Source organism: Chiloscyllium punctatum, chromosome 9 (assembly GCF_047496795.1).
Source record: "Chiloscyllium punctatum isolate Juve2018m chromosome 9, sChiPun1.3, whole genome shotgun sequence".
NCBI lineage: Eukaryota > Metazoa > Chordata > Chondrichthyes > Orectolobiformes > Hemiscylliidae > Chiloscyllium > Chiloscyllium punctatum.
The window spans coordinates 50,989,305-51,061,393 of NC_092747.1; positions in this window are offsets into that span (position 1 = coordinate 50,989,305).

Below are 72,089 nucleotides of genomic sequence, written 5' to 3' on the forward strand. Positions count from 1 at the left end.
GTGGGGCATTTATCTTGGCAGAATGTTGAGGGTAGTTGATAAATTTGCAGTCTTAAAGTCAGGTTGCTGACTTCCTCTATAATCTCTGTCCAAGGCTTGTTTGGTCGGTTGGGTTCATCTCCCCTTGCCTATACCTGCTGATGAAGACCAACTGTCTTGCCCATGTTGCCGTTTCTTAACCGTGGAGCCACTCCGGGACCCCTTTCTGCCATTGTCTCTGCTAATTTTCCTTCCATCTCCAGTTGTCCTGGTAGAGCACATGATACTGAGAGCTGGCAGCTCTTTCAATATATCACCAGAAACTGGCGCAACGTGATCTCATGACACCTTTACCGCCACCACGCTTTCTGTTGCACCCTTACTGGTCACGCCAAACCTGAGTTGCTGGAAAAATTGCTGCTGCCCGTTATTCCTCAACCTAGCCTAGGTGGCGACATGGATCTAGCTGTAAAATCTAATTTGGTGACTCCATTTCAAAGGTATTTTGTTGCCAGTAAAAATCATTTGAAATGTCCTGAGATTATCAAAGGTACTCGTGGATCAAAAAGCAAGTCTTTCTATCTAGATAATTCATCATTATCTTGTAGACCTTGTCACCTTCTAATGGTAGTAAGTGCTTTAGGACCAATTCTTTTGATTGGGCAGATTAATGAGCTGTTATACACTGTCAATAATACACTGACCACTTCGCTGTCTGCAAATGACAGTGTTTGGAGTTCTCTTTTTCTCCTCAAAAGAAATGGTTGTGCCACATTTTTACAGGAACCTGCCAAACTGCTTTTTGGAGATGAAAGGTTTGGCCACACTTTTGAACTTCACGTTTTTGATTCATTTCCAAATGTTGCAACTTGACAGAGAATGTAAACAATGTGAAATTCACATGCATTGAAAACATTAATTTTTGCAAAGTTTTATATTTAAAGCAATTGTGTTGAATTGTATCTGTGTGCATGTGCCATATATTCATGCATTAATACATTTAGGACTGCCCTGTGCAAATTATTGCTATTCTGTTACATGATTAGTATTTATATGTGAGCAAAAACTCGATAGAAAATGTCAGTTGTGTGGAAATGAGACTGAAATGTATACTAGTGCTGTGTATGGCTGAATGAAGAATTGAATACCTCATAGACTGCCAAAACAAATTTCATATAGCTGCAGCATTTAACATGGAAAATCCAGCTGGACAATAACACACTTCAATGATTCAGATCTTGTTTAGTTTATCGCACAAGGACTGAAAATTAAAGAGAAATTTATTGTCCACTGGAAACAAAAGCTCTAGAGTCAACAAAAGCTCAAAACATTGGAGTTGGTTTGGTTAAAAGATACGAGTTGAAAATGTGTTGCTGGAAAAGCGCAGCAGGTCAGGCAGCATCCAAGGAGCAGGAGAATTGACGTTCTTCTTCAGGAATGAGGAAGGTGTGTCCAGCAGGCTAAATTAAAAGGTAGGGAGGAGGGACTTGGGGGAGGGGCGTTGGAAATGCGATAGGTGGAAGGAGGTCAAGGCGAGGGTGATAGGCCGGAGTGCGGGTGGAGGCGGAGAGGTCAGGAAGAAGATTGCAGGTTAGGAAGGCCGTGCTGAGTTCGAGGGATTTGACTGAGACAAGGTGGGGGGAGGGGAAATGAGGAAACTGGAGAAATCTGAGTTCATCCCTTGTCGTTGGAGGGTTCCTAGGCAGAAGATGAGGCGCTCTTCTTCCAATCGTCGTGTTGCTATGGTCTGGCGATGGAGGAGTCCAAGGACCTGCATGTCCTTGGTGGAGTGGGAGGGGGAGTTGAAGTGTTGAGCCACGGGGTGGTTGGGTTGGTTGGTCCGGGTGTCCCAGAGGTGTTCTCCGAAACGTTCCGCAAGTAGGCGGCCTGTCTCCCCAATATAAAGGAGGCCACTTCAGGTGCAGCGGATGCAGTAAATGATGTGTGTGGAGGTGCAGGTGAATTTGTGGCGGATATGGAAGGATCCCTTGGGGCCTTGGAGGGAAGTAAGGGGGGAGGTGTGGGCGCAAGTTTTGCATTTCTTGCGGTTGCAGGGGAAGGTGCCAGGAGTGGAGGTTGGGTTGGTGGGGGGTGTGGACCTGACGAGGGAGTCACGGAGGGACTGGTCTTTTCGAAACGCTGATAGGGGAGGGGCGGGAAATATATCCCAGGTGGTGGGGTCCATTTGGAGGTGGCGGAAATGACGACGGATGATACGATGTATATGGAGGTTGGTGGGGTGGTAGGTGAGGACCAGTGGGGTTCTGTCCTGGTGGCGGTTGGAGGGGCGGGGTTCAAGGGCGGAGGAGCGGGAAGTGGAGGAGATGCGGTGGAGAGCATCGTCGATCACGTCTGGGGGGAAATTGCAGTCTTTGAAGAAGGAGGCCATCTGGGTTGTACAGTTTTGGAACTGGTCTTCCTGGGAGCAGATGCGGCAGAGACGAAGGAATTGGGAATATGGGATGGCATTTTTACAGGGGGCAGGGTGGGAGGAGGTATAGTATAGGTAGCTGTGGGAGTCGGTTGGTTTATAATAAATGTCCGTGTTGATTCGGTCGCCCAAGATAGAAATGGAAAGGTCTAGGAAGGGGAGGGACCCTCCAAACATTGTGCAGCCCAACCATCTGATGAAGGAGCAGTGCTCCGAAAGCTAGTGCTTCCAAATAAACCTGCTGGACTATAACCTGGTGTGTGATTTTTAACCTAATCTTTATCAGTTAGCCCCACTTACACATCTGCTCAACATATTCTGTAAAAGCATTCTCTTTTCAGAACCCATCTAATTGTATTTTCCGTTGGCTTGACTGGTGATTTATTCCATGTGATTTGGGTTCCAAGGATCAATCTTTTCGTTTTACTCCTAACTTTGCATTTTACCTTGTGTTTACTGATAGTTCCACCTCCATTTGCCTGAATTACTGTGTCAATGACCTGTGACACAGTACAGCACACTTGAAGGTTTTTGACCGATTCCAACCCTGTGAATCCTTTGAAAGCTATTCACATCATGCCATTTGCACATTATTTCCTTATACACCTTCTGAATTCTTTCTTTTTCAAATACCCACTTGTCTTACAAAAAATTATGAATGCTACTACTTCTTGTCAGATAATGCACAATGTAAAAAAAAATCCCTTTCACTTGTTCTTTTGATAATATTGTTAAAGTTATTTGCTCGATTAACTAGCTCACTAAACAATTACCTTACTTATTTAATAACTCCTTTTAAGGGTTGTAATTTAAGTGATCCTGAAAATGTTTCTTCAATAATCTAAAATGTATCTTTAATATTTATTAAATTAAACTTCTGAATATCTTAAATTCTTCAGATCCAGAATCAGCTGTATTGCTTGTGACCCTGTGTTTTTAACTTGAACATTCTTGTTCTTGTTGTTCAGTGATTAGAGCTGTGCAAAATACTTCACATGGTGTTGGATCAGTATATTTCCTACAAACAATGCAGCAGGAATTCCCATAAGGCTTCTCCTGATCTCTGTCATAAGGGCATTTTCCTTCTGAGTTTATCAAGTAAGAGTAACAATTGGGAAAATCCCCGTGGAAATTCAACCCCAGTTCTCATTATATGAAACCCAATTGTAACAGGCCTGCAAATTCTCCAAGTCAGTGGAGCAACTCTTCAAAAAAGCTGCTGGTATTTTTAACAGCACAAAAATCTCAAGATGGATGTTTATGTATTCCACTTCTTAACCTCCTGACTAACGTAGATGAACTGCTCAGTCATCTCAGCACTGGAACCTTGGTGGTGCAAATTGATGGCAATGTCTATCTCACAACAGTGACTGCATTTCAAGAGCAACTCATTAGCTGTGATGTGCTTTGGGACATGCTGGGGATGTGGAAAAGAATCCTATTTAAATGTTGCAATAAAAAAAAGAGGTTAGAAGTTTACAAGCTGTTTTGAGACTCCTTATATTAATGCAAGTTCATTCCGTTCTTATTATCTCCTGGTGTTCATCCACGAATCGGAGGAGTTTAATTGGAGCTCATAAAGTGATATCAGAGCCTCAACTCATTTTAGGTCCAGTCACAAGCATTACCTCTCAACCTTCAGCATCAGACACTCATTCATAAAACCAACGTGGCAAGATAGACAGATGTATACATTTAAAATTTGTACATTTACAGTGCATAAATACTAACCAGATAAATCGTGCAGCGTAATAACAATTTTTAATTCAGTTCAATTGGTAGTGGGACACATCAACAGTTGGAGTAATGCCATCAAGTCCGCAACTTCTACACTGATTTCAGTCAATCATTTCCTGTGTGGCTGTGCCATAACTCTGATATGCAAATCAATTCTTTAAAACAGATAAGAGATGTATAGATTACCTGCTGACATCCTGTTCAACAAATAGTTATGATGGTAACTATCCAAGTTGAATGAAACAAAAGATCAGCTCTGGGACAATCGACACAGAAAATGGGGTAAAAATCCACAAAAGGATGCAGTCAATGAGGAGATACAGAAGATGGCAGGAGTGTTTTAGTAGATACCAGAGATCCAAGAAAATAGTAATCGATACTGGTAGCACTAATGTACTTTTGCGGAAATGTCCTTTGTTATTGAATGCTGAGGTTTGCTCAGTGCTGACAGTGTATTACATTAAAATGCCTGTGGCATTGACAGCATACACACTGTTGTGTACGAAGCTTATTAAAATCTGAGGAACGTGTTAATGACTCAACGGCTGTGTAAAATTTTTAAAATTCATTTTTGTGGGTTGTGGGCGTTTCTGGCTGGCCAGCATTTATTGTCAGTCCCTAGTTGCCCTTGAGAAGTTGGTGGTGAGCTGCCTTCTTGAACCGCTGCAGTCTAACTGCTGTAGGTTGACCCATAATGCCATTAGAAAGGGAATTCCAGGATTTTGATCCAAATGTCTTCTTACTGCCATACAATTTGACTTCCCCTCGATTTTGATTTCAAATGAATACTGGAAGATAATAGTTCTACTAAGTCCTCTTTCTAAAAATAGAGCCTTCTTGATAGTTGTAATAAACACCAATATTTTGACCCAGCCATTCCTCTGTATGTGTCCCTTCTAGTATGGCCTTCTAAAAGTCACAATCCTGCTTCCATCTGTTGGATTTTGCCAAGGAAAATTAATTATCAACATTCATTTTTATATATAGGTACTAGAAGGAGAAGTGGAGCAATGGTTAAAACATGTAAGGTTACAACGAGACCTGCTGCTCTTGCAGTTATGCCTGCCTGGAAATTTGCTGTCATTGTATGTTACACTCACCTGTCTTGTCATCTTCACACAGCCAATGTAACTCATCTGTAACCACTCTTGGACATCCATCATCTGTCGAAGCCACTTTCTGCTGCCCTCCAATTTGCCCTCCAGAAGAGATCTCTTTAGCTTTTCAGGTCTAATCAAATGGTGAAGACACAGATGTTTCCATTATTGGATGTCACTTTTTAAGAGTTAATTTTGCTGTTGTGATTTCAAGGACCCCTTCATTTGTCTTCTGGTGCATATATGGAGTTTTTAGCATTTGTCTTAGTGCCCACAATTTCGAGGCCTCTATGTTCTTCCATAGGTGTTTACCTTTTGTTCAGGTTTCTAAGTAATGCAGGAACTTGGATAGCAAGTAGTATATTATGTGTTTTTCTCTCCTTTTTACAAGTTTATGTTTTATTCTGGTCAATGCATCCTTCACCTTCACAAACTTCCTTCTGGCTATCTTACCCTTCTTCCAACCTCTTCATCATCTCTGCCATCCTCAATTTTTATTGTTCTAAATTGACAACTGCGTTCTAATGTGACACCATCCACTTCAAACATCACTGTCAAGATAAAAAAATATAAATCTATACAAGAATTGGGAAGTCATGTTGTGGTTGTACAAGATATTTTGCTTTCTTCTGAAGGCTCCTTCTGGAATATAGTGTCTAGTTCTGGTCACACAGTTATGGGAAGGATATTATTAAGCTGGAGAGGGCTTAGAATAGATTTATCAGGATTTGGCCAGGTATGAAAGTTTGAGTTATAAAGAAAGGCTAGATAGGCTAGGACGTTTTTCACTAGAGCATAGGAAGTTAAGAGGTGACCTTACAGAAGTTTATAAAATCAGGAAGTGTTATAGATAGAGTTAACTTAGCTATCTTTTCCCCATGGTGGGTGATTTCAAAACTAAGCAGCACATTTTTAAGATGAGAGGAGAGAAACAACATGAAGGGCAATTTTTTTATTTTACACAGAGGGTGGCTCATTTGTGGAATGAACTTTCTAAAGACATTTGGATAAGTACATGAATAGGAAAGGTTTGGAGGGATATGGGTCAGGAGCAGGCAGGTTGAACTAGCTTAGTTTGGGATTATGTTCGGCATGGATTGGTTGGAAGTGTCGGTTTCCGTGCTGTAAGACTCTGTAACTCTAAGACTAACTATTCATATGTGCACATATATAATAAAATAGGAACAGGAATAGGCCATTCAGCCTGTTGAGTCTGTTCCATCATTCAATGAGATCTTGGTGGATCTATGACCTAATACCTCCAAATACCTGCTTTTAGCCCATATCTCTTAATACCTTCAATTAACTTAAATGTAGCTATCTTAGTTTTAAAAATAACGACTGATCCAGCATTCACTGTCATTTGTGGAAGAGAGTTCCAAACATTTACCACGCTTTGTGTGTAGAAGAGCTTCCTAGCATCTGTCCTGAATGGCTGGGCCCTAACTCTCAGATTATGTCAATATCATGGTAGTTGTACATGAAGAGGATGATTTACCAAAAAATACCATGAGGGGACAGGCTAGTGTCCTATAGCCTGGCTTAGAAATACTCAAGAATAGGATAGGAACAGATTTGTTGAAGTTAAGTTCTAATGAATGGTTGTCAAACGTATGTTGACAGAAGCATTAATTCTGTTCCTTCCTCCATAGATGCTGCCTGACCAACTTTTTCTGTTTTTAGTTTCAGCTATGCTAAAATCTGTTTATATAAATGTTGCATTTGCATTTAAAATGATTAGATCATTTCAAGCAGCAGCAGTAGATTGCTATCAGTGCTTCACTGTGTCCAGCAGGTGAACATGTATGGAACCCTGCATTTTATGACTGTACCCACTCTGTGGCTTGGGGAGTTCTTGTGAGCTCTGACACACTCATAGTTGAGACCTGATTGTAAACGCAACATTGCACATGGCTACCAAGATCTCAATGTCACAGAATGCAGAAATGTTATGGTGCAGAAGGAGGCCATTTGGCCCATTGTGTCTGCAAACATGATTAACTAATGCCAATCTCTTGCTTTTCCCCATATTCTTGTACATTATATCTATCCAAATAATAATTCAATGTCCTCTTGAACGTCTCAATTGAATCAGTCTCCACTACATTTCCAGCCAGTGCATTCCCTTCTGTAAGTACCCTCTGTGTGAAAAAGGTTTCTCTCAGATCACCATTGCTTCTTTAGCATATCAATTTAAATCAATGTCCTCTCATTCTTGTTCCTCTCCTGAGTGGGAACAGCTTCTCCTTATTTACACTAACCAGCCTGTTCAGTGCCGGGAAATGGGATTACAACTGGTTGTCTTTGACCAATGTGGACGTGATGGGCCGAAGGGCCTCTTGATGTGCTACAGATCTGTATGACAGTATGACTCATGGCTTTTGTAAACTGTTACTAAATCTTCTCTCCAGGGAGAACAGTCTCAACGTTTTCAATCTGTCCTCAACTGACGTTTTTCACACCTGGAACTATTCTTGTGAATCATTTTTGCACTGTCTCCATTGCATTGACGTCCTTCGATAATGTGTGCCCACAAACATTTACACCATACTGTTGCTGAGGTCTAACAAGTTCAGCATCACCTCCTTGCTCTTTGTACTCGGTGCCTTTATTAAAAAAGGCAAGGACACTGTATGCTTTACTTACTGCTCTCTCCACCTGCCCAATCACTTTCAATGATCTGTGCACATGTATAGGAGAAAGTGAGGACTGCAGATGCTGGAGATCAAGAGTCAAAATGTGTGGTGCTGGAAAAGCACAGTTGGTCAGGCAGCAAACGAGGAGCAGGAGAGTCAATGTTTCGAGCATAAGGTCTTCATCAGGAAAGATGAAGGGCTTATGCTTGAAACGTCAATTCTCCTGCTCCTCGGATGCTACCTGACTGTGTACATATATACTCAAGTTAATTAGGAGAAAGTGAGGACTGAAGCTGCTAAAAATCAGAGTCAAAGAGTGTGGTGCTGGAAAAGCACAGCTGGTCATCCTAACGGCCCAACGCCTGGAGGAAGAACGTCTCATCTTCTGCTTTGGGACCCTCCAACCACGGGATTAATGTGCATTTCACCAGTTTCCTCATTTCCTCTCTCTCCACCTTATTCCAGATCCAACCTTCCAACTCGGCACTGCCCTCTTGAACAGTCCTATCTGTCCATCTTCCTTCCCACCTGTCTGCTCCACCCTCCTCTCCAACCTATTTCCATCACCCCTACCTTCATCGACCTTCTCCCCCAGCCTCACCCTCGTCCCATTTATCTCTCAGCCCCCTTGGGCCACAAGCCTCATTCCTGATGAAGGGCCTATGCTCGAAACGTCGATTCTCCTGCTCCTCGGATGCTGCCTTACTTGCTGTGCTTTTCCAGCACCACACTCTTTGACTCTATACTCAATTTAATGCGTACTAAGCTGCTGAAATAAATGATCTAATGTCTTGAGTCATTGTGTGAGTATTACTTGGCAGTCTGTTTAAAGCATGCAAGAATAATGAAATCTGCTGCATTTTACCTGCCAGCTTGGCTCAATGAATAATTTAGGCTGCCATTTCAATGAGTACTGTGGGGAATACTGTAAAATCTCATTATCTTGTTGCTGTTTGTGAGACTTTGCTGTGTGCAAATTGCCCGCTGTGCCTCCTACATTACAATTCAACAGTACTTTGGTGTCTGTAAAGCACTTTGGGACATCCTATGGTCATGAGAGGTGCTATTTAAATGCAAATTAATGGAGCACATAATTTGGGCTCCCATGCAGTACTGAAGGAGTAGTGCATGGTTGGAGGTGGAGTGCCTTGTAGATGAAATATAATCTAAGGTGTCGCCTATGTTCTCAAGTCGAAGTAAAATACTTTGCAGCATTATTTGAAGTCGAGCAGGGGAGTGTTCTCGCTAATTTTTATCCCTCAACCAAAATCTAATGAAACAGAAGGCCTGCTCATGTGGACCTTGTTTCTGGGACCAAGTTGTGCATAAATTAGCTGCTGCGTTCTGACACAATAGAAGTGGCTCTGTTTCAATTGTTGTAGAATGCGATGTCATAGATCCTGAGAATGGCAACACTCTGTAAATGCCAAGGATGTTTTTAAAAAGAAAATCTCTCTTTTTAATGTATAACTTACATTTTGTTTTTCCAAATTTAACTGCATTTCTTGTCCACTTGGCCATACAATACTATTATAAAAATCCACTTAAAATTTAGTGAGAAATTTCAATTGTAATCACACTCCAGGCTGATACATATTTTTATGCGCTGGAGTTGCTGCAAAATAAAAACATGGTCCCATGTACCTAATGCATTTAGATGTTACTTAATGTCATGCATCTACAAAACTAGGGGAATTTAAAAAAGAAATACTAAAAGACTAAAAACACAAATTTTCACACAACCTTGAATACTTTGTCAAAAGTTTTGTAGGTTGACAATGTAATATATGGATTTGTTTTGGTAATCCACAATGCCTTAATTTAAAATGTATAGCTCAGTAAAGGAAAAGCAGAAGGGATTGGAGATCACATGGGACAAATAAGCTATACGTAAGTGGGCGGCACGGTGGCACAGTGGTTAGCACTGCTGCCTCACAGCGCCAGAGACCCGGGTTCAGTTCCTGCCTCAGGCGACTGACTGTGTGGAGTTTGTACATTCTCCCTGTGTCTGTGTGGATTTCCTCCGGGTGCTCCGGTTTCCTCCCATAGTCCAAAGATGTGCAGGTTAGGTGAATTGGTCATGCTAAATTGCCTGTAGTGTTAGGTGAAGGGGTAAATGTAGGGGTATGGGTGGGCTGCGCTTCAGTAGGTCGGTGTGGACGTGGTGGGCCGAAGGGCCTGTTTCGACACTGTAAGTAATCTAATCTAATCTATACAGTTTGCATTTCAAGAGAATTCATTGTTTCATCCTTTGAATTACACTATCAAGTGAGTAGATATTGAGCAATATAAGTCAAATCTAGAATGTTAAGTGCATGAAATCATTTAAAAGGGACCTATGAGGAACGTTTTCATGCAAAGGATGGTGGGTGTATGGAATGAGCTGCCAGAGGAAGTGGTAGAGGCTGGTACAACTACCACATTTAAAAGGCAACTGGATGGTATTCGAATAGGGCAGCTTTAGAGGGATATGGGCCAATTGCTGGCAAATGGGGTTAGTTTCATTTAGGAGATCTGGTTGACACGGATGAGTTGGACCAAAGGGTTTGTTTCCGTGCTGTACATCTCTATGACTGTATGGCTCTATGAGCTGTACAAGTCTCAAACCAACAACACCTTTCAGGATATTTTCTTTACATATGCCTCACACTTGATTCTGCATTCTAGGTTTTTTCAATTGAGGATTAAAAGCTAACTGATTTTTATTCTTTAATTACTATCACAATGGCAGATTATCTAGTCATTATCACATGGCTGTTTGTGGGATTTTGCAGAGCACAAATCAGCTGCTACATTTTCTACACTGAAACAGTTACTACACTTCAGAAAGTAAAGCATTTTGATATATCTGATGCTCATGAAAAGTCTTTTGTAAATGCAAGTCCTACATTTGTCACCTTCCATCTTTTTTCCATTTAATTTCTTCTCCACATTTCAACACAAGTACTATATACACAAGGTCTCCGTATTTCCACTTATTTTCCCAACAATCACTTACTCATTCCTGTCTTCTCATACTACACAATAAGACAAATTTAAAAAAATCAAATAGAGGTGAAAAGCTAGGTAGAAAAGTGTCTAAGAAGCATCATAGTTCTTGCCAAATGGGAGGAGAAAAACAAGATGATCATATTGTATTCCCATTACATGACTTAATTGGTTTGATAAGTTTGTATAACCTTTAATGTAAATAAGTGACAAAGTCATTTTAAGAAGGAGTCATAGAGTCGTACAGCACAAAAACAGACCCTTCAGTCCAACTTGTCCATGCCGACCCAGTTTCCCAAACCAAACTAATCCCATTTGCCTGGGTTTGGCCATATCCCTCTAAATCTTTCCTATTCATGTACTTGTCCAAATGTCTTTTACATGTTGTAACTGCACCCGCATCTACCACTTCCACTGGTATTCCACACACAAACCACTCAAGCACCTTCTTTACCTATGATGCAACTTTCATGGAGCTATGTATCTGGACCCTTAGGTCTCTGTTCAACAATACTACTTGGGCTGTACTATTAACTGTATAAATTGTGCCCTTGTTCATTTCACCAAAATGCAATATCTTACATTTATTAAATTTAAACCCCCATCTACCACTCCTTTGCTCAATTGCCCAATTGATTAAAATTCTTTTGTAATCTTAGATAACTTTCTTTGCTGTCTACAAACTTATTAAGAATACTTCCTAAGTTTACATACAAACCATTTATATAAATGACAAACAAAAGTGGACCCAGCACTAATCCCTATGGAACACTGCTGGTCACAGACCACCAGTCCAAATAACAACCCTCCACCACCACCATCTGTGAAAGTGTAAAATCAGGATTCCTGATGAAGGGCTTATGCCCAAAACATCGATCCTCCTGCTCCTCGGATGCTACCTGACCTGTTGTGCTTTTCCAGCACTACACTCTTGACTCTGATCTCCACAATCTGCAGTCCTCACTTTCTCCTCTGTGAAAGTGTAGCCTAATAAAATAACTAACAATTTCTAATCATTAAATTGCTTTTATTTATTCAACTTTAATGTTTGTACAGGTGGCTTCAAGTGCTTTTAATGCTCTTTATTTATAGTGCATTGGAGTTCTACCAATTATTCATACAGAGATTTATGGGCCTTTGTATTCATTCCAGTTTTAAAATTTGTTTTATATTCCTGAAACAAATGTGCATGTGGATAAGCATTTGTCATTGCTCTTAAGCATTATCCAGTGTTCTCGGATATTTGGAAGTGTCTATATTGAGATTTAAAATATTTTTAATTTGTTCTTTGATTTCTAGCTCCTCCATGTTTCTTATTCCCAGGTAGTGAAGGGCCGTGTGATGGGTGATTGTACCTTGGGGGGGTGTTCTTATCCATCAACTCCATGTGAATTCACACCAACTGAGACTGAATGTAAACTTTCACAACTCTGGTATCTCATTTGAGACTGATGTGAGCTGCTGACCTGATATCTTCTACGACCATAACCTCACCCATGCATGCTCTTTTTTTGCTGATTGGCTGCTGAAGTTCACATCCATGACTCGTCCCTCGAGGCTTGACTGTTTCAATTCTCCTCCTGGCCACTTCTGTCCCACTTTGCTTCATTGTAAGCTTGAGTTCATGGAAAACTCTGCTGCCTGTATCCTAATCATACAATATTTCATTTTGACATTGTATAAGAATGGACTCTGAAACCATTCTAATGAGGTATCATTCATCCATCTCTAGTGTTCAGAACATTTGTTACAGACTCTACTTTCCAGAAATTGGCAAAACATACATTTTACAGATGTTTCCACAAATAAATACCATTAACCTATTTTTAAAAAAAAATACCCTTGACCTTTACAATGCTTGAATGTCTTCCATTGGTATTACAGCTTGAGATGTAATTAAAGGGTTTTATTTTCCACACACAACATGAAAAGCTACAAAATGAAAAAGAGCACATTTTTCCTGAACTACACTCATATTTTTCTATTCTGTTTAACTTCTTTGCTCCTCCAATTGCTTTTAATTTATCATTTTCATTTTGTGTATCTCTCACCTTGTCTAATCACTGACTGCATAGGAGGATGTACAATCACTTCCCAGCCAACTATTTCTATTGCTCTCATCTTTCCTTTGCTTATGAATTTCTTCCCTCAATGTTAGCTTGGCTGAAGCCTTTCACTCTTTGAGTGCACTTCTACTGGTGCAAGTTACCTTCCTATATTTTGTCTCACCTTCCATATGTGTATCTATGTTGTTTAACTAGGAGCACTGACTGAAGGAAATATCATATCCAAGTTTTATTCTATTATGGTCATTTCCAGCTGGCAAAATTGAGTAGGTTTTTCCAAAAGAGTCCTGAACAAGGATTAAACCTGAAATGTTGGCTTCTCTGCCTCCTTATGCTGCCTGGCTTGCTGTGTTCTTCCAGCCTTCTGTTTGAATACACTGAGAATCCAAGCTGATATTTCCCTTAATCAAAACCAAATCCAAATAAATTGATGCTAATTGTCCACAACAATCTCAGTTGAGAATATCTTGTGCTCATATCCGAGTTCAACCTGAAATTTGTTGTGATTGTGTAGATTAGTTATTCATAAGATAGACCTCCTCAAAATGTTGGGAACATCACTGACATTTCAGCATGTGTTGTGAAATTTGTACAAGTAAAACTAATTATCTTACCTTCTGATTTTCATTGTCTTTCTGGTGAAGTTCCTTTCTTTTGGCACCCCTTCTGATAGAGACTGAAAACCCAGTAAATGCTGGAAATTGTGATTGAAAACTTGAGAATAGGCAGCTTGCAACCTAGTGCAGTAAAGTTGCCTAAAATGTTCAAATTAAAATTAAGAAGGACTTAGCAAGTTTTCTTGTCAGGAAATGTTTGACAAGTTAGGCTTGAGTTTAGCACAAAATGACGTGACTTGATTGAAACACACTGAGGGGACTTGACAGGGTGAATGTGGAAGGGATATTTCCTCTTGTGGGAAAATCTGGAACTAGGAATCAGTGTTTAAAAATAAGGGGTCACCATTTTAGACAGAGACTGGGAGAATTTTTTTTCAGTGGGTCACGAGTCTGTCGAACTTTCTTTCTCAAATGACAATAGAAGCAGAATATATTTAAATATTGCTAAGGCATATGTAGGTTCTTAATAAGCAAGGGGAGATGAAAGGTTACTAGGCACAGGTTGGAATCTGGAAAAAACAGCTCCTATAGTCTCTAGCAATTTTTCTGCAGTTAAATTAAAATATGCTCTTTTATTTTAAGTCATTTAAATGCACTTTTCACTTTGTGGTTTCTATTTAAATATTAGCTGAATTTCTTTACAGGCTTATTTACACTCTTGAACATGCCTGAAATAATTCTCCTGTTTTCTATCCTTTGAAAGTACTGAAATTACAACAATTCATTTCAACCCATGTAACAGAGAATACTGGCACAATTGATTGATTTACAACTAAATCATACTCTGCAGGTAAATGTCACATTCAGTCACAGGAAATAAAAGATGTGAAAAAGATCTGCAAACTTCCACAAGAGATTTGGATGTACATGCATGTTAACTTTCAGATATTTAATCATTTGTTCTGCTTGTGTTGCAAAGGAGATAGTAGTGCAGGGCTGTGGGTCAAATCTGCTCCATGTACTGTGAACAATGTGCTTGCTTTTCAGAGACCACATCCTGTAAATGTGACTAAATGAAAAATAATCTATAATCATTGAAAGACCTTGAATAAACCAAGCACCGTATGTGCTTTCATGGTTGTAAGAATAAGAGCAGACTTTCTTTAGCTTCAATAAAACAAAGAACTGTGGATGCTGAAGATCTGAAACTATTCTGAAGGATGGTCACTGGACTGAAACATTAACTCTGCTTTGTCTCCACAGACGCTGTCAGAATTTCCAGCAATTGCTGTCTCCTTTTCCATGGGTACGTGTAAATTCAGGCCATTTCACAAGTAGCAATTACCAGTGGCAATGTAAAATGATCTGACATTGCATGTGACTGTCCTTTTCACTTTATGTTCATTCCTAATTTATCAGACGTGAAGTAATTCTGCTTGTTGTAATTGTTCATTATCCTTATTGATGTTGAGGGTGTGCGGGTGCACACTTACTGATTGTTTGAGTCAGCATTTGATTCCATCCAAAATCACCAAATATGGGTCTGTAAAAAATATGCTAAATGCTGACTCATTAATTTCTAGTTATTTACTAGCTACCTGATCACTTTACCTTTGTTGACTGATTTGGATGCACTGGATTGTGACTTTTTATTGTCATTATTGAATTAATTGTTATTTTTGATCATTACCTGCTCAAGGGAATCCTGTCTCTGTATATATCCCTTAAATTTCAGTACTGAAGAGGGAGATGGCACGGGGCAGGGTGACACTAGGCATATGGGCACAAGATAAAAACAATGACTGCAGATGCTGAAAACCAAATACTGGATGAGTGGTGCTGGAAGAGCACAGCAGTTCAGGCAGCATCCAACGAGCAGCGAAATCGATGTTTCGGGCAAAAGCCCTTCATCAGGAATAAAGGCAGAGAGCCTGAAGCATGGAGAGATAAGCTAGAGGAGGGTGGGGGTGGGGAGAAAGTAGCATAGAGTACAATGGGTGAGTGGGGGAGGAGATGAAGGTGATAGGTCAAGGAGGAGAGGGTGGAGTGGATAGGTGGAAAAGAAGATAGGCAGGTCGGACAAGTCCGGACAAGTCAAGGAGACAGTGCTGAGCTGGATGTGTGAAACTAGGATGAGGTGGGGGAAGGGGAAATGAGGAAGCTGTTGAAGTCCACATTGATGCCCTGGGGTTGAAGTGTTCCGAGGCGGAAGATAAGGCGTTCTTCCTCCAGGCATCTGGTGGTGAGGGAGCGGCGGTGAAGGAGGCCCAGGACCTCCATGTCCTCGGCAGAGTGGGAGGAGGAGTTGAAATGTTGGGCCACGGGGTGGTTTGGTTGATTGGTGCGGTTGTCTCGGAGATGTTCCCTAAAGCGCTCTGCTAGGAGGTGTCCAGTCTCCCCAATGAAGACGAGACCACATCTGGAGCAACGGATACAATAAATGATATTAGTGGATGTGCAGGTGAAACTTTGATGGATGTGGAAGGCTCCTTTAGGGCCTTGGATAGAGGTGAGGGAGGAGGTGTGGGCACAGGTTTTACAGTTCCTGCGGTGGCAGGGAAAGTGCCAGAATGGGAGGGCGGGTCGTAGGGGGGTGTGGACCTGACCAGGTAGTCACGGAGGGAACGGTCTTTGCGGAAGGCGGAAAGGGGTGGGGAGGGAAATATATCCCTGGTGGTGGGGTCTGTTTGGAGGTGGCGGAAATGTCGGCGGATGATTTGGCTGATGCGAAGGTTTGTAGGGTGGAAGGTGAGCACCAGGGGCATTCTGTCCTTGTTACGGTTGGAGGGGTGGGGTCTGAGGCCGGAGGTGCTGGATGTGGACGAGATGCGTTGGAGGGCATCTTTAACCACGTGGGAAGGGAAATTGCGGTCTCTAAAGAAGGAGGCCATCTGATGTGTTCTATGGTGGAACTGTTACTCCTGGGAGCAGATTCGGCGGAGGCGGAGAAATTGGGAATACGGGATGGCATTTTTGCAAGAGATAGGGTGGGAAGAGGTGTAATCCAGGTAGCTGTGGGAGTCGGTGGGTTTGTAAAAAATGTCAGTGTCAAGTCGGTCGTCACTAATGGAGATGGAGAGGTCCAGGAAGGGGAGGGAGGTGTCAGAGATGGTCCAGGTAAATTTAAGGTCAGGGTGGAATGTGTTGGTGAAGTTGATGAATTGCTCAACCTCCTCGCGGGAGCACGAGGTGGCGCCAATGCCGTCATCAATGTAGCGGAGGAAGAGGTGGGGAGTGGTGCCGGTGTAATTACGGAAGATCAACTGTTCTACATAGCCAACAAAGAGACAAGCATAGCTGGGGCCCAGACGTGTGCCCATGGCCATGCCTTTGGTCTGGAGGAAGTGGGAAGATTCAAAGGAGAAATTGTTAAGGGTGAGGACCAGTTCGGCCAAACGAATGAGAGTGTCGGTGGAAGGGTACTGTTGGGGATGTCTGGAGAGGAAAGAACGGAGGGCTTGGAGGCCCTGGTCATGGCGGATGGAGGTGTAGAGGGATTGGATATCCATGGTGAAGATGAGGCGTTGGGGGCCGGGGAAACAGAAGTCTTGGAGGAGGTGGAGGGAGTGGTGGTCTCTCGAACGTATGTGGGGAGTTCCTGGACTAGGGGGGATAGGACAGTGTCAAGGTAGATAGAGATGAGTTCAGGGGGGCAGGAGCATGCTGAGACAATGGATTGGCCAGGGTGGTCAGGCTTGTGGATCTTGGGAAGGAGGTAGAACCGGGCAGTGTGGGGTTCCCGGACTATGAGGTTCGAAGCTGTGGGTGGGAGATCTCCTGAGGTGATGAGGTTCTGTATGGTCTGGGAGATGATGGTTTGGTGATGGGGGGTGGGGTCATGGTCGAGGGAGCAATAGGAAGAGGTGTCCTCGAGTTGGCATTTGGCTTCAGCGGTGTAGAGGTCAGTGCGCCAGACTACCACTGCGCCCCCTTTATCCGCTGTCTTAATGGTGAGGTTGGGATTGGAGCAGAGGGATTGGAGGGCTGCGCGTTGTGAGGGTGAGAGGTTGGAGTGGGGGAGGGGAGTCGACAGGTTGAGGCGGTTAATGTCCCGGCGGCAGTTGGAAATGAAGAGGTCGAGGGCAGGTAATAGGCCAGTGCGGGGTGTCCAGGTGGATGCAGTGTGTTGGAGGTGGGCGAAGGGGTCCTCGGAAGGTGGGCGGGAGTCCTGATTGTGAAAGTACGCTCGGAGGCGGAGGCGACGGAAGAATTGTTCGACATCACGGCGTGTATTAAATTCATTGATGCGTGGACAGAGGGGGATGAAGGTGAGTCCTTTGGTGAGGACTGATCGTTCGTCCTCAGTGAATGGGAGGTCTGGAGGGATGGTGAAAACTTGTCAGGGCCGGGAGCAGGGATCTGGTGTGGGTGTGGAGCTGGGAGTGGGGTCGGAGCCAGTGGGTGTGATGGTGGGGGGAATGGGGGTGGAGGCATGAGCTGGGGTAATGTTGCCCTCGGTGTTCTGGGGGGTGGGGATAGTGACAGTGGGGTCTGTGGGGGGCGTGTCAGCAGAATGCAGGTGAGTGGCGCTGGTGGGGGCGGAAGTGGTGGTGATCATGGCAGTAGGGGTGGCGGAAGTCACTGAGCGTGTGGCATCAGCGATGATGTGAGGGCCGGAAGTGGCTGTGCGAGTGGCCATGATGGGGGCGGAAGTGACATCATCACACAGTGTGGGGGTGGTAGCTGCGTCAGCCGCATGGCTAATGGCGTTTCCGAGGCCAGGGGAATCTTCTGGAATGTTTGAGGAGCGCTGGTTATGGATGTGGGTGGATAAAAGTTTGTTGTACTTACAGTTTTTGATGTTTGAGATGGAATTGAAATACTGTTTGTTGAGAGTATGAATTCTCCTGAGGATGTAGTACAGAGTGGGTCCTTTGCAATTCTGAGAGAGTGTGGCCCTCACTGGGGCAGGGCTGACTGGAGAGAGGTTAGGTGCCGGCGCATTGCTGCGAGCGTGGAGCGGAGGATCTTGAAGGAGAACTGTTGCTGGTGTCTTTGAATCTGTAGTCTGTACTGTTTGTCCTGTTCGGGTCCGAACTCTGCTGGTTTAAAGGTGGTCTGGAGTCCGTGTGGGATGAGTTGGTTACGGAGGCATGCACTGAGGAAGCAAAACATGGACACAAGATGGCTGCTGAGCCATCAGTTGACCAACTTGACACACAAGATGGCTGCCAGATCACAATATGGAGAAAAACAGCAGAGCAAATACAGACACTGCCTAGGGCCACCAGAATGCCAGCACAACCCAGTTAATTAGTTTAATGCGGGTGGGGGAGAGAATATACATGAGTGACGTACACTGCCCGCCGAAGTGTCTGGGTCCAGCCAACACCTCTTATAGAAATGCTAACAATTTGATAGAGACTTAGTATGAAATGCTAACAGCCAGGACTGCAGTAATTGTCCTTCTCAGGACGAGCGATTAGTACCCATTACTACAGCAATGGATTTCCGTGCAGACGTTGAAACTGACAATGACTACATGGAAATCAACAAAGCTTGCACTGGAACTGACAAAGACTGTATCAAAACTATCAATGATTCTGCAATGATTCCCATAAACAAACCATGTTACAAAGACAATAATCTCATCACAGATCTATTGTATAACAAGATGTATAAAAGTTTCTTGACATGTGCTCCAGGTTGAGAAAGACTCGCAGCTGACCTCTGTACTGTTGGTGTCTTTCTCTCCCCGGAGCTCCGGTATTTCTTTGTGCAATAAACTCTGTCATTGAACCCTGATCCTGACTCCGAGACTGGTGTTTTTCTCTGTAACAGTACAGTGAACTTTTATTCTGAAAGTTACTTCAACTTGGGAAAACATGTTCATTCCAAGATATTCTGCTTCTCATTGTTTCTGAAATTCTCAGAAATAGTTTAAAGTTTGGCAGTAATTGAATCAGAAAGAAATGTCCACTCTGTTAAAGGATTATATTATCCAGTCTATAATATTAATTGTCTGATTTGACTGTAGCCACATATCTGCTGTTAATTAGGTTTGTGATTGTACTTTTAAAATTCAATTTTTTTTCACAGCAGATTGTTGAAAGTGCAAGCTGATATCAACACAGAACAATTAAAATTGTACAAATGCAAGAAGGCAATAGTTGAAGAGTGGAGAGATATCAAAACTTTCCGGGGCAAATAAAGCAGTGAATAGGGAGGTGCAAAACCATGGAGCTATGCACAAAGGAGACTTCAAATCACTTATCCACACTATATTCAGCAAACCTGTGACAGTGAGCTGCCTCCCACATAGGGCTTCCAACCCACCGCATGCAATTAAAGCCATTACATGCCAATATCCATTATCCAGCTTTTCCAGAAGCACTGGTACATCCATGGAAAAGGTTGCTCTCTATCTGCACGTTACAAGCAGGCAGATGAAGGTGTAAGGGTTCACATAGTTATTGAGAAGTTGAATGAAGGATGCATAAATAAGTGCACCAGCACTATTTAATGAGAAAAAAACATCAATCAGTAACAAATAAAATATAACCATCCAGGCCACCCTGCTATATCTAAGTGCATTTTCTAAAGTGCTTCCCAGTGTTCCATTGAGGTTTGGGCTTGTTGTTGACAGGTTCTTGCTGATCATGGCTTGAAATAATCTTGGCCAACATCTCCCTGGTGAGATTGAAGCCCTCATACACCAGAGACTAAGCAAGATTCCTGGCCTGGATGTATTCCTCTATCACCAGTACATGGGCAATGCCCCTTCCTCACCATTGCCTTTCCACAATTCCCTAAACTGCTGAGCTACATAACCATAGCACTCTGAGTTTTTGAACTGAAAGGACACAGATCGCAGGAGTCTTGTCAGCCCAATTCCCAGTCAGATTGTAGCTTAACTCCTAGATTAGAAGAGGACATGGCACTTGGCTGACTGTGGCAGTATCTCCTGGCTGACTGTAGTCCTCTTTCTCCCCACACATACTGTGGTGGCAGAGAGTGGGCCAAGGGCAGACCCTGTGGTGGCAGTGAGTGAGCCCCTACTTACTTTGGAAAAAGTGAGAACTGCAGATGCTGGAGATCGGAGCTGAAAAATGTGTTGCTGGAAAAGCGCAGCAGGTCAGGCAGCATCCAAGGAACCAGAGAATCGACGTTTCAGGCATCAGCCTGAAGAAGGGCTTATGCCCAAAATGTCGATTCTCCTGCTCCTTAGATGCTGCCTGACCTGCTGCGCTTTTCCAGCAACACATTTTTCAGCCCCTGCTTACTTTTCCAGGATGAGCAGCAGACCTGGCACTGGAATCGGCGGCTGCTATGTCGGCTGAGGTGATGCTGGCGAGGTAAGCCCAGCAGCGAAAGATGGCATCTGAAGAGTGCCAACTTCAACATTGGCTGGTCTGGTGTAGACAGTAGTGAGGTAGTGGAGGAAGGATTACAGACCAGGCACCATTGATGATGACTGGCTCAGGACTAATAGACTCTCTTTGAGCTTTATCTTTCTATTTTTTCTTGTTAAAACTTTTCAAAATGGCACCAGATTGTGGTGACCATTGAAAAGCTTTTCACTGTATTTTACTGCTTTTCTTACTGTAAAATGCGTGTGACAATAAAATCATTCATTCGTTCTTTCAAGAATAACGGCTTCTTTTTGACCCTCACACAAGCCATTTTCTTGAAACACATGCAGTATCTTTACCCGCAGACTGCTGGCATATGCTGCAGGTGTGATATTGGTATAGCACAGTGCCACACAGTGACATATCCACCCCCTAGCTGACCAATGGATTGACTATTTAATGGTGCCCACCATTACCATCTGCCTGCCTTGCCCTCTGCACTAAACTACAAAGTAAGCCACAGAGATTGGCAGCCTGTAACTGAGCACTAAATACCGGTGCTTTCCAAAGACAATCTGAGCCACATTGATATTGGCAGCCTGTACGTCAGTGCTAAAGTCAACAAATGTGTATTAAGATACCAATATAAGGTAGATAGGCTGCAGCCTCCCAGTAAAAAATAGAAAGATGGAAAATAGGGGCAAATGTCAGCCATTCAGCCCTTCAGCCCTGCTCTACTATTCAATCTGACCATGGCTGATCACTCAACTCAGTTCCTGCTTCCTCCTCATAGTTTTTGATCCATTTAGTCCCAAGAACTATATTTGACTCCTTCCTCATCTCAATTTTAAATGGGCTACCCTGTATCCTTAGACAGTGACCTCTGTTTCTGGACTTCCTGGTCACTGTGAACATCCTTTCTGCATTTACCCTGTCTAGTCCTTTTATAATTTTATAGATTTCTATGAGATTCCCATGTTGTTAGTCCAAATACCAGTGAATATATTTCAAATCAATCCAGTCTCTTCATTAGGCAGTAAAATGGCTCATGGGTTAGCACTGCTGCCTCACAATCAAGGATAGTAGTGGGAAGTTGTGCTTGGAGATAAGAGAAAGTGCTAAATGAATACTAGATGGGATTAAGGTTCACAAGGAGGAGGTGTTAGCAATTCTGGAAAGTGTCAAAATAGATAAATCCCCTGGGTAAGATGGGATTTATCCTAGGATTCACTGGGAAGCCAGGGAGGAGCTTGCTGAGCCTGTGAGTTTAAACTTTATGTCGTCATTGTCCACAGGAATAGTGCCAGAACACTGGAGGATAGCAAATGTTATTCCTTTGTTTAAGAAGGGGAGCAGAGACAACTCTGGAAAAGAGAGACCAGTGAGCCTTACTTCAGTTGTGGGTAAAGTGTTGGAAAGGGTTATAAGAGATAGGATTTATAATCATCTACAAAGGAATAAGTTGATTAAGGATAGTTTACATGGTTTTGTGAAGGTGAGGCTGTGCTTCACAAACCTTATTGAGTTCTTTGAGAAGGTGACCTAACATTTGAATGAGGGTAAAGTGGTTGATGTGGTGTATATGGATTTTAGTAAGTCATTTGATAAGGTTCCCCATTGTAGATTATTGCACAAAATACAGAGGCATGGGATCGGGAGTGATTTAACGGTTTGGATCAGAAATTGGCTCGCTGAATGAAGACAGAGGATGGTGGTTGATGGAAAGTATTCATCCTGGTATTCAGTTACTAGTGGTGTACCGCAAGGATCTGTTTTGGGTCGACTGTTGTTTGTCATTTTTGTGAGTGACCTGGATGAGAGCATAGAAGGATGGGTTAGTAAATTTTCAGATGACACTCAGCTCGGTAGAGCTATGGTTTGTGAAGAAGGATGTTGTAGGTTACAGAGGGACATCGATAAGATGCAGAGCTGAGCTGAGAGGTGGCAAATGGAGTTTAATGCGGAAATGTGTGAGATGATTCACTTTGGAAAGAGTAACAGGAATGCAGAGTACTGGGCTAATGGTACGATTTTTGGTAGTGTGGATGAGCAGAGAGATCTCGGTGTCCAAGTACACATATCCTTGAAAGTTGCCATCCAGGTTGATAGGATTGTTAAGAAGGCATATAGTGTGTTACTTTTATTAGCAGAGGGGTTGACGTTTGGAACCATGAGGTCATGCTGCAGCTGTACAAAACTGGTGCAGCCGCACTTGGAGTATTGCGTACAGTTCTGGTCACCGCATTATAGGAAGGCTGTGGAAAAGATTCAGAGGAGATATACTAGGATGTTGCCTGGTATGGAACAAAGATCTTACAAGGAAATGCTGAGGGACTTGAGGCTGTTTTCATTAGAGAGAATGAGTTTGAGAGGTGACTTAATTGAAACATATCAGATAATCAGAGGGTTAGATAGGGTGGACAGTGAGAGCCTTTTTCCTCAAATGCTGATGGCCAGCACAAGGGGACATAGCTTTAAATTGAGGGGTGATGGATATAGGACAGATGCCAGAGGTATTTTGTTTACTCAGAGAGTAGTAGGGGCGTGGAACACACTGCCTGCAACAGGAGTAGACTCACCAAATTTAAGGGCATTTAAATGGTCATTGTATAGACATATGGATGAGAATGGAATAGTGTAGGTTAGATGGGCTTTAAATTGATTTCACAGGTCGGCGCAACATCGAGGGCCGAAGGGGCTGTACTTCACTGTAATGTTCTGTGTTCTATAATTCCAGAGACCCAGGCTCAATTCTGCCCTTGGGTGATTGTGAAGTTTGCACATTCTCCCTGTGTCTGCATGAATTTCCTCTGGGGTGCTCCGGTTTCCTCCCACAGTCCAAAGATGTGCAGGTTAAGGGGATTGGCCATATTAAAAATTGTCCATAGTGTCCAAGGATTTGCAAGTTTGGTGGATAGCTTTATAAAATGTGGCTGGGTTGGGGGTTGGTTCTGGGTGGGATGGTCTTCAGTGGGTCGCAGCAGACTAGGCTGACTAGCCTGTTTCTGCACTGTGGAGATTCTATGTCAGTCCTGCCTTCTGATGAATCAGATTGGGAAACTTTCCTTGTGTTCTTGAAGGATAACATACTAACAGCCTAAAGATGTATGTGTCCATGTGAATGTAAAGGTATCCCATGTAGATGCATAAGGTGTGTGTGTGTGTCACTGCATGTTCAGTGGGCTTGGCAGAAGTTTGCAGTTCATGGATATCCCTGAGCTCTATAGTGAAGTGTTGAAGGTCTGGAGTGGTGTCTGAGAGCAGGAATATGTGGTGAGGCTGGTGGTTTATTGATGCCAGGTTGTGTGGATGAAGATTCAATGAGGATGCAAGGAAATCTCAAGAAGCAGTTGCACGACTGTTTGATCAGTGAGCCTGCAGCCGCCGGGAATTTTCACCATCCAGCTTTTCAATGGAGGAGATGAGAATTCGTATGAGCAACAAAATAAGATGAGTTAGGGTCTTAATGAGATGCAAATGCATGGAAGTAGGGGAGTCACAGCTCATTGGTGAGCTTCAGAAGTGGTTGTTTAAGGTTTGACAGGCAATTCAGGGAAAATGTTCTCAGTTGAGAACCTGATTTTAGCATTCTGACTGTATTTTCTCACCTTGCTTGGCATAGAACATAGAACATAGAACATAGAACATAGAACATAGAACAATACAGCACAGAACAGGCCCTTCGGCCCACGATGTTGTGCCGAACTTCTATCCTAGATTAAGCACCCATCCATGTACCTATCCAAATGCCGCTTAAAGGTCGCCAATGAATCTGACTCTACCACTCCCTCGGGCAGCGCATTCCATGCCCCCACCACTCTCTGGGTAAAGAACCCACCCCTGACATCTCCCCTATACCTTCCACCCTTCACCTTAAATTTATGTCCCCTTGTAACACTCTGTTGTACCCATGCCACACCAAGGAAGGGTAAATTCTGCCTGAAGTGACAATAGTTAAAGAATATTTAATAAATGCTTTAGGTAAATATAATTTAGTAATAAATGCTGGCCAGCCAGAGACACCCACATCCCACTAAAAAATGAATTTAAAAAAATACAATAACTTTAGGCAACACTTTTTAATCAAACACAGTAACACTATTTTATTATAATTTGGAGATGCCAGTGTTGGACTGGGGTGTACAAAGTTAAAAATCACACAACACCAGGTTATAGTCCAACAGGTTTAATTGGAAGCACACTAGCTTTCGGAGCGATGCTCCTTCATCAGGTGATAGTGGAGGGCTCGATCGTAACACAGAATTTATAGCAAAAATTAGCAGTGTGATGTAACTGAAATTATACATTGAAGAATTGATTGTCTGTTAAGCCTTTCATCTGTTAGAATACAGTGATAGTTTCACTTCTTTCATGTGTAAATCACAAAACCCTTTTTTTAAAGTTGCACTCTTGGGTTAGCTATTAACAATGGTGATAGCTAGACAATATGTTGAAGGTGTTAGCCCCCTGTATTCTCTGTCTATGACCTGATGTTTAGATTCATTCTAATCTAAAAAGTGAGATAACAGAGTTTTACATAAATTCATGCAGTTTTTGACCTCAGAGTTCTACATGAATGTATGCAGTTTTTGAGCAAAGTGCAATGTAACTCTGCAAGTACAAATTCACCCCACAAAATATATGTGCGCATGTGGCTCTTTGTCTGTGTGTGTGTGTGTGTGTGTGTGATTGTGTCTGTCTGTCTGTCTGTGTGTCTGGGATGGGGTGTGTGTGTGTGTGTGTGTGTGTGTGTGTGTAGGAATATCTGTGTGTGTGTATATAGTGCAATGGTGATCACCTGTAATGTGACATGAACCCAAGGTCCCAGTTGAGGCCCTTCCCTATGGGTACCGAACTTAGCCATCAGCCTCTGCTCGGCCACTTTCCTCTGCTGCCTGTCCCAAAGTCCACCTTGGAGGATGGTCACCCGAAGGTCCGAGGCTAAATGTCCTGGACCACTGAAGTGTTCCCCAACTGGGAGGGAACACTCCTGTCTGTTGATTGTTGTGCGGTGCCCATTCATCCGTTGTCGTAGCCTTTGCTCATTTTCCCCAATGTACCATGCATTCGGGCATTCTTGCCTGCAATGTATAAGATAGACAACGTTGGCTGAGTCACATGAGTGCCTGCCATGTACAAAGTGGGAGGTGTTCCCACGCATAATGGTGGTATCTATGCCCATAATCTGACACATCTTGCAGCGTCCACCGTGACAGGGTTATATGAAGTTGTCCTGAGAGCCAGGCAGTTTGCTACAAACAATGATCTGTTTGAGGTTTGGTGGTTGTTTAAAGGCAAGTAGTGGAGGTGTGGGGAAGGTCTTGGTGAGGTGCTCATCCTCATTGATAATGTGTTACAGGTCACGAAAGAATATGGCGTAGTTTTTCAGCTCCTGGGAAATACTGAACAACGAAGGGTACCCTGTCGGTTGCAGCACGTGTCTGTCTCCTGAGGAGGTCATTACGGTTCCTTGCTGTGGCACGTCGGAACTGGTGGTCGACGAGTTGAGCATCGTACCCCATTCTTGTGAGGGCATCCTTGAGTACTTCCAGGTGTCCGTCACGTTCCTCCTCATAAAACTGCATGAATTTCTGTAAAACTCTGTTATCTCACTTCTTAGATTAGAATCGATCTAAACATCATGGCATAGACAGAGAACACAGGGGGCCAACACCTTCAACATATTGTCTTGCTATCACCATTGTTAACAGCTAACCTGAGAATGTAACTTTTAAAAAAAGGTTTTGTGATTGACACATGAAAAAAGTGAAACTATCACTGTATTCTAACAGATAAAAGGCTTAACAGACAATCAATTCTTCAATGTATAATTTCAGTTACATCACACTGTAAATTTTTGCTATAAATTCTGTGTTATGATCGAGCCCTCCACAATCACCTGATGAAGGAGCGTCGCTCCGAAAGTTAGTGTGTTTCCAATTAAACCTGTTGGACTATAACCTGGTGTTGTGTGATTATTAACTTATTTCATTACAGACTGTAAAGCTATTTAACACTAACATTATTTATCATTGAGTGTAACATGAACATTTTAGCAACATGATACAGCACAATTTAACACATTTGTATTGCTATTTAGCACATATTGGAACACGACTCAGACATTCATTACAAAATAAGATATGATAGTATTTTTGACTTCCATGATTAGACTTTTATTAGGTTAGGTCCATCATGTTCTCAGATACTTTTAAAAAAGGAAAGATACTACAGTAGGGACAGGTATGGCGACAGTGTCACCTAACCACAAGATGAGTCAGGTCATGAAAACATCAATCAACAAGAATGAATCTGAACTTTAACTAACATATCATCAAAATCACTCAAACCAGTCATGCTGATCTATATCTCTGGTGTTACTTCCATCTTTCTAAAACTTTCACATGTTGGATTGAAGGGCTCACCTGCAGATTTTATAAAACAATGAAGACTAATACAAAAGCATGCAAATAAACTGTATATTTGGCAACAGCTTTCAGGCAGAGTGAAAGAGGGGAATGACGGATTCATAGCAGCAGAATTGAAAGGTTTACTCTGGTGCTTTCCCCCCGTCTCTCTTAGCATCTTGAACAACATTGCTCGATGATAAAAATTAAGTTGGAGCAATGTCCATTCAGAAAGAACTTCCGAATATCTACAAAATTGGCCACCATTGAGGATATAATTAGTCAATTAAACCATCATGGTGTCAGGTTAAGAAGTAACATCTCAAAGACTTTTTTAAAAAATGCCTATTCTTGATTGTCCTTTCTGTATTAGTTCTCCACTTTTCAACCTTTATAGCTGTGTTTTTGTGTGTATTCAATGAGGACACAAAACAGGATCAGAAGCAAGCTATCCAGCATCTAGTCAGTGCCCTGTAATTCAATAAAATCATGGCTGATTTGCTTTTAAGAATTTAACAGCCCCATTTACCTCAGATAACCTTTGATTTCCCTCCCTGATAAGAATCTCTCTGCCGTTTCAACTGCCTTCAGAGAGGGAGAACTCCATAGCCACATAATTTCTGAAAGAGAAGAAAATCTCCTAATCTTTGACCGAACAGGCTGACAGCTAATTTTGAAAGAGTGTCCTAATTTTACACTCACTTACAAGAGGAATCATTCTTTGCATGTTCACTTTGTGAAGGCTCTTCAGGACCTTTTACATGTCAGTCAAGTCACTCCCACTCTTCTAAGCTCCATTGGAAACAAGCCCCGTCTGTCCAGCCTTAGGGTTAGTAAGCAATAGAATTCCCTTTTTTTTTCCTCTCAAGGAAACCTTGTAATTTGCTCTTTCATTTTGACTAACAACCCATTTTAATTGAGTGTGAGATAGCTTCATTCTAAAAAGAATTAAAAATCTTTCTTGCAGTCATCAGAGGACATTAAAAAGATGGGAGCTGATTAACCTCTGCTCATCTGGTCCTAACAAAACTGAGGGCTAAGCTAATACACTGCAGAAGGCTAATGAAAGAATTGGGCTGTGGGAACAAATTTCCCAGCTGTTTCCTTAATAAAGAGAAACTGCAAAAAGTTTGTCTTGCATCAGTAATGCTGAACCCCCAAGCTGAGTACTTCTGGTATTAATGATTCCATAGAACTGGACAATATAGCTCATAAAAAAAATTAAATGTATTATCCTTGGAAGAGTTAAAAGGGGTAGCTATGCATTTAGCATTGGAATTCTGCCTAAAAGCCAGGAAAACAAAAATTGCACAATGAGTGACGAAATATTGAGAGTTGAAAACTGAGCATAGTGAAACAGATAAATTAAAGTTGGAAACAGATTAAATTAAAACCACAATTTTACAGAAACAGAGGAGACAAAGTTCCAGGAATGAGATTAAAAGAGAGGCCGGGAAGAAATAGATGAGAAAATTCCAGGAAAGTGAAAGAGAAAAGAACTTTCATTTTAGGGGGCTTGATTTGAGAAGGGAGAAGCCTGATGAGGCCGCTCTGTTGGGGGAAGCACACCTAACTCAGGCTTAAGAATTAAAATATTGAAGTTCATACATTTAATTCTTACTTTTGATTAAGAGGAAGTTGACACATTTTTAGTGACTTCTAGTGACTAGCACAGCAGTTAAAGTAGCCAGTCCACAGATCAAGCTGAAAGGAACTGCACACGTGATTTACTCTCTCCTGCCATGGAGAGTATCACTCACCACGAGAGAGCAAAAGGGGCTATTTTAAGTGTGCATCAATTAGTACCAAAGGCCTACTGACATGTTTGGACCCTTAAGGAAATAGCCTGATGAGACATTCCTGGAATTTGAAAAGTTTAAGCAGCTTGCTTTTGAGCAGTGAGAACAGACACTTTAAACCAAAGCTGCTAACAAAACCATTTGTGAGGTAATTCTTGTCAAGGAGTTCTGTATGCAATATCCTTTCAACCTGGATGCGTGTGGAGGAACAGAGGGTAGCAGGGTCCTATCAGGCAGCATTCTTGTTGATGATTCTGAGTTAACACACCCAGCTATAAACACAGAGAGGCTGGGGACCATAACCTTTCACAGACTATAGAGGAATAACAGTGAGATAAATACCTCAGTGACAAACTGGAGAGAAAAGGGAAGTCAGGCAGAACTGCGTCAAATTGTTAAAAGAAGGGACCCAGGAGTGAGATTGATCCAAGTGCTGGAAGTCGGTCATGTGAAGGAAATTTGTTGATTTTAGAATCTCACAGAGACCCATCTGCAAGACCAATGTCTATTGAATTATCAATTGCCAATGTCTTCTCAGGCTTGAGCTGCCAGCAATTTGTGGCCAAAGGAATGGTGACCATTGACTGCTTCAAACATCTAGAGAGCGAAATTAGCTTTTTTTGAGACATCAGCTGCTCGCAAACCTTGTTCGTCAGAAACATGAAAGATTTTCCACCTGGAACCAAATTCAATGCCAGCATTCTGCTTAAGGGCTCATGAGAAAGTGCATAGAGGTGCCTCTGGTTAAAGTTTACACTGTTGACAGTGGATGCAGTCCCAATCTTGCCAGTGGCAGGGAGAGGGTTTTTTTGCTGGGGGAATACCCAACAGCAAAATACTTGAAGCAGAAAAAGACTGTCCAGGGAGACAGGAATGTCTGATGATAGCCAGCAGGAAGTGGCTGTGAGATTGAGAACTGAACAATGTTTGGAAATCTCACAAAGTACAATACTGCTTGTGCAGTTGTGAAGTGACTCAGAAAGAGTCATTTGGATTAAACTACTAGGAAGTAGGTCAGAGACAAGGAGCTGTGCGAGGTTCATAATGGGGGTGGAGATGGGGGTAACAAAATTCATGAGAATTACAGTATCTCAGAAAGGGTCACTCAACTGAAACAGTGCTGAAGTCTGACTAGTAGTGTCAGAAAGAGTCAGGACAAAGCCCAAAGGTGCGCAAAGCATCACTGTTAAGCTGACAGCCACAAAAGAAGGAAGGAAAGGGCTAAGGACAAAGGGTGATAGGATAGGGCCTAAGTTCTAGTTTACAGATGCTCTCATGGTAAATTTAAGGGAAGATCAGTGGAGTTCTCAGACAGATTAGAAAAAATGAAGGTGCCATATGGGAGGAAATCAAACATCCACCTGAGTGTGGTACTTTTCCAAGAGAGGTAGAGCAGGTTAGGAGAACACTCCTTCCAAACTGAAGGAAAGAGGAAAGCAAACATACCCCACATCTGGCACCAATGCTGGAAGACACTGGGGACATCTCTGTGGAGATCAAAGGGACAAAACCAAGTCGCAAAACTCAATCAGTCAAATCAGTTTGTTGTAAAGTTCAATGATACAGAGTTGCGGGATACAAGTCCAGACATCCTATGAGATGCAAACATTAGCTAACCACCCAATGACAACCAAAAATCAAATTTGTGAAATGTGAACCCAGTACATGTATGACATAACTGGGCAGTGAAAGGTTAAAATTTGTATGGCTGGTGCAGCCCAGTGAAGAGAGTTGGAAAACCTTCCCCAAAGCAAGGTTTGAACCCAGGTTAGTTTGAAGTAAATGAATGTGTGAACATGGAATATGTCAGAGTTGTCATCTCAAATTTTGTATTGTTATTACTTAATGACCTTGTTACAGAAAACACTAAGAAAATAGGAGAATTATTGTTTGCATTCAATGCTCATATAGTGGAGATATTAAGATAATGATAAAAATGGACAATCAATTCTTGACTTCTATCATCAATTTTAATACTTGGGACATTTCAAGGACTAAAATTGCTTTCAAAAAGGAAAACAATACTGACTCAGTGATCATCTGACCACAGGCTGAACCAGCTCATGTTGCCATCAATATACAAGGCTCAGTCTGAACAATATTAATGAAACTGTGATAAAGCTGTGTGCGAAACATAATTAAAATTCTTTGTTGTGGCTAACTAGAGTCAAAAAAAAAGGAGTACTGTTATGTCCCTTCCCATCTGAATGTAACACACACGACTTAAACACTATGTCATACTATTTATCATGTTCCATCGGTTAACATACATTACATAACATTACTTAAAATTTGTTATTTTTGAATGATAGTTCCAATCATGTACATTGCTTTTCTGAATTTTGCTGTTACTGTTTACATTTGATTGTAGAAAAATCTGTTTCTTCCTTGTCCCTTTGAATGTTAGGCCAAGGTTTGAGTCAGCTAACAAGGAGAAGTATCATATATTTATCTATATTATTGGCATATAAATAGCTTCTGGAATTTCCCACTAATTAACAACATCATTGACATGGGGCATGCTGCCAATTAGCATCCATATTGATAGTTGCTGCTAGTACAAAATGGACTTAAAACTAATAGAATTAGCATGTAGAATTAAAACAGGGCGTGCTGTGCAGAAATAACCATTACCACAGAGGAGCTTTAAAATAACAAGTTTAATTTGGAACTGCTGGAGGGGAGGCTTGTTCACTGAGAGAACATATTAACAATTCAAATCTGAGCTGCGCATGCCTGAATTTCTGATGCCTACTCCTGGTGAGTGAAGTTCCCTAATGACAGCACGGTCAGAAAATTACTCCACTAATCCAACACCAGGGTTCAGATGATAGTTATAATCCACTCAAGCTTCATTATAACTCTAAATACTGCCTGCAATCACTCAAATGTATTCATTCTTATCTTTACAGCTCTCCTGGCATCAATTATTCTATCTTTTGTCCTTTCCATGACACAAATGCTGAAGAATTATTATCAGGTATTTAGCAATAACAAAGCATGTACACATTTTAATGAGCATGCTAATTATGTAATGAAGTGATTTATCATTTATATTATCCATTTCAAATGACATTGAAAACCCTTGTTATGTTCTGTCAAAGGGAAACTATGCGATCAAAAGGCTTATGCTTTTTGTAGTGTCGGCCATACCTGTTTCCGATGCTTTGTTAGGAAGTTTCAATATAATTTTAAGTGTGAAAACACCAGCTTTTAATTGTATGTTGAAGTGAAGACAATAAAACCAGTGTGCAGAAAGTTCAGTTTGTGGTCACAGAATGTTAGATTTCATATTTTCCAATGAGAATCCAAGTCGGTGGTAGTTTCGGGTACAACTTTATTTTGGTACAACCTCTTTACAACTTCAGATTTTCTTTGCAGTAAAGCACACAAAAACTCCTGATTGTATACACTTAAAATTTAGAGCATACATGCTCCCCCCACAACCTTGATACTACTGGTCAGCAGCGCTGAGATGTCCCTCTGTAATTGACTCTCGTACAGCATCTTACACAGTTCGCAGCAATTTCAGTGTATTTCCAGTTAAGATCACTGATTGACAAAGAGATGGACAAGCTGGTGGTCCACTGACAGCCATGATATTTTCACAGACTTTAATGAAAGGAGAGACCACTTCTACTGCCTGACACTGGTTTGAATATTTTCTTTTGCTGACTTTTTGTATATATGTGGATCTATAGATACTATAGAATCTACATCTATGATTGTCTGAAGAATCTTAACTAAACTTAACTCAGTCTTAATATTATAACATATTGATTAAATAATTCAGGAGAAACAACTACTTAGTGTAAAATGTTCTTACCTATGGAAGCAATTACAGCTGCACATTCTATCCCAGCCAGTAATCTTGATTAAACAATCCTGCTATTGTTCATCTTGCTGAGACTACATTATGAAAATATTTTTCCAAGGCTTTCTATCTTCTCTCAGCCATGTTCTGCTGCATTCTGAATAGAAAATGGCTGACAATTATGGGCAGCTGTCAGCCATTTTGTGCTACTTAATTATGTGCAGGGCTCACACTGAGTATCACATAGATTCCTGAAGAAGGTTTAAGCCTGAACTGCCGATTCTCTTGCTCCTCGGATGCTGCCTGACATGATGTGCTTTCCCGAGCGCTACACCTTTCGAATCTCATTTCCAGCAACTGCAGTCCTCACTTTCTCCTAATACAAAGAGCAACCAAAGCATTTGAAATTCCAGTGTGACAACCAGCAGCCATGTTGTCACAGGAAGAAAATTACAAATGATGAGAAGAGCTCACCCAGTTCCCCTGTCATCTCATCTCACTGACTGACATTTGTTTAGAAACAAATTGTGAATAGAAAAATATGGTTGCCTTGATGTCTGTCTCACATCCCTGCTATTGCCACATTACTAATTGTCTTTCTTCCTGTTACTCCATCTTTTCTGCTGCTTATCCTCTGCCCTTACTTTTCTTGTCCTCCCCACCTACTCCTCCCTAACTGATTATCCCCATCTACCATCCTACACAATACACCATCTTTTCCCTTCTTTCAGCACTCAGTCATGACTTCTGAACATCAATGCTTGGGAGAGTAATCAATGGTGTTTGAATTGTACAGTCTTTCCTATTACTCAGTCAAATTAATTAATTTATCACTTTATGACACATCTGTCTATTATGTTTTCCAGCTTGAAATTACCATCAAGAGCTGGAAACAGTCACTGTGGGTGACCAACAATTGTGGCTTCTCCGAATAGAACTGGGAGAGTAATAACACAAGCTGAAAGGTACAATTTTTTCAAGGTGTAGTAATCAACAATTCAACCAAAAAATTCCTTTAAAATTAATTAAACTGTCAGTTTGAAGAATGTTTCTACACGTATGCAATGTTTCTCATTATAGTTTTTGCATTTCATGTTTGCTTTTTCTGTCTGTAGTACTTGACTGCTCACAATTCACAATCATTCCATGCTGGGAAACCATTGGAGTTACATGCTGCTTGTACCACAATGTTGCTCTGTGGAGCAGCCTGGCGGAAGTGATGTGATTGTGCAATGATTTGGAAAACCAACTTTAGCCATTGATGGTTACATTTGCTTTTTCCCTTTCATGAGCAAGACAGCTGGAATGCATGAAGGTCAGTTTGATTTATGATTCCTCAGGCAACGAAACACTCCGTGCTTGCCTGCATAACATTCAGGTTCAAGCTGATAGATGGAAAGGAATATTTGAGTTACACAAGTGCTAAGCAACAACCATCTCCAACAAAGGAAAAAAAAATCCCATCTCTAATCTTCCATAGGGCAGTCAATAGGCAACCAGCTTACTGTGGGTCTGGAGACACATGGAGACCAGAACAGGTAAGGATGGCAGATTTCCTTCGCTAAAGGACATTAATGTACCAGATGGACCTGTATAAAGAGCAATCAGCAGTGATTTAATGGTTGGCTTTAGACTGGCTTTTTATTCCATATCTTTTATTCAATTGAGTCACATGTCACTGTCTGCCATGATGGAATTCAAATTCCTGTATCCAAAACATTAGGCTGAAATCCCAGATTGCTAGTACCACTGCATTACCACCTCCCCGGAAGCATCAAGTGCCAACTTGCACCATGACTGAGAAGGAATCTCGTGTGAAGCAGAGGTTTGCTTGATCTGTTCAGCTGATTCATCAATATGTTTAAGTCTGTCATGGGGATGGTGCTAAATTCAATCCTAAAAGAAGTTATATTGGGGCACTTAGTAAAACTTAAGATAATCGAAAAGTGTCAGCTTGATTTCATGATTTGAAAAAGAGCAAGTGTGAAGTGAGAGAAATAAATTGTTTCAAGCAATGAGTAGTTCAGGTCTGGAATGCATGCTTGCAAATGTGGTGGAGTCAGGTTCAACAAAACATTCAATAGGGCATGAGTGATTATTAAAATAGCAATGATATGCAATGCTGTGAGGAAAAGGCAGGAGAATGACAGTACGATGCATATTAGGGCCCAGGGTAGACACAGTGGGCTGAATGGCCACCTTCTCAAAATTCTACACTTCTGTGAACTTTCCATTTGCCTTCCTAATCACTTACTGCACCTGTATCAGGACATCCAGATTTCTCTGAGCTTCGGAGTTCTGCAATCTTTCCCTTCTTGGATAAATGATTTTAAAAAGAGTCTTTCTGCCAAAATGCACAAGCTCACATTTTCCCATGTTTGTCATCTCTTCCAAATTTTTACACACTTACTTAGCAAAGCCATATCCTTTTGCAGGCGCTTCACAACCGACTTTCCTAACCATGTTTGTGACATCAGCAAATTTAGCACCATACATGTGGTCCCTTTATCCAAGTCATTGACATTGATTGCAAATAGTTAATCCCTTTGGCACTTCATTCATTACATCTTGTGAACCTGAAAATAACCAATTTTTGCTTACTACCTATTTGCTGTTAGCTAAACTAATCCTCTACCATTGTAATGCTTTAGCCGTGACATAACTGAGCTCTTATTTTGTGTAGTACAATTTGATGCAGCAACTTGTAGAAAGGTTTCTGGAAATTGAAGTACACCACATTCCCCTTTAATGGATTAGTCATTCCCCTTTATCCAAGTTGGTCTTAACTTCCCCAAAAACCTATAATAAATTAGTCAAAGACAATTTCTCTTTTTCAAAAAACATGCTGACTCTGCATGATTGAATCAAAGGTTTTTTAAAGTGTTTTCCTACAACCAGCACTTTTCTGATGTCAGATGTTCAGCTAACTGGCTGCGATCTGAAGGGGTTCTGAAGAAGGTCATGGACTTGAAACATTAACTCTTATTTCTTTTCACAGATACTGCCAGACCTGCTGACTTTCTCTAATAATTTCTGTTTTTCTTTCAGATTTCCAGGATCCACAATTCTTATATTGGCTTGTGTTCTGCCTTATTTCCCCTTCCTTTCTTGAATAGAGGAGTTGCATTTGCTATTTGCCAATCTCTTAGGATCTTTCAAGAATCTAGGAAATTTTGATAAGTTAAAATGAATGCAATTACTATCTCAGCAGCCACTCCTTTTAAGGCTGAGGATAAATCCATCAGAACCTGGGCACTTGTCAGCTTGTAGTTCTAATAATTTTCTTAGCATCCTTTTCCTGGCGATTGTTTGACATTTCTCCCATCCTTTCATCTCTTGATGTACATTTATTCCTAGGATGTTGTTTGTAGTGAGGATATATGAAAATACTGTTGAATTCATCTACCATTTCCTTAATTTCCATTATTAATTTTCTTGACTCACACTGTCGTGAGGAATTAATGAGGACTTTACTTTCTAAACGTCTGTAGAAACTCTTGCTATCTGTTGTTAGATTAGCAACAATTATATACTGATGGAACTAACATAGTGCAAGACATTTCAATTGTTGACATTGTCCTGCAAGAATTGGCAAGGATATGCCTGAAATAGCAAAGGTCGAAAATGTTCCGCCTTTTCCCCTGCTCTGTATATGTTCTTCAGGTCTCACCATTGTAGAGGTGTGCATTGAGGACTCATTCTGGTGTTCTCAGTCTCGTTATGGTGTTCGCATTCTCTTACTCACCTTGGATCTTCTTTACCTGTGACTTTTGTTGCATGTTGATTTCAGCAACAGATCGCTGGTGATTGTGGAGCCCGGACATCTGAAGCAAGAAACAATCTCTGGCACCAGTACATGGCTTGGATGAAATAGTTAAAAGAAAATAATGCATATGATCTTAATCTATAGTTACAATTAATTTGTTAATCATATGGAAAAAGAAAGCTATTGGCTTATGTCAGTTTGTGTTAATAAAATTTGATACTCAATATTAGTTTTAAATTTCAGAGTATGAGCGATGATATAAGTGGACCTACCTATATTTCAGTTAACATTTTTGGCTGACTGGCACTAATGGTAACTCTGCATTGTAACTGTGGGAGAATGAATAGAGAGATTTTTAAACATCTGTAAGTAGATCCCAAGTTCCGTTGATGTCTGAACTCTGTTCAATTGATATTTTGCCTTAGCTCTCAGTGGTTTTTTAAATGCCTTTTTTTTAACACTGGTAGCCTGTGAATTGTAAAAACTCCACTCTGGGGAGACAGATTCTGCTCAGTTTACCTAAATGTAATCTACATTTATGGGTATAGTCTTGGTTTTCTACACTTCCTCTGGGCATTTTCAATCTGTGCTGAGCTCAGTAAAGGAAAGTAGCTGAAAAAGCATGAATAATTCAGAAATAGAGAGTAGCTCACTTGCTTTTGGATAGAAGAAAGGACTTTCCTGAAGTGGTTAAGTGAGTTGAATGAACTCTGTAATAGTATGATGAGATGCAACTGTTCTAATCTCTAGAAATAACATATCCATTCTAAAGCTTTTAATGGGGAATGACTTGATTCGTGTCAGGTTTATCAGGTGAATTAATCCTTGTACATAAGTGCTGGGATTTTATTGTGTTTGAAATATTCATATAAAATAATATTCCTGGCATAACATCAGAGTGGGGTTCTTGTACCGACATTAATATCATGACTGGGGTCAGCATGTCTTCGACAGGAGAGCTCTGGAAATTATGTTGTTGCAAATTGTTAAGCCTTTATTGGCTACTTACACAATATATGAGGGAGTATGTTGCAGGACTTAATGAGAAACTTTCACCAGTTTTTGCTATAAGTGACCTAATATCATCTACAGCACTGATGATAAATTCTAACAATTAACATATTCATTAATAACCCCAATACGACAGTGCCTATACTGTACAACAATATTTGTGAAACTTTTATTTTCAGTTTGAACAGAGGTAGAAGCTTATTTATTCCAGGTATCATTCAGAGAACATAGAATATAGAACATTATAGCGCAGTACGGCCCTTCAGCCTTCGATGTTGTACCAACCTGTGGAGCCAATCTGAAGCCCATCTAACCTACACTATTCCATTCTTGTCCATATGCCTATCCAACGACCATTTAAATGCCCTTAAAGTTGGAAAGTCTACTATGGTTACAAGAGTGCGTTCCATGTGCCTACTACTCTCTGAGTAAAGAAACTACCTCTGACATCTGTTCTATATCAATCACCCTCAATTTAAAGCTATGTCTCCTCGTGCAAACCATCGCCATCTGAGGAAAAAGGCTCTCACTGTCCAAACTATCTAACTCTCTGATTAACTTACATGTCTCAATTAAGTCACTTCTCAACCTTCTTCTCTCTAATGAAAATAACCGCAAGTCCCTCAGCCTTTCCTCATAAGACCTTCCCTCCATACCAGGCAATATCCTAGTAAATCTCCTCTGAACCCTTGCCAAAGCTTCCACATCCTGCCTATAATGAGGTGACCAGAACTGTATGCAATACTCCAGGTGTGGCAGCAAAAGAATTTTGTACAGCTGCAGCATGACCTCATGGTTGCAAAACTCAATCCCGCTACTATTAAAAGCTAACACATTGTATGCCTTCTTAACAACCCTCAAGGAGAAAGTGAGGACTGCAGATGCTGGAGATCAGAGCCGAAAATGTGTTGCTGGAAAAGCGCAGCAGGTCAGGCAGCATCCAAGGAACAGGAGAATTGACGTTTCGGGCATCAGCACTTCTTCAGGAATCAGGATTCCTGAAGAAGGGCTAATGCCCGAAATGTCAATTCTCCTGTTCCTTGGATGCTGTCTGACCTGCTGCGCTTTTCCAGCAACACATTTTAAGCTTCTTAACAACCCTATCAACCTGGGTGGCAAATTTCAAGGATCTATGTATCTGGACACTGAGATTTCTCTGCTCATCTACACCACCAAGAATTTTATCATTAGCCCAGTATTCAGTATCCCTTTACTCCTTCCAAAGTGAATCTCCTCATACTTTTCCACATTAAACTCCATTTGCCATCTCTCAGCTCAGCTCTGCAGCTTATCAATCTCTCTCTGTAACCTACAACATCCTTCCGCACCATCCACAACTCTACTGCCCTTAGTGTCATCCGCAAATTTACTAACCCATCCTTCTATACCTTCATCCAGGTCATTTATAAAAATGACAAACAACAGTGGACCCAAAACAGATGCTTGCGGTACACTACTAGTAACTGAACACCAGGATGAATATTTCTCATCAACCACCACCCTCTGTCTTCTTTCAGCTAGCCAATTTCTGATCCAAACTGCTAAAGCACCCCCAATCCCATGCCTTCGTATTTTGTACAATAGCCTACCACGAGGAACCTTATCAAACGCCTTACTGAAACCCATATAGACCATACCAACTGCTTAGCCCTCATCCACCTATTTGGTCACCTTCTCAAAGAACTCAATAAGGTTTTTGAGGCACAACTCACATTTTACAAAACCATATTAACTATCCCAAATCAGCTTATTCCTCTCTAGATGATGATAAATCCTATGTCTTACAACCCTTTACAACACTTTACCCACAACTGAAGTAAGGCTCACAGGTCTATAATTACCAGGGTTATCTCTACTCCCCTTCTTGAACAAGGGAACAACATTTGCTATCCTCCAGTCTTCTAGCACTATTTCTGTAGACAATGACAACATAAAGATCAAAGCCAAAGACATGGCAAGCTCCTCCCTGGCTTCCCAGAGAATCCTAGGATAAACTCCATCTGGCCCAGGGGACTTAACTATTTTTACACTTTCCAGAATTGCTAACACCTCCTCCTTGTGAACCTCAATCCCATCTAGTCTAGTAGCCTGTTTCTCAGAATTCTCCTTTACTATATTGTCTTTTTCTAGTGTGAATACTGACAAAAAGTATTCATTTAGCACTTCCCCTATCTCTTCTGACTCCACGCACAACTTCTCACTACTATCGTTGATTGACAGTAATCTTATTCTAGTCATTGTTTTATTCCTAATATAGCTATAGAAAGCCTCTGGGTTTTCCTTGATCCTATCTGCCAACAACACCTCATTCCCCTCCTGGCTCTTCTTAGCTCCATTTAGGTCTTTCCTGGCTAACTTGTAACTCTTAAGTGCCCTAACTGAGCCATCACATCTCATCCTACCATAAGCCTTCTTCTTCCTCTTGACATTCATGGAAAAAAAACGTCTGCAACCACATTAACTTATGCACTAATAAAGCTGGCTGAGTTTGATCTGTTCGATTGATGGTGCGTGCTTTCTTAAAAGTCAAACTATGCTCTATCACTTTGAAAAGTCGTTTGTCAGCTGATTATTTTGCTTCACCAACAGTAATGTGCAAGCACTGGTTGAAAGCCGTAATAGATATTAAATTGGCATTAATGGATTCTAAGTAGCCCTGATTATGTGAACTCCTACAACATTTAGCAACACATAGAAAACACACCTTATGTGGTTGAATCTGAAGCCCAAAAAGGGAAAAATGCATTCCTTTAAATTGCTTGAGTTTATATTCATTACAATGGAGTTGAAACTGACTTTTAACCCCATGTCCTTGAATCTACTTCAGAAGGAAAAGAAAACACAAAATGCTATCTGGTTCTATTAGCTGGTGGGAGAAAGTAAGGATTCAGATGCTGGAGATCAGACATAAGCTCTTCATCAGGAATGTGCTCATTCCTGATGAAGAGCTTATGCTCAAAACATCGACTCGCTTGCTCCTCAGCTGCTGTCTGACTGGCTGTGCTCTTCCAGCGTCACACATTTTGACACTATTGGCTGGTGATCCAGCATAAAGTTAGTCCACTGTTGAATCTTGGAAAGCTTTTCTGGGCCTAGCAAAGAAGTCTCATGCCTCATAGTGGGACAAGGACCTGTGCTAAATCCACAACATATCGAGACAGGGTGATGCAGCCTAACTTGTCTCCACACAAGCCCTTGAAGGTGAGCAACCTCATTAAGTCTCTTCACTGTTCTGCATCTAGGTGGGTGAATAAGGAGTTCATGTTTGCTAATACTTCTACATATGTTGGCTGGATAGTTGGAGATTCAATGTGGGCCTCACCCACATCTCCCTCTGATTCATCCCCTCTACTATCTTTGTCCTTTAGGTTGGTGTCAATGAGATTACTTGCTTGTTCCCTTTTCAAGGGTAGCAGTGCTTTATCATGTTGATACGAAACAATATTTCCCTTTTTTTCACTCTGATCACAGGTCTCAATCAGATAATTCACTTCTATGGGCTTCTTTGTTACTTGATATGGATCATTGAACTAAATCTTTAAAGGTTTGCCTAGTGCAAGTTAGTAGCACTAGCACAGTATCCTGGCTGAAAGGTCAGGTCCTGGTAAGTTTGTTTGCTTTGTGTTCCTGCCTGTTTGAGAGATTTTCAAGTGTTCCTGGGCTATTTTACAGGCTCCTGAGAGTCACTGTCACAACTCTACTCCTTAGTCCAAGGTAGTGATTTCCTCCTTCTGCTCTAAAGACCTTTCACAAGCTCTCCCACCTGGTGTCCATGAAATGATTCAAATGTAGTAAGATCAATGGACTCATTGGTTTAATCCCTGGCATTGAATAGACAATCTAGTTGTTTGTCACTGACATGGTAGCTCATTGATTTTAGAGCTGAGTGATACTGTTCCATTGCCTCTGTGATTGTGCACAGTACATTGAAAACTTCCACTGGCTCATGTCCAGGCTACCCATAACTTCCTGCAATATTTTGGATATGAAATTTGAGGCCTGGACCATCCAAATCCCAACAGGCAGACTTGACAAGGTGAAGAATTGGTTCAACTCTCTCAATAAAGTTTTGGTGGAAATGATGCTCAAGGGAACAGCCTCTGAGAAATGGCTGGCCATGTCCACAATGATAAGGTTGTACCTATGGCATTCTTTTGTTTTGGGCAGGACCCCAGACAGTCCATTAAGACTTGGTTAGTAAGGTTAGATCACATGGAATCCAGGGGGAGATAGCCAAATGGATGCAAAATTGGCTTTAAGGTAAGAGCTGAAAATGTGTTGCTGGAAAAGCGCAGCAGGTCAGGCAGCATCCAAGGAGCAGGAGAATCGACGTTTCGGGCATGAGCCCTTCTTCAGGAATGAGGAAAGTGTGTCCAGCAGGCTAAGATAAAAGGTAGGGAGGAGGGACGTGGGGGAAGGGCGTTGGAAATGCGATAGGTGGAGGGAGGTTAAGGTGAGGGTGATAGTGGGGGTGGGCCGGAGAGGTCAGGAAGAAGATTGCAGGTTAGGAAGGTGGTGCTGAGTTCGAAGGTTGGGACTGAGACAAGGTGGGGGGAGGGGAAATGAGGAAACTGGAGAAATCTGAGTTCATCCCTTGCGGTTGGATGGTTCCTAGGTGGAAGATGAGGCACTCTTCCTCCAGCTGTCATGTTGCTACTGATCTCCAGCATCTGCAGTCCTCACTTTCTCCTTTAAGGTAAGAGTCAGAGGGTGTTGGTAGAGGTTTGTTCTTTTGGTCTGGAAGCCTGTGACCAATGGTGTGCCACAAGGATCGGAGCTGGGTCCACTGCTTTTCATCATTTATATAAATGATTTGGATCTGAATACAGGAAGGATAGTGAGTAAGCTTGCAGATGGCACCGAAATAGGTGGAGTAGTGGACAGCGAAGAAGATTATCTCAGAGTACAATCGGACCTTAATCATATGGGCCAATGGGCTAAGGAGTGGCTGATGGATTTGAATTTAGGTAAATGTGAGGCGCTGCATTTTGGTAAGGCAAACCAGGGTGGAACTTATGCAGGGGTAAATGTAGGGGAATGGGTCTGGGACGGTTGCTCTTCGGAGGGTCAGTGTGGACTTGTTAATCTAATCTTAATGGCAGGTCCCTCGGGAATTTTGCCAAACAAAGAGACCTCGGGGTGCAGGTTTATAGTTCCTTGAAAGTGGAATCGCAGGCAGACAGGATGGTGAAGAAAACGTTTGGCACGCCTGCCTTCATTGGTTAGAAGATTGAGTCTAGGATTTGGGATGTCATGTTGCGCTGTACAGGACATTGGTGAGGCCACTTTTGAAAAGTACATACAATTCTGGTCGCCCCTGTTTAGAAAGGATATTGTTAAACTTGGGAGGGTGCAGACAAGATTTACAAGGATGTTGCTGGGACTGGAGGGTTTGAGTTATAAGGAAAGGCTGAATAGGCTGGGGCTTTTTTCCCTGGGACATTGGAGGCTGAGGGGTGACCTCATAGAGGTTTATAAACTCATGAGGACCATGGTTGGGTAAACAGACAAGGTCCTTTTCGTAAAGTGGAGCAGCCCAAAACTAGATGGCCTAGGTTTAAGGGGGAATGGGAAAAATATAAAAAGGACCTGAGGGGTAACCTTTTCATGCAGAAGGTGGTGCGTGTATGGAACGAGCTACCAGAGGAAGTGGTGGAGGCTAGTACAATTACAACATTTAAAAGGCACCTGGTTGGGTTCATGATTAAGAATAGTTCAGAGGGGTATTGGCCAAGTGCTGGCAAAAGGCAGTAGGTTAGATTGGGAAATCTGGTCGGTGCGGATGCGTTGGGTCGAAGGGTCTTTTTCTGTGCTGTATGACTTTATTGAATGGCACCTCAAACCAATCCTGAGATTCATAGATGCAGGTTTTATTGCAGGTCAGAATTTTCCCACAACCTGACAGATCTAGTACATTTTTTGTCATTATAAGAGGTCACAGTTCAGCCCATTTGAAGTTTTTTTGACATTTTAGGTCTTTCAATCCATTAGTTTCTCTCTATTTCCTCTCTCTGTCCTGATAGCCAGTTGATTTACATTTTGTCTCTGTAGTAGTTTTCTTTTAAAAATGCTCATATTATTTTGGGATTCTGACCCATCATTGTAACAAGATATGTGATTACAAAAATAAGGCAACTTCATTATGCAGTTAATTTTTTTCTGTTTAATTCATAACTTTCTCCACTTAAATTTGTGAATATAACAAAGCAGTTCTCATTTCTGTTATCCATTTACAAGAACAATATTGCTAAATAGTTGGCTGATCTGTTTCTTTATAGTCCACATAAAAATTGAATTAAATTGTTGCTTAATGTTTATGTTTTGCAAGCACTTGCAATGAGATGCTGGATCATTCTATCAGTAAATATTGTGACTGGTTTGACTGGTAATTTAAGGTTTGCAAAGAGGTATAGATGGGTTGAGTGTTTGGGCAATTATTTGGCCAGTGGAATGTAATGTGAGGAAATTTGAACTTGTCCACTCCTGCAGCAAATTTAGAAAAGCAGTATTCTATTTAGATGATACACTGCAAAACTCAAAACTCAGAAGTGTGTGCTGCTATGTGAATCACAAATTTATTTTGCAGATATGACAAGTTATTAGCAAGGCAAATGGAACATCAAGTGTACCATAAAGAGGAATGAAATGTAAAAATAATGAAGCTTTATTGAGTACACAATACTTAAGTGTGAAATCTGGAATACTGTATACAGTTTGGTTTTATTGGTTGAAAAATAATTTATTTGTAATAGAAGCAGTCATAGAAGGTTCACTTGGTTCCTTCCTAAGGAAAGAGGACTATTTTATGAAGAAATGTTTGACAGGTTGGACTGTGCCTATCAGACATTAGAATGAGAGGTGATCTCATTGAAATGTAGGAGACCTGAGGGGACTTGACTGTAGTTGCTGTGACAATGCTTCCTCTTGTGGGGGAGACTAGGATGAACGAGACACAGTTTAAGAGTTCTCCCTTTTAAGAAGGAGATAAGGAGAATTTCTTTCTTTCGGAAGATTGTTAATCTGTGGTGTTCCCTTCTTTAGAGAGTAGTGGAGGTTCTGTCACTGAATAGATTCAAGACTTGGAGCAGCCAGGGTTGGACTGGGATGGACAAAGTTAAAAATCACACAACACCAGGTTATAGTCCAACAGGTTTATTTGGAAGCACTAGCTTTTGAAGTGCTGCTTCTTCATCAGGTGGTTGTGGGACTATAACCTGGTGTTGTGTGATTTTTAACTGAATTTATTCAAGGCAGAGTTAGAGAGATTTTTGAGAGATAAGGGAGTCAAGGGTTTTTGGGGGTGAGGTTGAAGGAGAGGGGGTTGAGTGAGGGAGAGGATGAGAAATGGGGTCGAGACCACAAGCAGATGAGCCATGATCTTATTAAATGCTGCACAATGGTTGAAGGTTTGAATAACCTTATTGTGCTCCTAAATCTTCCATTCCTAAAAATGACCAAAATGTAGAGCACCTAATTGTGGATAAGCACAATGTTTGCACAAATTGGAAACTTCACAAGATCTACAACAGTAAAGCAGTGGTTCTTCCTGTTTCTTAAGGCAACAATATAGCATAAAGCCAAATGATACAAGGAATAAATGATAGATGGAAAGTAGGTGGGAGATCCAACAATGTACAGTCACCTACAGCATGTGTGATTTCCTCAGTGCTGTTTATGACCCATTCCTCTGAGGGCCAAGCTGGAGACCTTATTAAGGACAAGAAGGCCATCAATACTCACTGGACAGATTGTTTTGTTTTAACATTTAATTCCTTTCCTTAGATTTTGTTTTTAACCTGAGCACCCTCAATTTCATTCTTCAATACCATGGCTCAGCGTCAGCTCCAGTGAATTTGAAAAAGTTCTTCAACAGTTTAAAAACAACAAAATTTCCCCAGTGGATGGATTCCCTGCTAAAATTCTGAAACGTGGTGGAGATACACTCCTGGCGCAACTTCGCAATCTCATACTCTCATCTGGGAGGAGAAGTGTATGCTAATGTACCTCAGGGAATAGCTGTTTACAGAAGGAGAACAAGAACAACTTCAATGCCTATGAAGGAGATCAATGCAAGGATTCTTCATTGCCTCTTTTTAGTAGCTGAAGAGCTCCTTCCGGAGTTATATTGTGGTTTCCATCAACCGAGAGGCAACACAGGCATTCACCTCACTGAATGACAAGCCCTAAGAAAAATGCAAGGAATAGGAACTCACTGTATATGGCCTTTTACTGAACTCATGAACACCTTTGATCATGATAGTGATAAAGTTCAATGGGTATCCTCCTCAAATTTGCCACTTACTTCACTTGTTCTATGTTGACATTCAAGCCATGATCGGAACTGCTGAAGCAATCACAGAGCCTATCTGATTGAAAATCAGGACAACACAAGGCTGTGTCTTGGAACCAATTCTCTTTCCCATCTTCCCCAGAGCAGTACTGCACCTCAACGTGAAGGTGGGTTGGGGGGGGGGAGGGGTAGGAGGAGGGGGTGGGTTGTGGTGGTGGTGGTGTCAGTTAGTTCAGTTGGCTCGATGGCTGGTTTTCAGTGACAGCGTGAGTTCGGTTCCTATGCTGAGCTGAGGTTACCATTAGCCTCTCTCCTCAACTAAGGCATAGTGACAACAATCACTAATTGTCCCTCTCTAATAGTTTGGTAAGATTTTGATGATTTAACTTTACCTTACTGCATCTTACCTCCAGCAAATTACTTGCAAGAGTAGAAATCATTCATGGGACAGGAAATATTCACACTTTTCTTTCACACTGAAATCACTCCAACATTCATGATTGAACTTCAGTTTTCAGGTGATGTTTGTGATTGCACTCACTCAGAAACTTAGCTCCAGGCCATTGTCAACTCCTGGTGCAAAGTGAGTCAGAAAATGGTCCTTTCACTAAACATCCAGAAACAATGGTACTCTTCCAAACAACTCCTATGACTCAACACTGCCCCCTGCTGATTAAGACCAAAGGAAAGATCCTTTTTCTCACATCTGGAGAACCTTCTCTCAATGAACATCAGTGTAAAACAATATTTGAGGATCAAAATCCCAAAGTGATACTAAGATCATTGAAGACTGGGTAGCAATGATCCTTGCAATCTCATTTACTTCAGAGACTTCAACAATCACTGCAGGCACCTCAAAGCACTGAAAAAAATACTACCAAGTGTGTCTTCAGAAGATCCTCCAAATCTTGTGGCAAGCAAAGTGGTTTAAAAGCAGCAAGAAAACAGAAAATACTGGAGAAACTAAAGATCAGGCAGCATCTCTGAATAGAGAAAGAGAATTAACATCTTCAGACATAATTCTGGATTAGTGGTGCTGGAAAAGCACAGCAGTTCAGGCAGCATCCAAGGAGCTTCGAAATCGACATTTCGGGCAAAAGCCCTTCATCAGGAATAAAGACCAGACATAAGAGAGAAGGCATAGGAGCAGAAAACCATTCAACCCATTGAGTCTGCTCTGCCATTCTATGAGGTTATGGCTGATGTGAGAATCCTCAATTCCACTTTCCTGCCTTTTCCCTACAAACCTTGATGCCATTAATGATTAAAAATCTGTGTGTCACAACCGTGAAAATACTCAATACCCGGCCTCAACAGCCCTCTGTGATGAAGAAATCCATAGATTCACGACCTTCTGAGGAAGAAATTCTTTCTTATCTTTGTCTTAAATGGGTAACCCCTTACTTTGAGATCATCCCCTTTGATCTGAGAGTCCTCCACAAGAGGACATAAGCACTCTGCATCTACCCTGACAAGTCCCCTGAGAATCTTATATGTTTCAATAAGATCATCTTGCATTTCCCTAAACTCCAATGAGCACAGGCCAAGCCTACTCATGTCTCCTCATATATCATACGAAGATTCATCTGCAGTTACTTCGGGACAGGCAGCAGAGGAAAGTGGCCGAGCAGAGGCTGATAGCTAAGTTCGGTACCCATAGGGAGGGCCTCAACCAGGACCTTGGGTTCATGTCACATTACAGGTGATCACCATTGCACTACACACACACACACACACACACACACAGATATTCCTAAACACACACACACACACGCTCACAGGTACACACAGACGCGCACACAGACACCCACACACACCCTTATAAACACACACACTCCCACACTCACAAATGCACCCCCGTACCCCCTCACTCACTACACACACACACACACACACAGGCAAAGACCCACATGCACACATATATTTTGTGGGGTGAATTTGTACTTGCAGAGTTACATTGCACTTTGCTCAAAAACTGCATACATTCATGTAGAACTCTGAGCTCAAAAACTGCAGGAATTTATGTAAAGCTCTGTGATCTCACTTTTTAGATTAGAATCAATCTAAACATCAGGTCATAGACAGAGAACACAGGGGGCTAACACCTTCAACATATTGTCTAGCTATCACCATTGTTAACAGCTAACCCAAGAATGCAACTTTTAAAAAAAGGGTTTTGTGATTTACACATGAAAGAAGTGAAACTATCACTGTATTCTAACAGATGAAAGGCTTAACAATCAATTTTTCAATGTATAATTTCAGTTACATCACACTGCAAATTTTTGCAATAAATTCTGTGTTACGATCGAGCCCTCCACAATCACCTGATGAAGGAGCGTCACTCCGAAAGCTAGTGTGCTTCCAAGTAAACCTGTTGGACTATAACCTAGTGTTGTGTGATTTTTAACTTTATAGGAGTGTGTGTGTGTGTGTGTATACGCGCGCATAGGATTGTCTGTATGTGAGTGTATAGTGCAATGGTGGTCATCTGTAATGTGACATGAACCCAAGATCCTGGTTGAGGCTCTCTCTATGGGTACCGAACTTAGCTATCATCCTCTGCTCAGCCACTTTTCGCTGATGCCTGTCCCGAAGTCCGCCTTGTCCCAAAGGTCGAATATCCTGGACCACTGAAGTGTTCCCCAACTGGAAGGGAACACCCCTGTCTGTTGATTGTTGTGCTGTGCCCATTCATCCGTTGTTGTAGCCTTTGCTCGGTTTCCCCAATGTACCATGTCTCAGGGCATCCTTGCCTGCAACGTATAAGATAGACAACGTTGGCTGAGTCACATGAGTACCTGCCACGTACATGGTGGGAGATATCCCCATGCGTAATGGCTGTATCTATGTCCACACTCTGACACGTCTTGCAACGCCTACCATGACAGGGTCGTAAGGAGTTATCCTGAAAGCTGGGCAATGATCTGTTTGCTGGATGTTTAACGGCGAGCAGTGGAGATGTGGGGAAGGTCTTGGCAAGTTGCTCATCTTCATTGACAAATGTGTTGCAGGTCGCGAAGAACATGGCGTAGTTTTTCAGCACCTGGGAAGTACTGGACAACGAAGGATACCCTGTCGGTTGCAGCACGGTCTGTCTCCTGAGGAGGTCATTACAGTTTCTTGCTGTGGCACATCAGAACTGGCGGTCGATGAGTTGAGCATCATACTCCGTTCTATTGAGGACATCCCTGAGTGCCCGTCACATTCCTCCTCATCTGAGCAGATCCGGTGTACGCCTAGGGCTTGTCCATAGGGGATGGCTGTTTCAATATGTTTTGGGTGGAAGCTGGAGAAGTGTAGCATTGTGAGGTTGCCTGTGGATTTGTGGTAGAGTGTAGTGCTGAGGTGTCTATCCTTGATGGAGATGCATGTGTCAAGAATGAGACAAATAGTAGAGAGTAGTCCATGGTGACTTTGATGGTGGGATGAAACTTGTTGATATCACTGTGTAGTTTTATCAGTGACTCCTCGCCATGGGTCCAGAGGAAGAAAATGTCATCAATGTACCTGTTGTGTAATGTTGGCTGGAGGTCCTGTGTAGAGAAGAAGTCTTGTTTGAACCTGTGCATAAAGATGTTGACATAGAGGGGTGCAAATTTGGTCCCCATGGCTGTTCCATGTGTCTGGATGAAGAACTGGTTGTCAAAGGTGAAGACGTTGTGATCGAGGATAAAGCGGATGAGTTGTAGGATGGTGTTTGGAGATTGGCCGTTGTTGGTATTGAGTACTGAGGCTGTTGCCGCAATGCTGTCATTGTGGGGGATGCTGGTGTAGAGTGCTGAAACATCCATTTCGACAAGGAATGTTCCCGCTTCGACTGGTCTGTGGATGCTGAGTTTCTGTAAGAAATCCATAGTGTCACGACAGAAGCTGGGGATCCCCTGTACAATGGGTTTCAAGATGCCTTCAATAGAGCCAGAGAAGTTCTCACAAAGGGTCCCATTGTCTGATACGATGGGACGTCCTGGTGTGTTGGCTTTGTGTACATTTGAAAGGCAGTCGAAGTCACCTACACGAGAAGTACGTGGGATGAGGGCGAGTAGGGAACTCTGAAGGACTGGGTCTAAAGTCCTGAGTAACATGTTTAATTCACGGGTGTGCTCTTTGGTCGGATCAGCTGGTCGTTGCCTGTATGTTCCTGGTTGTACAGCTGTTGGTATACTTCTTTGCAGTAATCTGTTCTAAAATGAATGACGATGGCTCCTCCTTTATTTGCTGGTTTCATGACAATGTTGTGATTGGTATTGAGAGCATGGTTGGTGTTGCGTTGTGAACGGGTGATGTTTTGCTCTACCTTGTGTGTATGGCTGATGAACCTGGCATTTATGTATTTCCTGACTGTTTGAGTACTCATGTCAAGCCCAGGGCAGTGGCCCTCCGGTGTGGTCCAAGTTGACTCCTTCTTTGGTAGCTCCTGTCCTCTCTGTGATGACAGCTCCGGTTCATCAGTGGGCTCATTGGGATCACTGCTGGCACCTTGAAAGAATTCCTGGAGTCTCATTCATCTGATGAACTCCTCCGTGTCTGCTGCAAGAACCAAGGGGTCCATTTTGGTGGTGGGGCAGAAATTGAGACCCCTGCTCAGGACTTCAATCTCTTCCGGTTGAAAGGTGTGGTCTGATAAGGTCCGACCACTTTACACACTCACACAGACACATATACACTCTCTCACACAGACACTCACAAACCCCCAACCCCAGACACACAGACGCACACACAGACATTTGTGGGGTGAATTTGTACTTGCAGAGTTGCATTGTACTTTGCTCAAAAACTGCATGAATCCATGTAAGAATCTGTAAGCTCATTTTTTAGATTAGAATCAGTCTAAACATTGTGACACAGACAGGGAACACAGGGGGCTAACACCTTCAACATCTCAATATTTTATTTGCACTGACACCAATTGTTACTGTTAACCTGAGAATGTAACTTTTAAAAAGAATGTTTTGTGACTTACATTCGAAAGAAGTGAAGCTATCATGGTCATTCTAACAGATGAGAGACTTAACAAACAATCAAGGCAGTTAAATCACACTATAAACTTTTGCTATAAATTCTGCGTCTTACAATTGTGTACTCCACAACCACCTGATGAAGGAGCAGCACTCTGAAAACTAGTGCTTCCAAATAAATCTGTTGGACTATAACTTAGTGTTGTGTGATTTGTAACTGTTGAATGGTGGCAGCAAGTCATTAGGAAAGGCAGGTCAGGACTTACCAAAGTCATTGCCATTATGAACACGTGATCTTAAAGTGATTTGGAATATAGAAATGTTTGAATTCAACAGCTCAAGGAAAGTATTTCTGGGACTTGGAAACTTGCCAGTGAAAAGGCAACAGTTTTCAGCAATGCTTCAGTGTAGTTTTCAAAAAGAAACTTCCCCAATCTCAATGAAGAAATAATGCTTACATTGGTTTTACATCGGTTTTCCATGGAAGCCTTGCCACATGCAGAGTTTTGGGAAGTTTGAGCCTTTCAATGGAAACCAGTAGAATTGTGGGATTGGGTGTGTGTTAGAGGGGTTAGATGTGGACATACCATGGAAGTTTTCAGGAGGACCATTGTCAAGAACGTCAAGCAGTAGCCACAGCAGAACCTTTATGCTTTATTGGGATCAGCAAAGAGGTGCACTGGGAAAATGATGCAGAACAAAGTGGAGAATAGTAGTGAGGACAGCAACTTGGGGCCTAAGAGTTTAGGTGGCATTACCCACATGGGAACACCAAGAGACAGAGACTCAACTTCCTTAGCATTTCAAAATGAGAGCCTTGCCACCATAGCAGGCACTGTGACATCTGTGACTCCAGTCAAATGTCCCCTTTTTAACTCCTCTACACACATTATAGACATGTTGAGACAGACTGACCTTTTAATTGGGGACATGAGATCACATCATTTTAAAGGCTATGACCTTTAAAAAGTAGCTAAGACACTTTGTATTATAGTATTGTACTAATTGCCCGTGTCTCCTGCAAAGAAGTGAGAAGGAGGAAAGAAATTGAAGAGCAGAAAATCCTGGCAAGAAAAGTGATCATTTGAGTGAATCCTATAGAATGCGACCATTGAACTGCTATCTAACCTTTATTCCATTCTCCCATAGCACCTTTTTAATTTGTCTGTCTCTACATGTCTATATATGTGTGCAGAGGAGTTTAAGAAGGGGGCATATGCGTTGTAACCAGGAGAGCTATAAGTTGAAGCTCATAATCATAGAACATAGAACATAGAACATAGAACATAGAACAATACAGCACAGAACAGGCCCTTCGGCCCACGATGTTGTGCCGAACTTCTAACTTAGATTAAGCACCCATCCATGTACCTATCCAAATGCCGCTTAAAGGTCGCCAATGATTCTGACTCTACCACTCCCACGGGCAGCGCATTCCATGCCCCCACCACTCTCTGGGTAAAGAACCCACCCCTGACATCTCCCCTATACCTTCCACCCTTCACCTTAAATTTATGTCCACTTGTAACACTCTGTTGTACCCGGGGAAAAAGTTTCTGACTGTCTACTCTATCTATTCCTCTGATCATCTTATAAACCTCTATCAAGTCACCCCTCATCCTTCGCCGTTCCAACGAGAAAAGGCTGAGAACTCTCAACCTATCCTCGCACGACCTACTCTCCATTCCAGGCAACATCCTGGTAAATCTTCTCTGCACCCTCTCCAAAGCTTCCACATCTTTCCTAAAGTGAGGCGACCAGAACTGCACACAGTACTCCAACTGTGGCCTAACCAAAGTCCTGTACAGCTGCAACATCACTTCACGACTCTTGAATTCAATCCCTCTGCTAATGAACGATAATACTCCATGGGCCTTCTTACAAACTCTATCCACCTGAGTGGCAACCTTCAAAGATCTATATACATAGACCCCAAGATCCCTCTGTTCCTCCACCTGACTAAGAACCCTACCATTAACCCTGTATTCCGCATTCTTATTTGTTCTTCCAAAATGGACAACCTCACACTTGGCAGGGTTGAACTCCATCTGCCACTCCTCAGCCCAGCTCTGCATCATATCTAAGTTCCTCTGCAACCGACAACAGCCCTCCTCACTGTCCACAACTCCACCTATCTTCGTATCATCTGCAAATTTACTGACCCACCCTTCGACTCCCTCATCTAAGTCATTAATAAAAATTACAAACAGCAGAGGACCCAGAACTGATCCCTGCGGAACTCCACTTGTAACTGGGCTGCAGGCTGAATATTTACCATCTATCACCACTCTCTGCCTTCGACCGGTTAACCAGTTTTCTATCCAATTGGCCAAATTTCCCTCTATCCCATGCCTCCTGACTTTCCGCATAAGCCTACCATGGGGAACCTTATCAAATGCCTTACTAAAATCCATGTACACTACATCCACTGCTCTACCCTCATCCACATGCTTGGTCACCTCCTCGAAGAATTCAATAAGACTTGTAAGGCAAGACCTACCCTTCACAAATCCGTGCTGGCTCTCCCTAATCAAGCAGTGTCTTTCCAGATACTCGTAAATCCTATCCCTCAGTACCCTTTCCATTACTTTGCCTACCACAGAAGTAAGACTAACTGGCCTGTAATTCCCGGGGTTATCCCTATTCCCTTTTTTGAACAGGGGCACAACATTCGCTACTCTCCAGTCCCCTGGTACCACCCCCGTTGCCAGTGAAGACGAGAAGATCATTGCCAACGGTACTGCAATTTCCTCTCTTGCTTCCCACATAATCCTAGGATATATCCCGTCAGGCCCGGGGGACTTGTCTATCCTCAAGTTGTTCAAAATGTCCATCACATCTTCCTTCCTAACAGGTATCTCTTCTAGCTTAACAGTCCGTTTCACACTCTCCTCTTCAACAATACGGTCCCTCTCGTTCGTAAATACTGAAGAGAAGTACTTGTTCAAGACCTCTCCTATCTCTTCCGACTCAATACACAGTCTCCCACTACTGTCCTTGATCGGACCTACCCTCGTTCTCGTCATTCTCAGGTTTCTCACATACGCATAAAATGCCTTGGGGTTATCCTTGATCCTATCCGCCAAGGATTTTTCATGCCCTCTCTTAGCTCTCCTAATCCCTTTCTTCAGGTCCCTTCTGGCTATCCTGTATCCCTCCACTGCTCTGTCTGAACCCTGTTTCCTCAACCTTATGAAAGCCTCCTTCTTCCTCTTTACTAGACATTCAACCTCCCTCGTCAACCAAGGCTCCCTCACACGACCATTTCTTTCCTGCCTGATAGGTACATACATATCATGGAAACGTCGTATCTGCTCTTTGAAAAAGTTCCACATTTCCACCACATCCTTCCCTGACAGCCTATGCTCCCAACGTATGCTCCTCAAATCCTGTCTTACAGCATCGTAATTTCCCTTCCCCCAATTGTAAAATCTACCTTGTTGTGCGCACCTATCTCTCTCCATAACCAAGGTGAAAGTCACAGAATTGTGGTCACCATCACCAAAGTGTTCACCCACTAACAAGCCCACCACTTGTCCCGGTTCATTACCGAGTACCAAATCCAATATGGCCTCCCCTCTGGTTGGACAATCTACATACTGCGTTAGAAAAGCTTCCTGGACACACTGCACAAACACCGCCCCATCCAATCTACTTGATCTAAAGAGCTTCCAATCAATATTTGGGAAGTTGATGTCGCCCATGACTATGACCCTGTGGCTTCTGCATCTTTCCAAAATCTGTTTCCCAATCTGTTTCTCCACATCTCTGCTGCTATTGGGGGGCCTATAATAAACACCCAACAAGGTGACTGCACCTTTCCTATTTCTGACTTCAGCCCATACTACCTCGAAAGGCAGATCCCCCTCGAACTGCCTTTCTGCAGCCGTTATACCATTTCTAATTAGCAATGCCACCCCCCCTCCTTGTTTACCACCCTCCCTAGTCTTACTGAAACATCTGTAACCAGGAACCTCCAACAGCCATTCCTGTCCCTCATCTATCCATGTTTGGGCCACAACATCGTAGTCCCAGGTACCGAACCACGCCTTAAGTTCACCCACCTTATTTCTGATACTCCTTGCGTTGAAGTATACACACTTGAGCCCATCACTGTGTCCGCAAGTAGTCCCGGTCAGTGCTACCTTCTCTACAGCCTCCCTACAGTCTTGGGCATCCTGACACACAGCTAGCTTACTTGCTGGACTACAAGTCCGGATCCCATCCCCCTGCCAAATTAGTTTAAACCCCCCCGAAGAGTGCTAGCAAACCTACCCCCCAGGATATTGGTGCCCTTCTGGTTCAGGTGCAACCCGTCCTGTTTGTACAGGTCCTACCTTCCCCAGAATGCAGTCCAATTGTCCAAATATCTGAAGCCCTCCCTCCTACACCATCCTTGCAGCCACGTCTTCAACTGCACTCTCTCCCTATTCTTTGCCTCACTGTCACGTGGCACCGGCAACAACCCAGAGATGACGACTCTGTCTGTCCTAGCTTTTAGCTTCCAGCCTAACTCCTTGAGCTCTTGAATGACCTCCCCACCCCTCTTCCTACCTATGTCATTGGTGCCAATGTGTACCACGACTTCTGGCTGCACACCCTCCCCCTTAAGGATACTGAAGACACGGTCCGAGACGTCTCACACCCTAGCACCCAGGAGGCAACAAACCATCCGAGAGTCTCGCCCATGTCCACAGAACCGCCTGTCCGTCCCTCTAACTAGAGAGTCCCCTATAACTAGCGCTCTCCTCCTCTCCCCATTTCCCTTCTGAGTCTCAGAGCCACAGACCCCTTCACTGCAGCTTACACCTGCAAGGCTGTCCCCCCCAACAGTTTCCAAAGCTGTATACTTATTTTTTAGGCGAACGACCACAGGGGAACCCTGCACTGCCTGCTTCTTCCCCTTCCCACCTCTAACTGTTACCCAGCTACCTCTGTTCTCCGGCGTAACTATGTCCCTGTAGCTTCTATCAATCACCCTCTCAGCCTCTCGAATAATCCTCAGTTCATCCAACTCCAGTTCCAGTTCCCTAACTCGTTCGGTGAGGATCAGGATCTGACTGCATTTCCTGCAGACGAAGTCGGCAGGAGTATTGGTGGTCACCCCTACCTCACACATCCTGCAGGAGGAACATTCCACCGCCTGTGCTGCCATGACTGTACACTTTGTCTCCAAAAGCAAGAACACTGAGTCAATAACACTGAGTCACTTACCTGTGGACTTTAAAGTTAGGTTAGAGGAGGCCCTACGAAAGTAGGACCTGGGGTCTAGAACACACCCACTCAAATACTAATCACTTACCTTCCCGCCCAGCTATGCGCTCCAACCTCACTTCCGCTGCCTGCTACAGGTAAGTAATTTTGAAACAAACTGTCTTACCTTAGCTGTAGTCTCCCGGGATCGCTTTTACTCGGCCGCTGCTCCCACTCAAACAGTTTATTTGTAACGAATAATAGTTCTTGTTAAGTACAGAAATCTGGTCCATGTTTTCTGTTAACCTGGGTCTATTGACAAGTAAATTGGAGACTTTGAGTACATTGATAACATTTTTGTGAGGACTTTAGGAAAAGTGAGGCTTGATTTCCAGCCTGTTACCACATGAGGCATTACATTAGCAAGAGCTGATTCGAGTCATTCGAGAACAGTGGAGTCAATCATCTTCTCAATTTCATTAATCACTTTCAACATCTCCAGCTGAAACCAAAATCATAGGAGGCCTTATGGAGAATTCTCACATCACACACCTTCCCAGCATCATTGCTTCTTGATAGACACCGATGTATTCCATCAACAAGCACCTCTCTTAAATCCTTTTAAGTGGTGTATTTGCTTATAGAATGATGATGAATATTGTGCATTGTTATCTAGCCACATTATATATGTGATATTATTATTTGTTTGAATGAATTGCTGTGTGAATAATTGATTGTTCGACACCGTTCGAAAGCTTGCTCAAAATGAATCTGAGCTGCATTTTATTGTCCTTTTTTTACAGTAGCTTTAGGTCATGGCTTCCAATTGTTTTTGTGTCAATATGATAATAAAATATCAATAGACAATGAGAAAAAGTCACTTACTTTTTCAAGCCGACTCGTTTCACTGCACTGTGCACAATTCAGATCGTCATAGATTGCTTTGAACCAATCAGCCCCCTGAGTGAGGCCAATAACCACAGGCACCTTTTAAAGAAGGGAACTCTTCTTGACCTTTGAAGGTAATTAAGTGAAAATGGAGACTTCTTCCTTATCTCTAGTTTTGCTTGAAGCTCATCCATTTTATATTCGTGCAACTTAGTCCCGCTGTCATTATTTGAGTTTAGAAGCTACATCTACATTAGTCAGGAAATTCAGTAATTTAAATACCTGGGTATGATATTTGTCATTCTTCATTTTCATTGGAAGTTATCTCCATGATTTTGCATTTTAAATATCTCTACATAACTGCATCAGTTCTAATTATGTGAGCTTTTACCTTGAGGGATATTTTCTTTTAGTTTATGATTTTTATTGGAAAGGTATGAGTGAAAAACAGGATTTTTCATTTAGTTATCAAGCTGACATCTTCCTTTAAAATCATCAGCAGGAAGACTCCCCAGGTTCCTAATTCAGCCATGCTGTTCGACAGTTGGTAAGTGAATCTGTACAATTAAAACCTGACCGCGGTCATATTTGTGGTGTTTGCTTCCAGGGACATGAAATGATCCTGAAAATGTAGCAACTTATATCCGGTCAGTTTTAGACTGACCAATTTTAGACGATCTGGATTTGATCACATTGTCAAAACTTACAATATTAAGGAAATCCCTATTGCTCTTTATCAGATCAAGGGGCATGCTAGTACAACACTTTGACACAGCCTCTTATTCATCGAGCTGTCAGGAAACTTGGAAGAAATCTCCCCAAGGGCTACCGAGCAAACACAGATTTATTTCCTTGGCAAAAGTGAGGACTGCAGGTGCTGGAAACCAGAGTTTAGATCAGAGTGGTGCTGGAAAGGCACAGCAGGTCAGGCAGCATCCGAGGAGCAAGAATATTGACATTTCGGGCAAAAGCCCTACATCAGCTTTTGCCCGAAACGTCGATTTTCCTGCTCCTTGGATGCTGCCTGACCTGCTGTGCTTTTCCAGCACCACTCTAATCTTTAAACACAGATTTATTTCCTATCCATTGACAGCCAGAAGCAAAAAAAAAGGAAATATTCCCTATCCACCAGCCAGGCAGTCAATGCAAACAGACATCCTGGCTGCTAGGCTACCAGGAAACCTAACACACTCCCTGGACCACCTGGAACCAGTCTGTATGGACTGTCAGGAAATGTAAAGTAAAACTCTTTGCTGATGAAACTGCTCAAAAATTGAACATACTCCCTGGTCATTGAACAACCAGGAAATGTAACATTTTTCATGCCCACAAGATCAGCAATATGTGCTATCCCTGACTAACCCTGACATACACATGCTCGATTGCTAGGAGCCCATGACAGTCTCCCTGATCACCTGCAAGGAAACCTGGACACATTTCCCTTTTTATTGAACTGAGTGCCAAACAATTTAAAGGCAATTGAAAAGAAAGTTAAAACTTGGCTTCTTATGATCTGATAAATTTGTGGTGTGAGTCATTCATATGCCTTACAAAATATAATTTCATTCATGTCGCAGTCTGCGGTATATATAACAACCAAATGAAAAGAGCACACAATTCTGATCCTGAATTTAAATTAGAATTTAAAAAAGGATTTTACATTCTTTATCCTTTTGAATTCCAGTTCAATTCAGAAAATGTGAAAGTGTTTTCCCCAAGTTAATAGTATTTGCCTCATCAAACTTCCCAAATATTACCCCTTAACAAGAGAACACATGAATCTCCTGGGTGAATAGTTCTAGTTGCATAGTTGGACTTCACTTCTTTCAATTGGAAGACTAGTATCAAGAGTGTGGTGCTGGTAAAGCACAGCAGGTCAGGCAGCAATCGAGGACCAAAAAGGTCTTTTGCCCGAAACGTTGATTCTCCTGCTCCTCAGATGCTGCCTGACTTGCTGTGCTTTTCCAGCACCACACTCTCGACTCTAATCTCCAGCATGTGCAGTCCTCACTGTCGCCTGGAAGAGTATTATGCCTGCCCTCACAAGGTATTGACTGCTCATTGTGTTCCAGGCCAGCACTTAAGAAGTCCAGCTTCAGGAGCCCTGCCCCCGCCACCCCCCCCCCCCCCCCCACCCCAGTGCCAAATCCTCGATGACAAGGCAAAACAGGTTTCTGGAAGTTAAACATTTAGCCCAAGCAAGATTTGATGGATCCTTCTACTAGAGGCTGGACCTCACAGATGGCAACCACAATTGTATCCATTCTGCACTGCTCCTGTCTGAATTTTAGTAGTAGCACTTCAGAGGGCAGCAGATTTAACAACTTCAGTTCTTGCCATTTTTCTCCAAAGTATGACCAAGCATCAGTAGCCATCTGAAGGTAGAGTGACCTAACCTGCACATATTCAGTAAATTGTGAAAGTAGTGACCTGTTCAGGCTTAGAAACGCACAAGGTTTTGTTTGGACTGCAAACTAAGACACAAATGTAACAAACCTGCGTTCCTTGCCAATCATTTCATTCAGTGGGAACATACTTCAGGATTTCAGGTGCTGTGATCCACATAGTCTTTAAAATTAACCACCCGCTCCTAAGTGTGCTTTCTCAAACGTCAGCTTGTTTCACTGGTAGCACTTGTGCCTCTGAGTCAGAACGTCAAGCACATCCGAGGACTCCAGCACATATCAGAGACTGATACTTCAACAAAATACTGCAGGAGTGTAATGTCGCTGGAAGTGCTCTCGCTTGAAAAACATGTTAAACCAGAATCCTGCTCAGTTGGACTTAAAACCTCTCCTGAAATTATTTAAAAGTGAAGAGGATTTCTCCTGAGGGTCTGCCAATGTTTATTTCTCAACCAAAACATCTTTATTTTGTTCACATGAGTTGGATACCACTGGCTTGGTCATTTATTGTCCAGCCATCCTTGACTCCCTTGGAGGAGGTGGTTGTGAGTGACCTTCTTGAGCCACAGCAGTCCATAGGGATAGGTATATCCACAGGGCTGTTAGGAAAGGAGCTTTAGAATTTGGAAATAATGAAGGAATGATAACGCCCAGGTCAGGATGGTGTATGGCTTGAAGGGGAAATTGCAGGTGATAGTGTTCCCATACATTTACTCCCCTTGTCCTTCTTGATGGTGGCTGTCATCAGCTTGGCCATTATCTCGTTGTTCTCCATAGAACCATGTTGTATATAAGTTGACTGCTGTATATTCCAATATAACCACTGTGAGTGGGGCGCTGATATTAACATGAAGTTGATTTCTGAGCTGGGTTACAGGGAGAAGACACTGGAGTCAAACCTGGATTGAATTGGATTCCCTAGTTTCAGTTTGATAGAGGCATTTATAAATTTTAGGGTTCTGGTGTTTCAAACCTGCAACTCCCTTAGTGAGCACATTGTACATTCACACAGTGACCTTAACTCTAAAGAGATAATGTGGAAAAAGAATTTGGAACAATTCAAAGGTATTTATGGTGGATGCGTGGTGAACAAGGGCAGTAGGTGATTTATGGTTACTACTAAGCAATGTTGGATGCAGAAGGGACATATTGTTCCCTAGCAAAGGAGCCTTGATTTTCACCAAGATATTGTGATTAGAGATAATAACATAGTGAGCAGCAGCATTGCATTCTAATTTTAGTGTAATGTAAGAAATGATTAATTGAAATGATCAGCTGAAGGAAGTCAACACAGTCGGTGATTCACTCACATCCTGTAGTTTAAACCCTTTACGGTCTGCTGTTCACATTGCCTTACAAGCGTACTTCATCACATGACTCTTCAGACACGCTCAAATTGCAGCAATGCACAACTTTCACTTTAGCAGAAATTTTTCAGCTCCACATATATCTATCAAACATAGAAACTCAGTGCAGCAGTAGTCATGTGATTTGGTCCTTTAAAGCTGCAATATTTATAATCATGGTTAATCCTCTATCTCAATGTGATATTCCTGCTTTTACCCAGATCCCTTCATGCCTTTAATATCTAAAGTATTATTAATCCCTTTCTTCAATATATTCACCACATTCTCTAATGGAGAATTCCACGGATTCACAACCCTTTGAGTGAAGGCATTTTTCATCATCTCAGTCCTAAGTGGTCTATCCCATGTCCTGACACTGTGGCCCCTGATTCTAGACTCCCCAACCATGGAACATCCTCCCTTCATCTGTCTGTCCAGCTGTGTTTAAATTTGAAATGATTCATTCCAATCTGCTCTCAGTCATTGAGGGTCTGGTAAATAAAGGTTCAGTCAAACCTCAGAGGACATCCCCAGTATCAACCTAGAGAATTTTTGCTGGACTGCCCCTTCTTAGGTATGGAGACCAGGCATTCAATAGTTCAAGTGTGATCTTATCAAAGCCCTATGCAACTGTCTTACTTCTGAACTCAAACCTTCTCATGATGAAAACCAATATACCGTTTGCCTTCCTAATTCTCATGAGGAAGTGTCATTGCCGTCAAAATGTTCATTCTATTTTTTTTCCACAGATACTGCCGGACCTGCTGATTTTTTCGACAATTTCTGTTTGTCTTTTGGCCTTCCTAATTACTTGCTGTACTTACCTGTCTACTTTCACTCACAGGATATCTGGATCCATTTGCCAATCTATCACCATTTAAATAACTCTCTGCTTTACTGTTTTTCACACCAAAGTGTAAAAGTTCACTTTTATGCATGTTGTACTGCACCTATCATGTGCTTGCTCACTCACTGAACTTGTCCAAATAACCTGAAGCCTCTTTGCATCTCTCTCACAACTCACAATCCCACCCAGTTTCATGTTGTCAGCAAACTTGGAAATGTTTCGGTGCCCTCATCCAGTCATTTAGAGATACCATGAATAATTGGGGCCTGAGCATCGATCTTTGCAGTACCCTACTAGTCAATGCCTGCTACCCAGAAAAAGACCAATTTATTCACAATTTCTGTTTCCTGTCTGTCAACCAATTCTCAATCTATGCCAATGCATCCCATGTGCTTTAATCTTGCCCACTAACCTCTTTTCTGGGACCTTTTCAAAAGCTTTCTTAAAATCCAAATATACCTTATCCACTCATTCTCTCTTATCTAGTCTTCAATTTACATCCTCAAAAAACTCCAGTAGATTTGTTAAACATGAATCCATTGTCATGCAGCTCAATTCTTATGCAATACTGGCCTGCAGTACTGTATCCATTGGGTGAATATGTGATACTTATATACTCAGAGGTATGCTTTATTGCCTCTTGTGGGAGAAAATGAACCAAAATGCAAAGGAGGTTGGCCACCAACTCAAAGATGTAGATGAAGATGTCTTTGAGATAATTCTGCAACTCTGTCAATCAGACATGGAGAATCTTGACGCTTGTAGATAGCTGATTTCAGAGCTACAGATATCCCCGAGACATAGCAAAAACAGAGAGTGCTGAAGAAACACAACAGGTCTGGCAGCATCTGTTGAGAGAAAAGCATTGTTAAGTGTTTTGAGTCCAGAAACTCTTCATCAGAACTCACAATAGCTGGGAAAGGTGGTGTTTATGCTGATGAGGGGAATGGGGAGGGGTGGGGGGAGGGGAGGGGGGGGGAGCTAGTGCCCAGGGACTGAATAGAGTGCATGGAGCCCAGAGTGATAGAGAGAGAGGGAGAGAAAAAAAGGATAGGCAAACAAAGAGTTAGCTGATAACAAGCCAAGAGAAAGATAAATACTAGGTGGGGTGTTAATGGGAAGTGTGAATAGTTGAAAATGGATTGGCTGTGATGGGAACCAATGCAAGGGTGCAGGGGGAAACTAACTGACATGGAGGAAAGGAATCACATTCTGAAGTTGTAAGATACCTGAGCAGAAGATGTGGTGATGTGGCGGTAGGTTACATTTAACCTCACTAGAGTACTGCAGCAAGCCTGATACAGAAATGTTAGCATGGGAGCATCGTGCTAAGTTGAAGTGGCAGGCAATTGGGAGCTCAAGATTATTCTTATCCCTTTGAGAGTAGGTGTTTGCCAAAGTGATCATTCAGTTTATGCTTTGTCTCCCCAATGAATAGCAGACCATGTTGTGGATACAATAGACGAAGTTGAATGAAGTGCAGGGAAATCTCTGGTTCACCTGGAAGATGTGTCTATGGTCTTGGACAGCGAGGAGGTAAATGGGCAAGTGTTCTATGATTACATGCGAAGGTGCTTGGGGAGTGGGAAAGAGTGGATCAGACTGTCCTGGAGCAAATGGTCCCTGTGGAATGCTGACAAGGGAGGAGACAGGAATATGTGTTTGGCAGCTATGGAGGTGGTAGAAATGATCTTTTGGCTACAGAAGCTCTGGGGTGGAAAGTGAGGAGCTGAAGGTGGATTGGCCACTTGGTACTTCTGACTGAAGATAGCTGTGAATGCTTCAGCCTCTTGCAGTAATGTGCTGGCCTCCTCCAGTTATTAAGGGTAGGGATGTTTGTGGAGAATCCTTTTCCTGTGAATTGTTTTATTGCCCCCAAACATTCACAACTTGATATAGCAGGATTGCAAAACTTCGACCTTTTTTGATTGTGGAATTGCTTAGCTTTGTCTCTGACTTATGACTTATACTGCTTGTCATGCAGGTAATTCTGTGTTGCAGTTCCACCACATTGATACCTCATTTTTTAGGTATGCATGGTGCTGTCCCTAGCACACCCTTATGCATTTTTCATTAAAATAAGGTTGATTCCCTGACTAGAGGGTAATGGGAGGGTGTGGATTATGCCAGGCCATGACATTGCATATTGTAGATAAATACAATTCTGCTTCTGCTGATGGTCTACAGTTGCTATGTGTACGTAACATGGAAACGTATGGTTATGTCAAATGCAGTGTCAAAAGTGTGGTGCTGGAAAAGCACAGCAGGTCTGGCAGCATCCAAGGAGCAGGAGGTTCCTGATGGAGGGTTTATGCCCAAAACGTTGACCTGTTGTGCTTTTCCAGCAACACACTTTTCGACTCTGACTCTCCAGCATCTCCAGTCCCTACTTTCTCCAAAGGGTCAAATGCAGGTCCATTAAGGCAAAATCAGAATATAGGAGGAGTGGTTAGTAAGATTACACATGATACCAAAATAGGTGGTATAGTGGACAGTGAAGAAGGTTATCTCAGAGTAAAATAGACTATTTATCAAATGGACTGATGGGCTGAGGAGTGGCAGATGAAGTTTCATTTAGATATAAGCCACTTTATTTTGTGTTTACTGCTGAGATTTGCTCAAAAGATTTGCATTGAAGATTTGCAATTCCAGGTGATCAAAGCTCTTAGTTTCTGTTGTGGTGCTTTGATTGCCATCTGTGTGCAATTGACTGCACCTTGTACCACTGGGAAGCCTGCTAGAGAAGTGAATGTGAGTGCTTACTAGGCCATATTTATTCCATTAATTCTGAACTCTGGCAAAAAAACTCCATCTATCACCTTCTTTATTGTAGCCTGAGTCTCAAAAGGTAGCAACACTGCCTCTGTGTCAGAAGTTTCAGGTTGAATGGTGGCACGGTGGCTCAGTGGTTAGCACTGCTGCCTCACAGCACCAGGGACCCAGGTTTGATTCCAGCCTTGGGTGACTGTCTGTGTGCAGCTTGCATGTAGTCTGAGTGGACTTCCTCCCATAATCCCAAGATGTGCAGGTTGGGTGGATTGGTCATAGTGTCCAGGGATGTGCAGACTAGATGATTTAGCAAGGGACATGCAGGGTTAAAGAGATGGAATGTGTATGGGTGGGATATTCTTCAGAGGGTTGGTGTGGACCAAATGGCCTGCTTCCTCATTGTAGGGATTCTATAAATATAGTCCAGGATTTGATGGCCAATGAAAGAGTGTTCATATCATGATTCCAACAATTTTACAAAAAAAAGGCTAATCCTTTTTTCACTGTCCAAAGGGATAAATTAACATATTGCAAAGGAACAAACATACCTGCCCTATGTATTTATATGCAGCATTTTGTAAGAGATAAGGGGATATATGTTTCCACTATCCCCTCCTATACTAGTTTATGGGGCCTTACTTATTTAAGTGATGGAGGATTAGCCACTTACATGTTTTGGCAGAATAGGTTCATACTCGAGTAACTGGAAGTAATATAGCACATAGAAGTGAGATAATATGTAACAGTATGTGATGATATTGTGACTTTGAGAGGTATATTTTGTCCCGGATTTTTTTTTGAAGAGAGGCTTTCACGCAGAGGGGCGAAACAGTCGATCAGAACCACTATAGTAAACAGCTTGTGAGGGCTTTGGGATTGTGGGTGTGGTAAAGTTTCCACTGAACCAGCATTTTTAGTTTAGCTTTCAGCATTTGCTGTTGGGGTCTTGAAGAAGTGGAAGCTACAAATACTCCCCTCTCATTTACAGTCAAAAGCCAAGGATTTACTTCCTATTCTGGAGTTGCATGTGAGACAAACTGTGGTCTGAATTTGCCTTTTCCCAAGGGTATGTTTTTGGGATGTTACTATATTGAAACAGTTAATTAGTGATAGTTACTGTATTCTGTTAGTTATTCTGTTAAATTTTCCAGTAGAGTTAAATTATTCCAATTGCTTCTTTCTTTTGTTGTATTTTAACCAAAGTGGATGAATAAGGTGTATTTTGCTTTAAATCCAATAGTTTGACCAATCAAATTGCACCTGGAATGCAACGCCTTACATTTTCCTTTAAATAAGAAAAAGTTAGGCTTTAAACAAGCTTTTGAATATTTTGAGGTGGTTTGGTTTGGTTTGGTTCCCAATAAGTGCTTAAAACTGGTTAACTACATGATCACCAGGAAAGTTACACTGTTACCCCCAAAGAGATAATAACTAGGTTTATGTTACATTGTTGTCTTCTGTAGAATTGACTGGTGACAAACTGACTAGCTCCGCCCAGAAACTGTCAATTATATATTTGGTGGAGCTATTACAAAACTGTATTATCCCCTTTTAGGCCAACTGCCTTATACAACATAGTCAACTGAAAAATACTTCCTCTAGTCTGACAATAGAAGAAATAGAGGCAAACTTAATGAGGGCTGATATGAATATCACAATCAGTGGTGTTGCATCACTCCATACCTCAGCAGGTAGCGAATCCTCTGATAGTCTACAATATCTGCCACCATTTGCCACATCAGCCTGCTGGAGCTATGCACTTTGGAAAAGTTGGGAAATGTTGTGTCTGTTGATGCACTATGTTCCAGGAGGTTTTGTGAAACCTCAGCCTCTACTCTGTGTTCCTGTCTCCTATTTCTCCCCTGCACCCCTCACCCACTAGAATATTGCTAGTTGCTTGAATTGTGATAGCCATTTGTTTCTGTTGAAAGATTCTAGAGGTTTTAAAAAACTGTCTCAACATCACAATTCTCTGCAAAATGTTTGCCAGAAGAAACTGAGACAGCTCTGTAACAAGTCACCTTCTGGGTGAGCACAACTTTAAATACACATGTGAACAGCCAACTAATTATGCTGCTATTTCCCCTTCATGATACACGTGCCCTGGGGAACCTGTACTCGGCTGCTTAAATGTAAACATCTGTGAAGTTCTATTTAAAAAAATACTTAATTAACATCTCATAAGAATGGTAACTGATGTGACAAGTACCCACCTACCTGATTGAATTAAGGTCCCCGCTGTGTCAAGTACATCCACTAGCTTTTCTGTGAAATCAATTATTCACACACATCACCCTCTCATTCATGATAGTTAAAACTCCAGCTGCCTATGCACACCGCTCTACCCTAGCCCTCCATTTCAGAGGTAACTCATTGATTTGTGAAGACCTTTATGATGCTGTGAAATCTATGTATGCAAGTTGTTTCTTTCTTAATAATGAGCCAATAGATGTTTCAATATATTTATGTCTCTGTAAAAAGCTGAAGACATCTGAATCCATTTTAGATGGATTCATAACAGATTCATAATACCTATGCAGATTTTTAAAAGTATTCTTTCCAAGGATTAGGGCTTTGCTGGTTGGGTCACCATTTATTGCCCATCCTTGATTGCTCCAAGGGCAGTTATGAGTTAACCACATTGCTGTGAAGCTTGAGACACATACAGGCCAGACCAGGTCAGGATGACAGTTTCCTTTCCTAAAGGACATTAGTGAACAAGATGGTTTTTTTCCCGACAATCGACAAAGGATTCATGGTCATCATTAGATTCTTAATTCCAGATTTTTACTAAATTCTAATTCCACCATCTGCTGTGGTAGAATTTGAATCCAGGTCTCCCAAATATTACCTGGATTTTTGGATTAACAAATAACAATCAAAAGAACTGTGGCTGCTGTAAATCGGAAACAAAAGTAGAGATTGCTGGAAAAGCTCAGCAGGTCTAACAGCATCTGTGGAGAGAAATCAGAGTTAATGTTTCAGATTGAGTAACCCTTCCAAAGGGTCTGAGTTTCTCCATCAATCTCTATTTTTGTCTCTGGATTAATAGTCCAGCAATAAAACCACTAGGTCATTACATCCCCTTGCAGAATGCAGATGAAGAATGACACCAGTCAAATCTGCCGAAATGTTGGAGATGGAGGTTACTAGTTGTTGAATTGGATACTTCTGATCAATGATGGTCATGTGATCATAATGAGAACAATCATACTGTGGAATCTTTTGAAGTGTTTTGGTTTTAAATATCTCTTTCATTCTCCTTCAGACTCTTGAATTGATGTTAACTAGGTTAATCTGCCAGTGACGTCGAATGTACAGATTGTAAACAGAGGAGCCAAGTTAGGAGGAGATAACTAAGGAAGAAATCCAAGGAGATGATGTAACCCTAGGTGTTGTATTGAATCCATAAGCATAATTTAAAACACAATATATCATTCCAAATTTACCATCATGTTAGCAACTGTCATTACTGATGCTATTCTTTCCTAATCTTGCTTGTGAAATGAAATAGAAAATTACAGTAAAATTATTCAATTTCAGTGCCAAAAATTAATTCAATCAATTAATTATTCACTCATGCATGATCTCAACAATTCATTAAGGTTTTAAATGTAAGAGGTAAAATATTACTATATTTTGGGCAGTGCATAATTTTTTTGAATTACAATGCTAAGTACTACTGAGTAACTCTGTCCAACTAAACCATTAAGGTGGTAAAAACAATGACTGCAGATGCTGGAAACCAAATACTGAATTAATGGTGCTGGAAGAGCACAGCAGTTCAGGCAGCATCCAAGTAGCTTCGAAATCGATGTTTCGGGCAAAAGCCCTTTCCTTCAAGGGCTTTTGCCCGAAACGTCGATTTCGAAGCTACTTGGATGCTGCCTGAACTGCTGTGCTCTTCCAGCACCACTAATCCAGAATCAACTAAACCATTTACTATTTCCAGACCATCCTGGAGAAAAAGATCATTTGATTACCTCAAAATCTACTACCCTGACACCACACCCACATATCCAATATTGAATGTGGAAATTCACAAGTTTTTTCATCTTAAAGAATGTGTTGCAGAGTTCCATTCTCAATACAGCCATGCAGATCTAACACCAGTGTTTCGCTATTTCCTAGCAGAACCAATTCTTATAGCAATTTTCAGTTAAATTACACCCATAAGTTTTAAGTCTGATTATGAATTGTACTGCAGGTTAAGTAGTTTTTTTAAAACCTCAAAATAAACTATAAAGAGATATCAATAACACTATCATCTGATGAAGGAGTGTCGCTCCGAAAGCTAGTGTGCTTCCAATTAAACCTGTTGGACTATAACCTGGTGTTGTGTGATTTTTAACTTTGTACACCCCAGTCCAACACCGGCATCTCCAAATCATATCAATAACATGTTTATTGATGAGATATTGATAAAACGAGGGAGAAAAAGTGCTAAAAAGTGGCTGCTAACATTCAATATCAATAAATGTGAGATAATACATTTCACTTTAAAAAAAAGTCTTAATAATGCTTTGAATAAATGTTTGGAAGTTCAGAACTTAAGCATTGCTAAAGGGGGACTAGAATTCGAAGCTTTCAATCTTGCATTCATCAGAACAACACTGAAAGAAAACAGACTAGAGAAAAGGGACACCATTTTATACATAATGAGAAAAGGGTGCTGATTGTTTCACCATCATCGGGCATGGAGGTACAGCAAAGGTGGTTAACTGCCAATCTTAATTCTGTTTGGTTAGGATGCTGCTATGCGGTTAGTAGAGTTTGTCTGCTTCCCTAACCTCTTTACTTGAAAAAGGCGCAATATATATACAAATTCCTTATGCCTACGTAACACAGGGTCCTGTTCGTTTATGTACGTAGCTTCAAGTATATCCAAATATATGAGAGTGTGGGTGCGGCTGATAATCTTAAATTGGTTTCTGGTGCAATCTTAGCTCAGTCTAGATTACTTAATAAATGATTTCCGAATGCAGAATTATAATTACTGGTGGATATGCCTTTCTGAGGCTTGCAAGGGTGGACTGTTTGAGCATGAGTGGATGGTCAATGGGATATATGGTCAATGGGATATATGGTTTGAAATGTCCACCAGTCAATGGGGCATACAGCCTACATACCTGGCATCACATTGGCACTGAAACCCTTATTGCATTACGCATTTGTGTGGTAGGCAAAATATATTTTTGACTTGCTAGCAGCACTTCATTAGTAGAGAATCCCATTTCTCGATTTAATGCATAATAGGAGCATGAACTACCTAGATTCACCTGTTTTGAGACACCTTCCCCTTCCAGAGTAAACTGTGAGAGACTGAGCTTCTCTCAGGACTGAAAATGGTGGAGTTTTAGTGTGTCTCTTTATTTTAAGCCTGTTTCTTGTATTCTAGTTCTGATGAGTGAAAGACGAAAAGCTTTAACCTCTCATCTCCTTTTTCGCAATATTCAAATGTTTCTTATATCTGCAGGCTTGGTCCTGTGGATGGGCAGAAGAATTTGGGAATATAGCTTAGTAATACATTAAAAGCAGAGACTCTAAGCTTTTACTTTAAAACTGAGCATTAAAATTAGTTCATATAATTCCAGGTTTGATCCAGAAGGGACAGAATATTAAAACACAAAGTAAATGAAGAATTTGCATTAAAAATCTGAAAATATCTCTGCTAGAATATTGGATGAACAGTGAGATGTACTTGATAAGAATATTATGGCTTAATGGAAGGGTATGACAAGTTAAATAGAAGCAGACAAGGGGAGGTTTTAACCAGGGTGACCATGCAGGATTCGACATAATTGGAGGTTAAATCAGGAAAAATGTCACTATTATTAAGAAGTCACCTCCAACTTGCTGACTTTTACACTTTTCAAGGCAGTTTAAGGCCTTGGCAATCAATGCATTTTCAGGAGCTGATATTTAAGATTTGTTAATGAGGCTGGTACCCTATGATTTAAACTGCTGTGCAGGTTTGACGATGGGCTGTTGGATTTCTTCAGTGTCAGGAAATGTGACAGCTGAAGCAAGGGAAAGAAAACTTTGGGAAGAATAATTTTGCTGGATAACCTATTGGTCAGGAGGAGCAGGAACAATCCTCAACTCTCTGAATTCATCCCCTTACATAGCCCCTGTGGGTCAAGGATTGCACAGCCGTCAGACTGGATCCCGGCATCTGTGCTGAAATCCAGACTTCAAGGTTCCTGTCTAAAACTTGACCCTCTACTGCATCAAGCTGCCACAGTAAATATCCAGATCCCAGTTCCAAGCAATGGAGAGGTCAAGAATGAGCGCTCACGGATGCAGAGAGAAGCATTATTAATGAGACTCTGAAATTCATTTCCAGGATTAGTGTTTGAATCAAAAACAGAAAGTGCTGGAAAGTCTCAGTAGGTCTGGCAGCATCTGTGGAGAGAGAAAAACAGAGTTAGTGGGTAGATTCTTCATAATGCTCTCTGGAATGGGAAAGAAGGTGAAAGGGAGATCTGAATTGCACGAAAGGTTGAAAACCAGCTTGCTCATGGCGGGGTGCAAATTTACAATAAAGTTCTCAGAATTGTAAAGACAGGTTAAACTTCCAGGCCTTTACAATTCTAAGCACTAGAAAGTGCTCTTGCTTGCTTTTGTATTTCATGTATGTTCATCAAAGGGACAGCTCACCAGAATTAAACTGCTCTTACTAATTAATTTCTCCTCAGACAAGCAATAAATGCTTTCCAATCTTTACTGCCTATAAATGGTGTGCAGCAGGTAGTGTGAGGAGCTGTTGTTTTGACCTTTTTGAAGAAGGTTCATCCAATCCACAACATGATTGAGACCAGGTTTCACTGCAGGCATCCACTCTGAGTCCCAAAGGGATGCTCCTGGCTTTCCTGTAAATGATTGCCTGTCCAGGTACTCTTCAAATCTGGTACCATTCCCTTTAGCCCTGTTGGGGCATCAACTTCCTGCTCACCCCATAAGGTGATAAGATACAGGAGCAGACTTAGGCCATTTGGTCCATTGAGTTCGAGGCACTGATCTGATAATCTTTCCTGCCTTATCCCCATAGCCCTTGATTTCTTTACTGACGAAAAATCTGTCTTGAATATACTGATTGTTCCAGCCTTTACAGCCTTCTGCAGTAAAGAATTTCACAGATTCACGACCTCCTGAGAGAAGAAATTCTTCTTCATCTCAGTCTTAAATGGGTGATCCCTTACTCTGAGATGTTGTTCTCTGGTCCTAGACTCTTCCACAAGGGGAAACAACCTTTCGGCATCTACCATGTCAAGTCCCCTAAGAATTGTGTGTGTTGCAATAAGGTCATCTTTCATTCTTCTAAACTCCAATGAGCATACTATTGGACTCTACTGGAGCAATCTATTTAGACTCTTCTGATAAGAGAGTGCTTCCATCTCTGGTATCAGTGTCATAAACCTTCTCTGGACTGCCTCCAGTGTTAATATATTTTTCTTCAGATGGGGTGAACACAAATGTTCATAGTATTCCAATGTGGTGTAACTAGTACTTTGTACAGTTTAAGCAAGTCTTCCATATTTTTATTCTCCATTTCCTTTGAAATAAAGGTCATGATTCCATTTTCTTTCCCTATTACCCACTGAACTCAGATGCTAGCTTGTCATTTATTCATGAGGGCTCCCAAATCCCTTTACCCACGGCTTTCTGCAAACTTTCTCCATTTAAATGATATTCCGCTCTTCTATTCTTCTTGCCAAGGGGCACAACTTCACAATGTCCAACATTTTCTTACGGTTAACCATTTGCCTCATGCAGGCATATGTAAACGAGCTGAGAACTGTGTAATTGCATG